Genomic DNA, 72,089 nt, shown 5'->3' on the forward strand with positions numbered 1-72,089 from the left:
TTTTTAATCTTCAATGTTTGATATAAACGTTTATTTTAAAAATTGATAGTTTTTTTCAATTTAACACGTCTTCCTCTTTGGAACATGAAAAAACTGGGACAAATCAAACGTTTTCGTTTAAGGAAAATCGAACATTTTTAGAATGCAAATAAAGGTTTTCTTATCAAATAAAATACATGCTGACGTGGTTTCAGAGTAACCCTTGCCGTATACAAATTTTGAAATAGCCTTAACATACAGGATTGAGCATGAACACTCTAAACATAATTAAAAAATCAGAACGGGGGAAAATCTAAATTGCACCGAGCGGGGCTCGGGTGCATCTAAGTTTGAATGTGTACTGAAGGGTATAGAAAAATATACCTCTCAGCTGATGTCATATGTTTGATTTTCAATTGATATTATATCCAAGAAACGAGCTGAACTGATGCTCCGGCGACACTCAGAGAACATTTCATCATGATTTTATTTTCAAAAATATAATTTGATTTAAAACTTTAATTTCGCTTAATACACGACTGCTGATTGGCATCTGTGGCATGGTATCTTTAAAAGTCATTAAGGTAACTTTTTGGCACACATTTACATTTAAGACATGGTAGGGATCATGTGATGGCAAAATTATGTCTTACTGAAGTCTTTGTAATGCCAATATATTTTACCATATTATCAATGAAATTAAATACACATTATAAAATAATAATAAAATTTGTCAAGAGTGTTAATTTCCAATTTCATTATAAACAAGTTCGGTATACTTTCCCTCAGTATATAATTATTTTTTGACGATGAAATTGCAAAATATATTAATGCTTTCTTTCTGTCATCCCTAACCACACACCTAAAAATCGGTGAAATCGTTAGAGGGGTTACCACGACTTGCACGTATCAGATCATTTAGGGTTAATGAAGGAGGAAAGGGTTCTGGAGCGAGTGAGTGAGTGAAATGGGTTTACGCCGTTTTTCTCTCACTATTCTAACAGTTCCAGTACACAGAATGGACGTCTATTGCATTATAGCAAAACGTAATGGACGTCACTCGTACCCAGGTTGGGAAGCGAACCCGGCCCCTCGAGTTGATTAACGAACGATTTATCCACTAGGCTACCCATCAGCTCGTGAATGTCATGAGACCCGTGAAGATCCTCGTTAGAATTGATCTTCAGCAACCCATGCTTGTCATAAGAGGCGACTAACGGGATCAGGTGGTCAGGCTCGCTGACTTGGTTGACGCATGTCATCGTATCCCAATTGCGTAGATCGATGCTCATGATGTCAATCACTGGATTGTCTGGCCCAGACACGATTATTTACAGACCGCCGACATATAGCTGGAATATTGTTGGGTGCGGCGTAAAACTAAACTCACTCACTCGTCAATGTGAAGACCTGTAATACCCCAACCATAGACCATTTCGAGCAAAAGCCACTATTATATGAAATAGGTTTGGAGTTTCTATATCTAACAGTCGAATTCCGTTATCTCGAACCTAGCGCACCCTATATACTAAACTGCCATCGCAGCTGATTGGCTGTTTTTATCACCATGGCAACACCACACCAGGTCCATTGCGTGCAGCACCCAAAGTTTGCATCACTGGACACTCTCAGCAAAAAATGAAAATGAGTAGCACAAAATAAAGAGAAAATAATCACTAGCAATTGTAGTTCCAAATTCTATAATACTTCCTGTCTTTAATGACAATTTTCTGTTGCTATGGGATACTTCATAAAATCACCTTTAGAAATCTATCCTTTCCGCCTGGGCGACTAGGAACGACCTCAGTGGCAGGATGATGACCCCAGCGAGGTGGTATAACGGCACATTACGTCCACAATGTGTAACTATGTACGGCTTTTTAGGGTCGGCCACTGCAGACTTAGAACGTGTTAGTAGGGAAGTGGGCGGGTTTGAAAAATTTATCACGTCTTTCGAAAAGTCAATTTAAAACTGCAAGAAGTCCTAACCGACAGTTAATTGATAAATAGGCTGAAGACGAAGCGAATCTGGATTGTTTTTATTTTTGATGACATAACATAAAAGTGATAAATTAATTTTAAAAAGAAAACAAACAAACTCTCCTGGGTGTAATTTGTGTTTCTAGTTTTGTGCTCACTTAATGTTTGCATTTCATTACTGGTCACGCGAGAGTCAGTCTATATGTGTCATAACGGATCTGTGATATTCGGGGGAAGGTGTACCATGATGGTTAAAGCGTTGGACGGCCACACCGTGCTCTCTTCCATGAGTGAGTGAGTGAGTGAGCGAATTTAATTTTACACCGCTTTTAGCAATATTCCAGCAATATCACGGCGGGGGACACCAGAAATGGGCTTCACACATTGTACCCATGTGGGGAGTCGAACCCGGGTCTTCGGCAGGACGAGCGAACGCTTTAACCACTAGGCTACCCCACCGCCCCTCTTCCATGATGTCGTCGTATCATTGAAACATTGCGACGTAATTCGTCGTTTAAAGTAATAGCAAATTGGAGTACCGATCAGGGTTTTTGCAGCGTTGTTTTCAGCCGCTGTTGGTTTGTTGGTTAGTTGTTTAATGCCGCGTTCAGCAATATTCTAGCTATATGGCGGCGGTCTGTAAATAATCCAGTGGTCAAGAGCATGAGCATCGATCAACGCAGTTGGGGATACGATGACATGTGCCAACCAAGTCAGCGAGCCTGACAACCCGTTAGTAGCCTCTTACGACAAGCATGGGTTACTGAAGATCAATTCAAACCCGGATCTTGGTTCAGCCTCTGTTAGGAATTATTGAGCAATATCACGACAGGGGACCGCATAACGGGGTTGTCGAACCTGGGAGAACAGGTTTACCATTAAAATGGCGGTCTGTAAATAATCCAGTGGTCAAGAGCATGATCATCGATCTACGCAGTTGGGGATACGATGACATGTGTCAACCAAGTCAGCGAGTCTGACAACCCGTTAGTAGCCTCTTACGACAAGCATGGGTTACTGAAGATCAATTCTAACCCGGATCTTGGTTCAGCCTCTGTCAGGAATTATTGAGCAATATCACGGCAGGGGACAGCATGAACGGGTTGTCGTAACTGGGAGATCCTTTTTACCATAAAACTACTCCACCAACCCCAAGAATGGATGAATGACTGACTGAGTTTGGTTTTACGCCGCTTTTAGCAATATTCCAGCAATATCACGGCGGGGGACACCAGAAATGGGCTTCACACATTGTACCCATGTGGGGATTCGAACCCAGAATGGATGAATGACGTTGGGATAGATGTGTAACTGGGTGAATGTTGTTTAACGCCGCGGTAGTCAAGATTCAAGCTTTAGCTAAGTGCCTCGTTCATGATCGGGGGCGATGGGGTAGCCTAGTGGTTACAGCGTTCGCTCGTCATGCCAAAGACCCGGGTTCGATTCCCCACATGGTTACAATGTGTGAAGCCCATTTCTGGTGTCTGCCGCCGTATTATTGCTGGAATCTTGCTAAAAGCGGCGAAAACCATGATCGGGGCGGTGGGGTAGCCTATTGGTTAAAGCGTTGGCTCGTCACGCCGAAGACCCGGGTTCGAATCCCCATATGGGTACAATGTGTGAAGCCCATTTCTGGTGTCCCCCGCCGTGATGTTGCTGGAATATTGCTAAAAGCGGCGTAAAACCAAACTCAGTCAGTCAGTACATGATCGAGACTGGACTATTGGGTGACAGCATGAGCACAACTTAAGGGTACACGTGATACACCTATTGCATACACAAAGAACTTCGTCAAGCACCCTTTGACATTTCTCACGATTGAATGAGCCGCGATGTTAACCCTTTGTTAACATATCTAGTACATGATTGGTCGTCGTGTGCAACAAAGGGATCCTCCTGTACAGAACCTGGCACAATTGGAAGCTGCTTTACACGAGGAATGGCGTAGACTGCCCCTTCAGAGGGTCAGGAGACTAACAGGGGTATGAGGAGGAAAGTGCTGGCTGTCATATAGTGCCATGGAGGTTACACTTACTTGATATTAAATCGACACGCAAAATGGCACTTTGACTGTTCACATTCACCAATAAATTCAACATTAAACATTCCAAGGCCATACTTATACAGACATGGTTTTGTATGAAAATAAGTGTTTTTATCAAATGAGCAATTATCATCATAAAATCAACATGGATTCCAATCATTTTGTCGTTTTTTTATGAGTCAAAGGATCACACGGGTCAGATAAACGTGGTCACCACGAGAGGTTTTATGCACGTGTTGAAAACCTATCATTGCAAAAATACATGGATTTCTTAATTAAGTTCTTTGTGTATATTTTGAAATCTGAGGTACTCTATCTGTTCTGTTAGTTTGTTGTTTAACTATATTACCAGTGTATGAAAAAAGGCCAGTCCGACAGCCCGAGACGGTCTAGATTTACAGCTAGCCAGCCCGATGGTCTGGTAAAAAATTGAGATGTTTTATACATACCAAGTCTTGGTGTCTGGTCTGGTTCATTTTGGACTGGTAACATTTTGATGTTACAAGCCCTGATGTCTGGCTGGGGTTTTGACTTATTTCATACACTGCTATTACAGGTATTACGTGAGGTCGAAGCGGTAATCCTGTTACATAACAGTAGACTGTAAATGAAAGAGTCTGGGTCGGCAAATTAGTAGGTGATAGCATGACCAGTCAACAGCGGCTGAAAACAACTATCACTCGCTGCAACAACTCCAGATCGGTATGATTGTTTAACGCTCAGCAATATTCCAGCTATATGGCGGCAGTCTGTAAATATTCGAGTCTGGACCAGACAATCCAGTGATCAACAGCACGAGCATCGACTTACGGAACTGGGATACGAAGACATCCAACCAAGCCAGTGAGCCTTACCACCCATCCCGTTAGTCGTATCTTACGACAAGCACAGGTAGCTGAAGACCAATTCTAACCCGGATCTTCACGGGTAACTCTATCTGTAGATTACAGACATATCATTTGGATTTGGACTCGATTGTTTTAGCGTGGAAGGAAATGCCGAACAACGATGAAGACGAGTAGGAACAATCATGACCAGCTTTAGCGTTGTTTGCCTACGCAATCATCAATACGTCAACGCCGGCAGTATTTCTGCACAAACTCCACCGCATTCACTGCGAAGACCATGAAATACATTGACTTCTGAAGTTGTAAGTTACAATCGCATGGATTTCTACACGACGTTTGTCTCCATTTCAGTAGTTTTAACCTAAACATTTCAGAAGCCAGTCTTATATAACCAAAGGCAAACGTTAGTGTGATCAACACATTTGTTGATACAAATGAGAAACGTTTCATAACGCATTTTGATATTCTAAATAATACACTTAATCCGTAACCAAGACAGGGCTGGCTCGTCACGCCGAAGACCCGGGTTCGAATCCCCACATGGGCACAATGTGTGAAGCCCATGTCTGGTGTCCCCCGCCGTGATGTTGTTGGAATATTGCTAAAAGCGGCGTAAAACCAAACTCAATCAGTCAAGACAGGGCACTGTCGGTAGTGTTGGTTTTGCATTCATTTGTCGTGCTTTCAAGAAGTCCGTGAAACAAGGCAATATATGTGCCTTTTAAAAAGTGTGCTCTAAACCTGTAATCATTGTCACAGAAATCATTGTTTAGACATTGACGGGTTCGAAAAACACAAATTTTGAAGAATCTGCCTGCAATCTTTCTATGCCACGGCTAACTGAAAATGAAAGATGGCGAGACACTGGAATGCTTGAAACTCCCCAGCTCAACGCTGCACAGCAGTTTAACGTCCACAGGAACACCATATGCCGCTTGTGGAGACGTTATCAGCAGAACGCCGTCATTGTAGACCGTTCCCGAAGTGGCCGTCCACCTGTAGCCACGCAACGGTTGTTGGATTCGAACCCTCCATCTGCGCCAAAGATTCCAACCAGCCACACTGACAGCCGGAAAAGTTCCTGGTGTCAACATGATATCGCACACGGGATACGTGCTGGACGTCCTGCCAGACGACAAAGTTTGACATTACTCACCAACATCTACGACTGCTGTGGTGCAGACAACATCTGCGGTGGAGAGCACGAGGGTGGGGACATGTTCTCATCACTGATGAGTCCAGATTCTTCTTGCACTGCGCTGATGGAAGAAACCGACAGATCTGTCCCCTATGGAACACGTCTGGGACGAAATGGATAGGAGATTGAGACGTTGGCCAAATCCCCAGGTCATGCTTCAGGAACTCCGCCAGGTGCTTCCACAGATATGGAATGCCATTCCACAAGACTTCTGGCGACGTTTGATTGACTCTATGAGGTGCAGGTGTCAATCATGCATCAATGTTCATGGTGGACATACACGTTATCGACTGTGTGAATTTTATTTTGACCGTTCTCTCACTGTGACCTCATTAGCATGTGTCCGCATGAAAAGTTTTAAATGCGCCATTTGCAATCCTATTGTGAAATGATTTTCTTGCAATATTAAAAAGTCTCATCATAAAATTATCAGTTGTTAATTCACATATCCAACTTCAAGTCATTCACAATAACTTTTGCCTTTGAGTATAATACATGAGGGCGCCGTTGTTCAAAACAACCTTAGCGCTAAGGTGATCATAAGTCCGATACCTTAACATAGACTTACGATAGTCATAGCGCAAAGGTTGTTTTGTACAACGACACCCAGAGATATACGTTTGAGGTTTTATGTTTTCACCTTTTGAATGATTCCGAACGGCCATTACTCTTAAATCCGAGTTGGAACGTAACCAAACACACATATACGTTCTTGGAACCGTTAAGAGTAACGCTCTACATAACAGCTCTTTATAGGACATTACACCTCGTTTGATACATTTTGGCCAACGGCCAGTTCTTCAAAGCTCCATACAGGGTCATTAGGCAGCGGTTACAGCTACATACAACGTCGTTATAAACCGACTCTTGTCACTGGTCATCGGGGTGCTCCGGCACTTGAGACTCTGATTTGAAACGCTGTTACGAGCTCGTTAACACAAGGCGAGAGGCGGGCATCCGTGCATCAACCTTAAAGAGCAGACGACTTCCGGCCGGAGGGTGTTCCAAGTCAAGCTGTTCTCTACGTACGACAATAAGGTTTGTAATGATACCGACAGACGACTGTTCGTCAACAGACGATGAAACTGTCAATTTAATAACAGAACTCGGTCGACTGGACAACCTTCGATTCAAGTGGCGCAATGGCCGCAGGCGGCTTGGTCGAGAATGGCGGGAAATTGAGTATCTGCTCTGTCGGATTGTAATTCATTTCCAGAAGATGAGACTCCGTCGGAATATTCCGCCACTCGAATCCGCACAGGCGGATAGTCGCGCTCACATATTTCGTTTCATCGAGTTTGTTTTTCCGATAACCCGCCCGGAATGCCTAGAGGGGTAGGGTGATTGTGTTTTGTATCCATCGGCCAACGAACATGGGGGATGATCATTATGATTAAGATTGGGAAGGAGCTGTACCCAGAATAGACAAGCTTGAGATCCTCCTTCTCGCGGAAAGCACAAAGGGTCTTCTCGTGATTAGATTAGTGGTACTCTTCAGCACCGCTCCGAGTTCGCGCGAGCCGGGTTTCGTATACACAATGGAAATCGTTGAAGATGGAGAGGGCGAAAATCTTGGGTAAATATAAGGGACCCAACAAACTGGATTTGCCGTGTAATTCAATGCAGAAAAGTGTGAATCTTCTCTAGAGGAGTAAGCACAGACCAAACTAGTTTAAGCTCCGGTGTCGCCCTTTCTGAATCAGGCGTTCAACAACTTTACGAGAGTGATTTGATTTGGTGTATTACGAAAAACACATTTTAGTTTTTCACCGACACGATAAAACAGAGCGTTAGGACAGCGATGAGTTCGGTATCTTTTGCGTCGGTGACAGAATTGGCGGAGCTATGGACTCGGGGCTTCTTTCAGACAAGGAGATTCCGGGGTATTTGTATTCAGACTCGGAGATTCAGGTTTATTTGTACGAGAAGGCTGTTTGACCTTCCAGTGTGAGTCGAGCTATGTCAGGGTGTGCGGTAGCTGCACTCTGAACATTGTTGTTTCACTTACTCGTCTCTTGCTATTGGACTGCGTGAAATAAGGATTCGAAGTACCATTCTCTATGTCACGCGTCTTTTTTCCGATAATGTTTTTAAAAAAATTCAGGGAGATATTTTTTTTTAACTTCTTGATTTTATTTGCTTGTCAATTGCTTTTCGCCTTGTGAAGTTTGGTGTTTTGCGATCGCCCTGAACCATCTCTCTTCTTGAAAACATTATTCCACTTATTAATTTCAGTTGTAACAAATAATTCACTGGCCATTTTGGTAGCTTAGATATCTTTTGTGATTAAAATGTCTGTCATGCTATTCGGTAGATATTGAAAAAAAAAAAAGAATAATAAATTGGATAATATGGACACGTCGTGATAAACAGAAAATGACGTTTAGAGCGACAGTACTCCAGAGACACTCACTAACACAGATGATGATGATGATTTTAAGGGTGGGGGGTCACCCATTTTGTTCTGAGGGGGTCTTCAATATGCATGGGGGTCACTTACTTTGTACATAAAATCTACTCTCTCTCTGAGTGTGTGTGTGTGTGTGCGTGTGTGTGTGTGTGAGAGAGAGATAGAGTGAGTGAGTGAGATTCACATTGTTCATGTTTCTTGCTTCTCCATAAAAATCATCATCAGACCCATTTCTGGTGTACCCCTCCGTGATGTTGCTGGAATATCGCTAAAAGCGACGTAAAACTAAACTCACTCACAGGTTCGGGATACGAACCAAGTTACCGTTACATATGGTAAACCTTTACAGCCACCTCTAACAGCCGGAATCCCATGGGTATAAGGTGAGGTGAGGTGAAATTGGGTTTAACGTCGTGCTTGAGAATATTTCGCTCATATGACGACGTGCATGCGTGTGTATGTGTATGTGCGGCTGCTTGTACTAGCCCAGACTGAAGCTGGTTTTATAGTGCTAGCCCACTGAGATACCATGCCGCAGTGAAGCATGCATACCCCACTCAGACACATTATACTGACTCCGAGCCGACCAGTCCTTGTTGTACCCATTAATGCCGAGCGGCAGACAGGGACTAACAAGTACCATATTTTAACGTCTTTTGGTCGAACTCACGCGTTTTGGTATGACGCGGTCGGGGATCGAACCCGCGACCTTCCGCTCTCCGGGCGGACGCTCTAACCACTGCACCACGGAGGCGGTCGGAACCCCATGGGTATGAGATAGTGGAGTAGCATGGCGGGGATCCGATGGGTATGAGATAGTGGAGTAGCATGGCGGGGATCCGATGGGTATGAGCTAGTGGAGTAGCATGGCGGGGATCCGATGGGTATGAGATAGTGGAGTAGCATGGCGGGGATCCGATGCAGTCTTAGATGATTTCCCATGCAGGTAAAACCGACGCCCATTAATATGGCGCTGATAAAGAATCTGATTCGGATCCTGACACAAAAGAGGGACGTTACTCTGCACACCGAATTGTTGCGCCTGTTGGTTTGATGACAGTGTATAAAATTTCCTGCATTAATAGAAGTTTCATGGCCTTGACTGACCATGGTGCTTAGTATATTTTTGTTTAATGCCCTACTCAGCATTATTCGAGTCATTATAATCAACGCTCTGTGGGAACAATCAACGAACAATCAACGAAGACACCGAGTGTCTGCAGACCACCAGATCCAATGGGATGCCTCTTCCGACCAGCATGGTCAAGGAACAGGAGATCCGGTCGCTGCATGGCTAATGATCTCACAAAACAAACCGCAAAACCAAGGCGAATACCTTGATTTGAGCCTGAGGATCCTGCCTTGTGAAAGAAAAGTAACTCCACAGTTCAACTCGCGTTGCCTCAGACCACGATATCTCAAACACTGAGGGAAGCATTTTTATTAGTTTGTAGTTTAACTCAGTGGTTTGGGTTGATCCGAGAGACAACATCCGTTCCTGTAACCCCTGCCACGAAATGGATTATTGACAAAGATTCAAGCCAATCTCGCTCTGTTCCTGACGTGACGTTTTTCTCGCCTGTAAACCGCGTGCGACGGGTGTTCCGCGTGCTGCACGTGATGTTTGCCGCGCTTGTTACCCAAGCTCAACAGGTGTTCCACGTGCTATGTCGGTTCGATCGATTGATAGTCAGATTTGATCAGAAAGGATAGTTCCTGAATGACACCTTACACCAATCGAACCGTCCGAACGCGATTGGACGGCAGCTGTTTCGAATGTACTCTAAACAACTGTACGTTTTCTCTTGCATCGCTGGCGAATAAAATATGTGCCGAGCTTCCAACCCCAAGCGAGAACAAAGCTTGAGATGCCGGGGTCCAAGGCCACAGCCCCCGGCCGGGTCCTGAAGCCCCTCTGAAGCCAACACATAATTGCAAATTCCCTTTTCAGAAAACTCACTGAAAACGATTAATTCAGACCTATATGTGTGATTTTTAACGGAGTTTTCAATTCTATGAACCCAGTTTGGCGCGAGTGAGTGAGTATGGTTTTACGCCGCTTTTAGCAATATTACAGCGGGGGGACACCAGAAATTGGCCATTTTGGCGTGAGATTTATGTTTTGTCGTGAGAGCGTGACATGAATGATAAATACGTGAGAGGTACATATGTGCAGGTATTTACCAAAGGTTGCAACCTTTCAAATGCCAAAACATGTAATGTAACTAAGGCAAGCTCGGTATTCGTATCCCCTAATATCACGTTTTAAATGCGATTGGGTCGTCCCGTGAGGACAGTCTGCTCCAATGTGCCCGAGAGGATCTTCAGATTACTTCCAAATCTCCAGTTGCCTACAAATCAAGGGAATATTATTCAAAGTTCCATACCGATCTCCTCTTTAATCACTTACCTCTAAACACGTGTATTAAAATCGTATACTATCTTTTACAAAAGTTAATTTCAATATAAATTCCACATCGGAAACAATGAAGTGTGGCTTGACGCCATCTTGTTTTCCACAACCTGTTTCCGAACCTGAGCCACCAGTAGTGACGTTCACAAATCTGATATTAAACGAGGAACAGGAGATGGTAAACGGCTACTCTAAAGTAGGCTTTTTAATTCTAAAATCAACTACATGTTTATCGTGACACAATGACATTTTCTTTTATGCTAGCCCTGCTAACTAAGGACATTTTCAACTCAAATATTGTTTTTGCCCCACACACCAATTCTTGCATCTCTTCCCGTTAAATGTGTCACGCGGTTCATTATAATCACGACATTTCAAGTCAAATATCGTTTTTGTACCACATTCCGACTTTTGCATCTCTTACCGCAAAAATATCACGTGGTACATTATAATCATGACCGTATTAACTTAAATATTCCGCTTCTTATTTATTTATAGATCTGTAAATTTCTATAGGATTTATACAAAACACCACTCTTCCAGCCTAATCAGCTTTGGAAACAGACCCGGGTTCGATTCCCTTCATGGTGTCCCTCCGCCGTGAAATTGCTGGAATATTGCTTAAAGCGGCGTAAAACTAAAATCACTCACTCACTACAGTCTGAATTATTGGTCATGCTATCACCCACTAGTTTGCCGACCCAGACTCTATCATTTAAGAGTCTACCGTTATGTAACAGGATTACCGCCTCGGCCTCACGTAACGTTTTGCTGTTTTTGATCAGGTCATGCTTCGTCAATACAACGGTTCTTTTAAAACACCGTCCTACCCAAACCAATCAAACCATGCAGTCTATCTTCAGCTGTCCTGAATGTCGGATACAGGCATTCCCCTTCATTCGTTGAAGTTTGTTCTATTCCATTTTAAGACATCGCCATCCATATTCAGTATTATATTCATGTTCCCGGCCAAGAATAGATCGCTATTTGCAATATCCACAGAACTGACAGGGAGCAAATATCACTGCCACTTAGCTTTCTAACTTTTTTTTTCATTTTCTTTTTTCCTTTGCCAGGTCGTCGCAAGTGGCTAGCTCTCAGCCCGACTGGGCGATGTGTCACAGCTGCCATGACACCACATCTAAGGGAGGCAACTTATGTTTCACAGAGCACAGAGCACTTCAGTAAGATGAATGAAGCTTTGACAGTCTCCCGGAAGCATTGTTTTTCAACGAAGCCCGTATAGGAGGCAGGTCGAGAACACTTCCAGATTTATTCTATATAAGATGCTTATTAACATCCATTATGTAGTACTTTGGAGTGAGTGAGATGGGTTTGACGCCGACTCCTGCAATATCATACGAACAATGGAAGATACGAACAATGGGCTTCACAGATTGTTTTTGGGGCTGGACCAGAGAAGCAAGTGATTGACATCAAATGCATCCTACTATTGATACTTTCCTGTCAGCGAGCTTGACCATCAGATCTCGGAAGTCGCTTCTTAAAACAAGCATTGGTTGTTGGACACCCTTTCTTACTCGGATCTTCTCGAGGTTATACAGAACACGGATCTTCTCGAGGTTATACAGAACACGGATCTTCACGAGGTTATACAGAACACGGATCTTCACGAGGTTATACAAAACACAAAAACTTCTCCGTTTCCGGGCGAACCCTTTAACAGGGAGGCTTCTCCAATACCAGAGAGTTGGATGTGATGATGGAACTGTCGTGGACGTCATGTGCAGCCTCTCAGATTTGTATTTTCTTCTGATTCCTATTTTTCAAATGGAATCCGTGGTGTTGTTTCACAAGGAAAAGGTCATGATGCCCTCACAACTGTAGCAGACTCCTGACAAGCTAATTTAACACGTCAACATCGCATGGGCGTTCGCTCTGTCACCTCAAAGTTAAAGCGATGAATTCTAGAACCGGCATCAACGCAGGAAGTTGTATTAGCGAGTGAGTGAGTATGGTTTTACGCCGCTTTTATCACTATTCCAGCAATATCACGGCGGGGGACACCAGAAATGGGCTTCACACATTGCACCAATGTGGGGTGTAAGTTGCATTAAACACACCTGATGTTGGGTAATTTGATTCTCAGCCCCAACTGTAGCATCCGCCGTTAGGTTATGGTGAAGAGGCATGACGTTCCACGATGCTTGAAGGCCATCACCGTGGTATTTCTTGGTCTTTGGTGTTTGTATGTTAAAATGTGAAACCTGGACGGTAGACAAACATCATTCTCGATAACCATCACACCTGCATATTTACTCTTGAAAACTTATACACAGAAATGCGTAGTTGCCAATTATATACTCAAAGTAAAAGTTCCTTCCTCAACTCTCTCTCTCTCTCTCTCTCTCTCTCTCTCTCTCTCTCTCTCTCTCTCTCTCTCTCACACACACACACACTGTGTACTTGCTCTGCAACTGTCATTTCTTTTAATTCCATCTATGTATCTATCTCTTTAATCTTCAAAGTAATCCCTCAAATGCCTGACCCCGCTTAACTTAACATACTCGGCGATAAGATGATTACATTTGGAAACGTCTGGTTGTGACTTTATTTACTATTCCCCTCTCAACCCTGGACACTAGCGTTCTTCGCCAGCACCAATCCATACTGGAATCCTATCTAGCTTCCATTTGCAATATCCGTACGCAACATTGCTGAACATTTGAGCGCATTTTATACCGAGGCTGATTTCCTCGCCGACTGTGAAGTGACCAGTCATTTCTGCTCCGCCAACCCAAAACATTTCTTCGCGGCTCGATCGGCGCTTGCTACATATGGGTCGTTAGGTTTTGGCGCCAAAAGGCGCGCGGGGCAAATTGATGCTGCCGGAACGTATTTTCCTGATCTCGACCAAGTCACAGGTACACAAACGCGAAATCGCGCGATTTCAGCCATCTTTGTTATGGCGCCACTAAATCCTTACTGCCGAAAGTAAGAACATGCCATGCGGTGTTTAGACAGCACTGACTAATTTCTCATGTAAGAGGTTGTCGATTTACTTGAGAGTGAGACATCTAGTTCCTGGAAGATAACGAAGCCGATAGACATATGTTCATCCACAGCAGCATTGTGGGTACATCACCTCCTGGAAGACGTTTTTCGTATTGATTCTTTTGTCTGTGTTATAAAGAAAGTGACGCCCACAACATTTACGAGGACGGGATCACTCAGAGAAAATAACGCGGTGTACGAGATGTCAAGTTTGACACGCGTCTGTCACAGACGGCCGGTTTATTTGTCAGGTGAAATAGACGGATTTGGTCCGGCACTGTGATGGATCAGCCATGATATGAGAACTGCAACTGTTTATCATTGGAATGGTGTAAATAATCTGTGAAGATGCGGGCTAGACTTGGCCTTGAGCAACCCATGTTTGTCGTTAGATGCGAATAACGGGATCTGGTCAGCCTCATTTGATTGTTTTCATTGACGTTTGTCATCGTATCCCAATTGCGTAGATTAATGCTCGTGATATCAATCATTGGGTTGTCTGATTCAGACTCTGTTATTGACCCGTGAAGATCCGGGGTAGAATAGGTCTTCAGCAACCCATACCAAATCAGGCGACTATGCTTGTCGTAAGAGGCGACTAACGGGATCGGCTGGTCTGGCTCGCTGACTTGGTTGACACATGTCATTGGTTCCCAATTGCGCAGAACGATGCTCATGCTGTTGATCACTGGATTGTCTGGTCCAGACTCACTCAGACTCAGTTATTGACATCCCGGCCTCATAAAACTGGAGAATTGCTGAGCGGGGCGTTTACAACATATCTGGCGTGAGAGGGGCGAAATATTTTGCAGAAATGCACGACCATTCCTTTGGATTTAAGCATCAACGACTTTAAGATATATATCATTCTTGATTTCTGTCGAAAATGAAATTGAACAGGAAAACTTACGACTTTCCCATGTCAAACGGAAGGTCAATAAACTAAAACGTTTAACAAACAAATATGAATGGTATAATTTCACATCCTCGGTTTTCCTGGTTTTGTTGTTTATCGCCAGACTAGGAATATTCCAACTATATGGCAGTGGTCTGTAAACTAAACTCACTCACTCACTTACTTACTTTGTCTTGCCATCTGCGTGTCATAATACGTACACACATCATGTACAAGTAATTTGGACCTCAACTTTCCAACAGAATGCAAACCCATGTGTGCTCATAAGCTTGATGCTAAAACCCCATTTATCTGCCACTCTTTGCAAGAAGAAATATGACGATTTTTTAAACATTGAAATACACAGACGTAGGAAAGAACATACACACCTGGTATTCTGATAAAAGAAAAAGCAAATATTTGAGATGTGTTATGATTGTCACTTGCAAACCACAAACATTGCATACATGTTGCCAGTTCATATGCATAAGAGTGCCAGATAAGCATTTCCTGGCATTCAGTAGTACTGTTCTACGGTGTCCCGAATACAACATAACATGGCTTGGCATCCACCTTAACAAAATGGGCTTAAATTGGTGTCATCACTTTAGGGATGGAGCAAGTGAGTGAGTGAGTATGGTTTTACGCCGCTTTTAGCAATATTCCAGCAATATTCCAGCAAGATCACGGCAGGGGACACCAGAAATGGTCTTCACACATTGTACCCATTTGGGAAATCGAATCTGGGGATACCAGAAATGGGCTTTACACATTGTACCCATGTGGGGAATCGAACCCGGGTCTTCGGCGTGACGGCGTGACGAGCGAACGCTTTAACCACTAGGCTACCCCACCGCCCCGATGGAGCAAGTGACTTCTAAAACGAAATTATAATGTTGAATGGGTGTAGGGTCTGTTTCAGAATTTTAAACATTCCCAGGAAAACGGAGATCCGGGTTTGAATTTGTCTTCAGTAATCCATGCATGTCGAGGCGTATACGGGATCGGTGGCCAGGGTCGCTGGATAGATGCTCATGATGTTGATCACTGGATTGTCTGGTCTAGACTCTGGTTACAGACCGCCGCCATATAGCTGGTATATTGCTGTATGCGGCGTAAAACTAAACACACTCACTCACAGTCCCTGAACTGTATTATTTTCCCTTCCGTCCAGCCTTTTTCTTCAGTGTCAACGCCCTTTAAAAGCAAAAGCAAGTCTAGATTTTCCCAGGTTCGGAATCTTCCATCGCAATGGGGCGCCTTTTCAATTTAAAATGAGTTATTTGTTTCTATGAAAATTATATACATTCAGAGACAAAGTGTCTGTCTGCTATATACCGAAGGCAAACAGTCATTAATACCGAAGGCGAACAGTCATTAACATACCGGTATAAGCCTTTGAAGCGTTTAATCAGATTTTGATTAGAAACGTCACGTCTCCAGGTTCATATTCCCTGCTAATGGTGGTGGTGGTGGAATTGGGTTTAACGTCGTGCTTGAGAATATTTCGCTCATATGACGACGTGCATGCGTGTGTATGTGTATGTGCGGTTGCTTGTACTAGCCCAGACTGAAGCTGGTTTTATAGTGCTAGCCCACTGAGATACCATGCCGCAGTGAAGCATGAATATCCCACTCAGACACATTATACTGACTCCGAGCCGACCAGTCCTTGTTGTACCCATTAATGCCGAGCGCCAGGCAGGGACCAACAAGTACCATATTTTAACGTCTTTTGGTAGGACTCGGTCTCCCTGCTAATGATGACGGATAAGTAGACTATTAAGTTACCATCACTTATCAGTTTCTACCTTGGCAGCATGCTTCTGGTGCCAGTGTGTTCCACTGATGCCGTCCTATAAGTTCTTAGCTTCACATACTGTACTACGTGCGCTCTTCCTACTCGGAAACACGTGAAATTGAAACTTTGCAACCTCTGGGCAAAAGTAGTAGATTCTTTGAAATTGGATTTGGCCAAAAATGCAAACGCTATCAAAATGTTACTAGGCTGAAAATGGTCAGCGAAACGATCCAAACATAATTCTACCATGACTTCAGTAAATACTGGATTGTGATTGGTTAATCAAAGTCATTCAGAGGTATATAATCGACACTATGTATTTTGTTATAAGTCTTAATAACGCGGCTATGGTCGAAAGGAGATAAACATACTGTGTTGGAAGATCAGAGGTATATAACGAAATTATAATAGCTCAAAATTTGATTTAAAACCGAACGCGTAGCGTTTTGAAATCAAATTTAGAGCTATTATAATTTCGTTACACACCTTTGAGTTTGAGTATGTTTATCTCCTTATTATGTCCGTACACAATACGTCACCGTCGAATAACCGTTTCTGTTGGATTTCTTTTCATTTATAACCACTATCAAATATAGATATAAACTTTTTTGTCCGGCTTTTTATATGTAATAAAAGTGATATATCTTCCTTGTATATAGTGTAAATAATGATTATATTAGAGGTTTTCTTGTTTTCTGCAAGTCCCTTCTAAGAGCTACCCTACGTTCACTAATAAAAGCAATGCATAGTTTGTAATTAATATTTATTTTCTGTTGCATACAAAGTCAGATACCCAGTGTAGTGCTTGGCCCAACTCAGATGAGAAAAGATGTAGACAACTTTTGATAACACAAGCAAGATTATACCTGAGTTCAAAAAGAAATTTTATGCATAACAATTCTGTTAGTCAGGTTCATATTAGAGGAATGATATTGTGGACTTTTATACATTCAACACTGACACAGACACTCATTCACACTCAGATTCACTCACATTCTGCACTCAGCCATAATTTTTTTTAATATAGTGAGTGAGTGAGTGAGTGAGTGAGTTTGGTTTTACGCCCCTTTTAGCAATATTTCAGCAACATCATGGCGGGGGACACCAGAACACATTGTACCCATGTGGTGAATCGAACCCGGGTCTTCGGCGTGACGAGCGAACGCTTTACCCACTAGGCTTACCCACCGGCCCGGTTTAATATAGTCACTGGAAAACAAATTTAAGTAACTCAAGAATTATAAGATTAAGTTAATTTCAATTATTACTTACAAACTCAAGAGGGCGGTGGGGTAGCCTAGTAGTTAAAGCGTCCGCTCGTCACGCTGAATACCCGGGTTCGATTCCCCACATGGGTAAAATGTGTGAAGACCATTTCTGGTGTCACCCGCCGTGATATTGCTGGAATATTGCTAAAAGCGGCATAAAATCATACTCCCTCCCTTCCTCTCTATTAAATCAAGATCCCAGAGCTTTAGATCTACATCCACCTTGCAAATACCTTCTGACAGCTCCCCATCGCTGACTAATATCCATTATGTCAGCAATACTGGATGTCGTCGATCTGCCATAAAACAGGACACCACAAGCAACAAAGTAATATCTTTTTACGAGCCTAATCCCACACAAATATTGATACCCACGCGTTTATGTGTACACTGCTCTCAAAATCGTTCACAACAATAGCCGGACAATTATTTTCACTATAGATAGATACCAATAGCATGTCATCAAATACCTCACGTAACTACTGTGAGTCTATTGTTCAGGGAACACGACTATTGGTCAAGTGCCTCGTGGTAGAGCGTCCCTGGTAGTACCACGACCTTGGGATGTCTGACTGACATCCATATCCATCGATATGGTCTCGATCGATATTTATCAATTGATTTTGATGCATTGTCGTTGTGAAGTGTCTACTTTATGTTTTCGTTCAGTGTTCGATACCTTCCGTATTCATGTTTTACAAATACATTTTGTTGCTTTTTTTACAAAGTAATTATTAAGCGTTGGCGGCCTATTGTTAAACTAATAGCACACAGCAGCTAAAATTGTATATAGTGAACAATAGTAATATTTTTTTAAGTAATCGTCAATAAGTGCCCGTATCCCATACTACTCAAAACAAGATAAAGATCACCTGTAATTTGTGTGAGTGAGTGAGTGAGTATAGTTTTACGCCGCTTTTAGCAATATTTCAGCAACATCACGGCGGGGGACACCAGAAATGGGCTTCACATATTGTACCCATGATTTAACAGACTAACTAAAGTCCTCAGTGTACGAAAAACGAAACCTACCTGGAGGCCCGTGGCAGGTAGATTTCGTGCCGGACCAGTAGTAAATAAGTACTATGAGTCCTCATGGCCTGGGGTACATTTCCTGTCAATATATTTGTCAAAATAAGCTGCAGTCTTTTGATAACTTAGGGCTTGAAGAGTTTAACCAGGGACAGCAGCTGTGGGGTCCTGACTCCAGTCTGGAAATCGTATTTATTTAAAACACTGTTAGTTATGTGACAAAGGTTGTTGTTCTTTACTTGTTTTGAGTGGTATACTGGTATATTCACCAATGCATGCCTGTAACTAGTGTGGTTGTGGAACGTGTCAATATTCCGGCAACTAATGGCATAAGGCCATTTGTAACTCAACAAACGAGCTGTACTCCGTGCACGGACTTTGTGCGAACCATTGCCTGGCACTGACGCGGATACCACTAGGTAGTCAGTGAGTGTGTATGGTTTTACGCCACTTTTCGCAATATTCCAGCAAGATCACGGCGGGGGACACAAGAAATGGTCTTCACACATTGTACCCATTTGGGGAATCGAATCCGGGTCTTCAGCGTGACGAGCGAACGCTTTAACCACTAGGCTACCCCACCGTCCCATACCACAAGGTAGAATACATACAATTTTGATAGAAACCAATAATTCCATATAAATTTAAAAGGAGCAAGAGTGAGATTTAAGATTCCGAACTGGGGCAATTCTAGATTTGTTTCATTTAGGGCTTTTGCATTGCAGAAAGAACTCGTTAAAAGGGAAAATTATGTGGTTCAGGGACTGTGACTATTTAAGCCACCCTGACACTTGCATGAATTTTGCCTCCGCCTTGCTGCGCAATTTAAGTTGTCGTGGCAATACGTGTAATTTAGATGGTTCTCATAAAAGCGTGAAGCCTAGTTTGCGCACTGTTCGCGTCCTGTTTACGAATACGTTTCGCACTTGGCACGCAATGCGTGACCGAAAATGGCGCGCATTGTCACGCAATGGCACGCACGACATATTTACGTCTTGGTCAAGTATTGTTGCGCATTGTTTACGTCTTGTTTACGGCATGGTACGCACGACGCGCATTGTTCCAGTATGGGCATGTATTGCCACAACCACTTCGCGCATGCGTGAAGCAGTCGTGGTATTATTTTTGCTCCCGCTTTGTCCCGCTTGACGCCACGCTATATAAGATAGCAGGCATCACGCCTAGCTTCACGTATTCCTCGACTTGCTGTGGACCTACAAGATGTTGAACACCAGAGAACAAGCTCTTATTGCAGATAAGAAAAGGTGTCTATATCTCGCAGGTGCAGCACTATTACGTCTTGAAGACAAGCAAATGCAGCAAGAGCAGTCCAAAGAAGAAACGTAACCCAACTAGAAACATGAAAACAAGGACAGTGTGGGTGAGGGGATGGTTGACTAGAAGACATCACTTCGGGCATGATGATCAGTTATTAACAAAAGTCCACAAGGAAGACCCAAGAGGCTGCAGAAGTTACCTGAGAATTTTCCCCGACTTCAATCTTGAAAAGAGACGAGAGAACCGCTGGAGGTGGGACTCAAGCTGGCAACCACTCTTCGCTTCCCATTCGTAAATACTGGTTTCATTCCGGCAAGCCGGATGGCGTCTCGTACCTCTCTCGTGGCCATGTTTACGACTAGGCCCTGTCTAAGCGCTAGTACCAAGGAAAGATAACTCTGAATTTCCAAACATGGCTACGCCAAGAATATCCTATAGCTATATCCCGTGGACAAAACAACTATACAGTCATTCCCTTTGTAAGTATGTTTCAGTGTTGAAAGTTGCTGATCCTTTAGCTCAACGTTTATGTTTAAATTGTGCTTTGCATAGTTAACGAAGTTTCAAAGTTCAACAGTGCCGCCATTTTCATGCTTCGAAATGTGTTTTACTATGCGCGATTTGATTGGTTTGCCACGATTGTTGGCAATAATGGCGCACGGTAGGGGTACGAGTCTTTTTGTAGGTCACGGAAAGAGGCGAGTAGTTACGAATGTTCGCTTCCTAGCCACTGGTAATTCCTATGCAAGTCTACAGTACAGCTTCAGAGTTGAAGTTAGTTCAATCTGCCAGTTCTTACCAGAGGTCTGCAAAGCCACCATTGAGGTCTACAAGCACGAAGTATTCAGGTACAGCAAAACTGAAGAGGAGCGGAAGGAGGTTGCTGAAAGTTTTAGTTCCAGATGGAACTACCACAACTGTCTGGGGGCTGTGGACGGCGGTGATCGGAAACAGTGTCATAGGAAAAAAAGTCATGGGAAAAATTAAGATCTCCTGCAAGCTGTGGTGGACAAGTGTGCAGGACTCAGTCTGGCACTGAATATAGAAACTATTGTTACAGTCTTTGAAGACTATTCTCCGCGCCATTGTGGCTCTGTTTGGGCGTGATGTTCAGTCATGTGGTTGTTTCTGTCATTTTACGCAAGCTACTTGGTGTGAAATCCAGAGTCTTGGTCTTACAAGTTTTTGCACGGAGGATGCTGACTTTCGTTTACTCTATGGTATGTTGGACGGGTTAGCTTTCCTAACTACTGACGATCTTAAAGTGTGGAATGTCCACTCTGCCACACTTTCCAACGAAGCAAGGACAAATAATATATGTGAAGGCTGGAACAATAAGTCTTTTAACCACCTGGGACACCAGCATCCTTCCATTTGGCGTACGACATTTTTCTTATTTTTCCTACATTCAAACACAAACACGTTGCTATAGAGAAGCCAGCCAAAGCTGGGTCATGTTACTACAATTATAAGGGCTTCCACGGCATTGTACCCATGGCCCATGTAGATGCTGGTTACAAGTTCGTGTATGTTGATGTTGGGGCAGAGGGTGGTGCTTCAGGTGTAGGAACATGGAAGAACTGTACTTTGCATGAAGCTGTCGATGACAACCAAGCCGGACTGCCTGGACCAACTCCACTCCCTAATGATGATAAGCCTGTACCATATCATTTCGTAGCCGATGAAGCATTTGCACTCAGAACTTGGCTGATCAAACCATTCTCTCATCGCTCCCAGATTCACCGAGAAATTATCTATGGTCCTGCTCTTCCTCTGGTTGTCTTCTTCTTCTTGGCAGGCATCTTGTAGATTGTTTGCTCTCGAGATGAGGAATGTGGGGGACGGGCGATGGGCACGCTTTTATATACGCACTGCAGAGTGCGTATATCGTCGCTGATTCGGGCATCAATAATGCGTGAAGTATGCGTGCCCAATTGCGTATCGATTTCAAAAAGTTTACGTGCCTGTGCAAACTATGCGGGAGGTGAGGTGAGGTGAGGTGAAATTGGGTTTAACGTCGTGCTTGAGAATATTTCGCTCATATGACGACGTGCATGCGTGTATATGTGTATGTGCGGCTGCTGGTTTTATAGTGCTAGCTCACTGAGATACCATGCCGCAGTGAAGCATGAATATCCCACTCAGACACATTATACTGACTCCGAGCCGACCAGTCCTTGTTGTACCCTTTAATGCCGAGCACCAGGCAGGGACCAACAAGTACCATATTTTAACGTCTTTTGGTATGACGTGGTCGGGGATCGAACCCGCGATCTTCCACTCTCCGGGCGGACGCAAACTATGCGGGAACACGTCATGCCCGCCCTCCCGTCCGTTTCACGATAATTAAGAAGGCGGAAACGTTGCGCGGGCTAATGCGCTACACTGCGTGTCAATGCGCAGGGCCGGAAATTGACACGCTTTGATGCGCACCGCCCGCAGTGAGTGAGTGAGTGAGTTGGGTTTTACGCCGCTTTTAGCAATATTCCAGCAATATCACGGCGGGGGACACCAGAAATGGGCTTCACACAATGTGCCCATGTGGGGAATCGAACCCGGGCCTTCGGCGTGACGAGCGAAAGCTTTAACCACTGGGCTACCCCACCGCCCCCCGCCCGCAGTGTTTGCGAATAGCTGGCGCAATGTTCACGGCCAGTTCATGCAAGTGGCAGGAAGAGTATGCGTACCAGAATTTTTGAACATTTCAAATTTTTTCTTTGCGCACTGGCACGCGGCCCCGCACAGTTTATGCACCCTTCACAACAGTTTAGGGCGAATTTACTCATTGTTATGCAAAATTGCGTACCAATATTTGACAGAAACCTAGTTCCACTCAATGACAACAATGCTACAAAAGGACTATCCGTGACCTAAATAATGTTTAAATTGTGTTGTTTACGGAAGGAACGCCAGTACCGCCGAACATTCGAATAAGTCGATCCGGCACCCGTGCGATATGGAAATCAGAGTGCAATACAAAATTGATCTAAGCTCGCTATATTGCACGGCTGTGTTGCTATCGCAAGATCAAACGGGTGTGTAATGGGTATATGTCCAGTAAATGAGTCTGGACCAGGCAATCTAGTGATCAGCAGCATGAGCATCGATCTTCGCAATTGGGATACGACGAATGAATGAGTGAGTGAAATCCCCACGTGATAAAGACCTGAAATGTTTACCACTTTTGTGAAAGCCCATCTGCTCTGGTATGGCGCTGACCAGAACCATAAGATTCGACTGAAACAGGCTCCTTGACTGGATTGATTCTGTTCCCTCGGACTCCGATGGTGTGGGTCACTGCATATTCCACATGCTCTTGGTCAATGGTTTGTCTGGTCCAGATTCGACCAGGCAACATATAGAGCTGATACTAATGCTCATTGATTGATTGTTGTTTAACGCCGCACTCAGCAATATTCCAGCTATATGACGGCGGACTGTAAATAATCGAGTCTGGACCAGACAATCCAGTGATCACCTTCATGAGCATCGACCTTCGCAATTGGGATACAATGACATGTGTCAACCAAGTCAGCGAGCCTGACCACCCGATCCCGTTAGTCGCCTCTTACTAGCATGGGTTATTGAAGACCAATTCTAACCCGGATCTTCACAGGTCGGCACACATTATAGAGCTGGAATACTGATGAAGAAGCGGCATTCACTCACTAGCTCAATATGATCACGGAACATGGAATACGATTTCTCAGGTTGCTACTGAGGATTCAATCGTTTTTTCCTCATGGTAGCGAGTGAGAAAATTTTATTGACAAGATTCATGTGAAACTGTAAATAACTGTATTTCTATATTTCAACTGACATTGATCATCACCCAAACCCGAACAAACGTCACAGAACTATTTTTTCAATCCAAAAAGAAATCGTGACGAGATTTTCGGTGTTTATCTGCCATGCTGCAGGCGCTCAGTACAGCCTCTGACATTTTCAAAACACAGAAAAACTTGAAATTACTTCCACTATTTGCAACACGCATGTCTTGTCAAATACTTGTCGTTTTTAAAATAATCATTCTGCAAAAAGTCGAAATATTCAGAGATTTCCCGTCAAATTTTGTGCGAACATTTTATTTCATAATGTGAGAAAGAAATGAAACAAGAAAAAGAGTTGCAAAGATGTCCTTTCAAGCATACATGATGGTAATTCCTTTCCGACTTCAAGTCTGTGACTCGTCCTATTATACAGTTGATCAATGGTCGATAGGAAGAGGTGCGCTGCCGCTCCAAAACTGGGCCTGCTGTCGCTTTACGTCGCCCGAAGGCCCAATGACTTGTTGGCTGCTCAGAAATCGCTTCTTGAAATGAAACACGGCGTTTTCCGGACCTGGTAGAAATTTTTGTTAATTGCTGCAGTATCTTTGATGTTAACGGTATCTCATGGAACATCGCGCGCCATGCTCTTTTGTGAAAAAAACCCCATTGTTTTAAATCAAAGCCAGAAATATAACGTTTAAGAGGCACCCTCACCATTATTTCCTTCCCGTCATGCATTTCGTTTGATTTTTTCGGTACGAATGGGACTTTGATGCCCTATCACTCACTCGGGGATTAAATTTGTGTGACTGATACGTTATTAATAGCAAAAATAGCGTTTGATATTAGGCCTATATTAATATTTTCTTTCCAATAGGGCTTCCAATAAACTGAAACAAAAGTGACACTGCAGTCAATACGATCTCTGAACCGATATTTCAGGAATAACGCGATGGCGACTGAACATAGTTCCCAGACGGTTGTACGGCTGGAACTAATCAGGGAGGTGTAAAGGGTGTACGTCACAATCTCCACGACAGGCTTTGGTAATTACTTTTCATATTAGTGAGTATGAGTGAGTGTGGTTGTACGCCGTTTTTAGCAACATTACGGCGGGGGACACCAGAGTGAGTAAGTAAGGTTATACGCTGCTTTTAGCAATATTCCAGCAATATCACGGAGGGGGGCATCAGAAATGGGCTTCACACATTGTACCCATGTGGGAAATCGAACCCTGGTCTTCAGCGTGACGAGAGAACGCTTTAACCACTAGGCTACCCCCCCCCCCCCCTCTCAATCCTGACATTAACATACACGCATGCACACACATACACACACACACGCATGCACGCACACACACACACTTCTACTACTACTACCTCGTCGCCATCTCAATCCCGACATTAACACACGCGTGCGCGCACACACACACGCACGCACGCACGCACGCACGCACGCACACCACTCCATCCCATCCACAACAATGATCGAACGTATTGATTCTCACGTACGCCACATGATTAAAACCCCTTTAGAGCACCTAATCCATATATGAAGTGTTTCCATCCAGATCAATTCTCCATTGTTTCTCTTGTGTACTTGTATCGGCATCTTCTCGACACAGTGTCAGTGTGAATATTGAAACTACATATATTCCTGTTCTTAAATTGACTTGCACAATAATCCCAGGAAAATATTTGAATCAGACTATTTGCAGAATATTTTACTTACATCACGAACATTTGTATTGACCTATCAAACTGGGGGATTAAGTGCAGTTCCTTTACCCTACAGATTAAACACAATGATTATACATATATACTCGATCAATGTAACCTTCAATGTACATCCGTGTATCAAGTATTGGTTAACTGCGCATCGTTGTGCGCAGATGCGCGCCATGTTGTTTTTCGATTCCTACAACTGTCATGCATAGGAAGATGGTAAGGTTTCCATGCATCAGAATCCTGTGATCCTCAAAAGACTTGAAATGGCATCTGGGGAAATTTCTTTGATTTTCTATAAAAAATGTTAATCATGTGCCGACTGTAAAGAGTAAGATCTGTTTCAATCACCGAGTCTGCTTTGAGAAGCAAGTTAAGAGTGCATCTGTAATGTTGTACGTCCCAAGAGTTGGGTGGTAATGTGTAAAACTTCCAGCTCAAGCTGATGCCAGTCTCAGAGAAATTACATTGCATTGAATGATGGGTGGTGGTTTTTCCGCACTAAAAACAAAACAACCATTCAACGAATTACATCGTTCAGTGAAACATTGAATAATACATGAAGGACGAAATCTGCGTGCTGCAGAAGATGGTGCGTCCGTAATGACGACGAAACTGTCGCTGTTGCAGGAGTGGAGCCATGTGACCAAACGCTTGCATGTGGTGAACTTAAAAACAACCTCGTCTTATTACAGCTGGTGAAAGTAATAGAAGAGAGCATGACGATCCGGGCTAGAATTGATCTTCAGCAACCCATATTTGTCGTAAGAGGCGACTAACGGGATCGGGTGGTCAGGCTCGCTGACTTGGTTGACACATGTCATCGGTTCCCAATTGTGCAGATCGATGCTCATGCTGTTGATCACTGGATTGTCTGGTTCAGACTCGATTATTTACAGACCGACGCCATATAGCTGGAATATTGCTGAGTGCGGCGTAAAACTAAACTCACTCACTTTCTCTCTCCCCCTCTCTCCAGTCGGAGAGTCCAGACGGTACCCGCGGTGTCCGAGACGCTGGGTCAGATCCCTCCCATGTTATCAGTCATGTCAAGCGTGGGTCCAGTGTGGAGACGATGAGACGCTGCGCTGTATGGAGATCATGCTCGTGGTCGTGTACTCCTGGCCGTCTGCTGCTTCCCTGTCAAAGAGTTTAGGCTCTGAGAGCAGACGACTGAATTAAACATGACCACAGAGCTCAAACAGGTCCAACAGACCCAGCCGTGAATGACAGAGGTTAGCTTGTGGTCAACTTTCGTAAACCTATGATTTGTTTGTGCAGTCTTTGGGTCAAAGTTGAAGTTCCGGACTCGTGTTTGATGACTACTAATTGGTACATATTAGACTGTAGCATCAAGTGTCTAGATTGTCAATCTGAGGCCAAGCAACATCATCCCTGTCATCGCTTGTACCCGATAATCATATTCATTGTCGTTTTTGTCTGAATAATCATATTCATTGTCGTATCGATTATTTTGATAATCCTCATTATCATGGATAATTATATTCTTCATTGATCAGCCAGCATAATCATATTCATCGTATTCAAATGTTCTTCGCCAGTCTAATCTGTTTGTTAAATGCTTGTCCCTCCTCTAGGCAGAAACAGATTCTTCGTCGAATTCATCATCTGTATAAACAGATTCATGGTCGTATTCACTATCTGTATAAACAGATCCATCGTCGTATTCACTATCTGTATAAACAGATTCATTATCGAATTCATCATCTGTATAAACAGATCCATCGTCGTATTCACTATCTGTATAAACAGATTCATTATCGAATTCATCATTTGTATTAACAGATCCATCGTCGTATTCACTATCTGTATAAACAGATTCATTATCGAATTCATCATCTGTATAAACAGATTCATTATCGAATTCATCATCTGTATAAACAGATCCATCGTCGTATTCACTATCTGTATAAACAGATTCATTATCGAATTCATCATCTGTATAAACAGATCCATCGTTGTATTCACTATCTGTATAAACAGATTCATTATCGAATTCATCATCTGTATAAACAGATCCATCGTCGTATTCATCATCTGTATAAACAGATTCATTATCGAATTCATCATCTGTATAAACAGATTCATTGTCGAATTCATCATCTGTATTAAAACAGATTCATTATCGAATTCATCATCTGTATTAACAGATCCATCGTCGTATTCACTATCTGTATAAACAGATTCATTATCGAATTCATCATCTGTATAAACAGATTCATTATCGAATTCATCATCTGTATAAACAGATCCATCGTCGCATTCATCATCTGCATTAACAGATCCATCGTCGTATTCATCATCTGCATTAACAGATCCATCGTCGTATTCATCATCTGCATTAACAGATCCATCGTCGTATTCATCATCTGTATTAACAGATCCATCGTCGTATTCATCATCTGTATTAACAGATCCATCGTCGTATTCATCATCTGTATTAACAGATTCATCGTCACATTCATCATCTGCATTAACAGATCCATCGTCGTATTCATCATCTGCATTAACAGATCCATCGTCGTATTCATCATCTGCATTAACAGATCCATCGTCGTATTCATCATCTGTATTAACAGATCCATCGTCGTATTCATCATCTGTATTAACAGATCCATCGTCACATTCATCATCTGCATTAACAGATCCATCGTCACATTCATCATCTGTATAAACAGATCCATCGTCACATTCATCATCTGCATTAACAGATCGTCATTCGTCACATTCATCATATGTATAAACGGCTGTATAAACAGATTCATTCATCGTATAAACAGCTCATTGTATTCATCATCTGTATAAACAGATTCATTGTCGCATTCATCATCATCTCGTATTCATCATCTGTATAAACAGATTCATTGTCGTATTCATCATCTGTATAAACAGATTCATTGTCGCATTTATCATCTGTATCATCTGTATTCATCATCTGTACAGATTCATTGTCATTCATCATCTGTATTCATCATCTGTATAAACAGATTCATTGTCGATCATTCATCATCTGTATAATAAACAGATTCATTGTCGTATTTATCATCTGAGATTCATCGTCATTCATCATCTGTATAAACAGATTCATTGTCGTATTCATCATCTGTATTCAACAGATCCATTCGTCGACATTCATCATCTGTATAACAGATTTCATCATCGTGTATGTATAAACAGATTCATTCATCATCTGTATATAACAGATTCATTGTCGTATTCATCATCTGTATAAACAGATTCATTGTCGTATTTATCATCTGTATTAAAATAAACAGATTCATTGTCGTATTCATCTGCATTAACAGCTACAAATACATCGTCACATTCATCATCTGTATAAACAGATTCATTGTCGCATTCATCATCTGTATAAACAGATTCATCGTCGTATTCATCATCTGTATAAACAGATTCATCGTCGTATTTATCATCTGTATAAACAGATTCATTGTCGCATTCATCATCTTTACAAACAGATCCATTGTCGCAAACATCATCTGCATTAACAGATCCGTCGTCGTATTCATTATCTGCACAAACAGATCAATGGTCGAATTCATCATCAAACGTAATCGCATGCAACATGCACGGACTATATTGTATTCATCATCTTCAAAATGAGATCCATTGTATTCATCATCGGTGTAGCGCACAACAGCGGGCGAGAGGATTCTCGTGCCGATACCAAATGAGGAAAATACATACCCGCAGACACTGTCCGACCAAATGTGGAAAATACATACACGCAGACACTGTCCGACCAAATGTGGAAAATACATACACGCAGACACTGTCCGACCAAATGTGGAAAATACATACACGCAGACACTGTCCGACCAAATGAACAGCGGCAGGCAGGTTAACAACAAGTAACTTCTTTTAGGTGAGGTGAAATTGGGTTTTACGTCGTGCTTGAGAATATTTCGCTCATATGACGACATGCATGCGTGTGTATGTGTATGTGCGGCTGCTTGTACTAGTCCAGACTGAAGCTGGTTTTATAGTGCTGGCCGACTGAGGAGATACGATGCCGCAGTGAAGCATGAATACCCCACCCAGACACATTATACTGACTCCGAGCCGACCAGTCCTTGTTGTACCCATTAATGCCGAGCGCCAGGCAGGGACCAACAAGTACCATATTTTAACGTCTTTTGGTATGACGCGGTCGGGGATCGAACCCGCGACCTTCCGCTCTCCGGGCGGACGCTCTAACCACAACACCACGGAGGCGGTCAGTAACTTCTTTTAACAACCTTCGGTAAATCGCGGTCAGTGGATCTAACCTCCGACCTTCGGCAGACACTTTATCCACAAGACCATGGAACCAGCCAACTGCTGCGTAAACACACACGCAGAAACACTAACGTACGCACGCACGCACACACACACACACACACACACACACACACGCAAACGCACACAGTAAGACACAGTCACATCCGCATCTTCCAGCACGAGGAAACGACACAGGCAGCGACGTCACCGATACAGCAAATGTTTGTCCATCTTGCCCTGGAGGATCTAAAACAGCTTTTACATTTTGTTTGCAGCTTTATAAGTCTTCGTAACTTTTTATGGCAGGTTTAAATAACATTACCCCATGTGTAGTACGTCATTTTACTCAAAACGGCAAATAAACAAATTGAAGCTTTATCGATACTACAACCATGAAACGACTATTGGCGCAACGTGACGCTGGGTTATTGAGTAGGCTGGATCCTAACTGTCCCCGGCGACTGCTGGCGACTGCTAGCGACGAAAGTTCACTGTTGATGGGCAGTTGATTAATCTAGGTTATCTCCCTTTGCAATATCAATTTCCCGTAAGTCATCAACGCCGAAGCATTTAATTTATAGCCGAAACACGCCGATTCACACAATCGTTTCACACGCAAAATTTTGATAGAGTGCAAAAACCACTCTACATAATTGGAAAGCATTGCATAGAACATGCATAAAACGGCAGTTAATCTCCTTCTGCAAATCCCACAGCGAGAAGGTCGAATGAGAAATCACAGTTGCGTTTTTGCGATCCTTACCATCAGTTTGTTTTAAAGTATTACGATCACAAGTGAAAGTGTTGTTTGGTTCGTTTGTTGTTTGCCGCCGCACTCAACAATTTCCCAGCTACGTCACCGCGATCTGTAAATCATCGAGTCTGGACCAGACAATACAGTGATTGCTATCATGATCATCGATCTATACCAGTGACCACCGGAGCCCGTTAGTTGCCTCTTACGACATTCTTGGGTTGCCGAAGACCAATTCTGTTCCTATTTCCTCACGGGACCAGTGATACAAAATATAATCTTACTGCAGTCTTTTCAGTATTTTTATAGTCCTGTACGTGGTCCATTTTGTGAAAAAATGTAAATTATCTTGCCATGTATTTACTATATTAAACACACCTACTAGGATGTTATGTATAATACATTTTTAATGTATAGTTTCGCAGTTGATATCTCCCCTGAAATGGAATTTTTCGCCTTTATCTTTCTTCTCATCATGACATGATCTTTTTTTCAAATGCGCAGATGTAAATGTGAGTGAGTGAGTTTAGTTTTACGCTATATGACGGCGGTCTGTAAATAATCGAGTCTTGACCAGACAATCCAGTGATCAACAGTATGAACATCAATCTACGCAATTGGGATACGATGACATGTGTCAACCAAGTCAGCGAGCCTGACCACCCGATCCCGTTAGTCGCCTCTTACGACAAGCATGGGTTACTGAAGATCAATTCTAACCCGGATCTTCACTGGTACCTGACCACCCGATCCCGTTAATCGCCTCTTACGGCAAGCATGGGTTACTGAAGATCAATTCTAACCCGGACCTTCACGGGTACCTGACAACCCGATCCCGTTAGTCGCCTCTTACGACAAGCATGGGTTACTGAAGATCAATTCTAACCCGGATCTTCACGGGTACCTGACCACCCGATCCCGTTAGTCGCCTCTTACGACAAGCATGGGTTACTGAAGATCAATTCTAACCCGGATAGTTAGTCTTAGTGAACAAGCCTGACAATCCGATCCCGTTAGTCGTTATTTCACGATAGGTATTGGTTGATGAAGACCAATTCTAAATACAGACCTTCACCGGACTTGACCCTCTGAATGTCGAATTTATACCTAAGATCTGAAAAGTGAACCCTTTAACCCATGGGCTACCCCATCGCCCCAATGTAGATTTAAAAATAGACACTGTTAAGTGTTATCCGAAATTTTGATAAGCATTAAGGAACCGAAAAATAAGTCAATGCGAATCTTTATGGAATCTGTGAGCGAACAAAATATCTGAACGACATAAATATGTATAAATGGATGTGTATGCTTATATATGACGCTATACATTCACTGTGAAAAATTGCTTCCCCATAAATGGCGAAAATTCATTTTCCTCTTTGACGTCACAAGACAACATGGAGGTTACTCACGCGTAAAGAGGGGGGAAATAACTCATCTATGTTTAGCACTCGGTCATTGTAACCCAGGGCACTTGGTGAGAATTTGTTGGGGATATGAACATATCTTTTCATGACGTTGACTTGACGAGGAACCAGCCCATTCCAAACAAAGGTCCTCATTTTAACCGGACACATTTGTAACAAAAACCCAATAAGAATGAAGAAATCGTACTATATGAAAAAGAAAGAATTAGCGAAATGGATGGCCTCAATCTAATATGTAAATTAGTCATTAGATCCACATAGTCTCCTGCTTGCGTAGTTTTACTTTGACTAATGTCGCACTATTATCAACGGAGGACCAGACTTCAAATGTATGAAATTACTAAAGTTTAACATTTGGGGGCGGTGGTGGTGGTGGAATTGGGTTTAACGTCGTGCTTGAGAATATTTCGCTCATATGACGACGAGCATGCGTGTGTGTGTGTATGTGCGGCTGCTTGTACTAGCCCAGACTTCAGCTGGTTTTATAGTGCTGGCCCACTGAGATACCATGCCGCAGTGAAGCATGAATACTCAGACACATTATGTGAGACTGGGTTTAACGTTGTACTTGAGAATTTTCGCTATATGTGCGTGCATGCGTGTACACGTGTATGTGCGGCTGCTGGTTTTATAGTGCTAGCTCACTGAGATACCATGCCGCAGTGAAGCATGAATATCCCACTCAAACACATTATACTGACTCCGAGCCGACCAGTCCTTGTTGTACCCATTAATGCCGAGCGCCAGGCAGGGACCAACAAGTACCATATTTTAACGTCTTTTGGTATGACGCCTGTAAATAATCTGGACCAGACAGACCAGTGATCAACATCACGATCATCGATCAACGCAACAGGGATACGGTGACATGTGCCAATTAAGTCATCGAGCCTGACCATTCGATCCCGTTAGTCGCCTCTTTACGACAAACATGGGTTACTGAAGACCAATTCTAACCCGGATCTTCCAGGGAGCTGGTTAGACACTCAAAAACGTATCAAGTCAGTTGAATTTAAACATGCTATCACAAAAGAAATCCGTTATTATCCGAACATTTCAAAGCGCAGCTGAAGACACAGAATTTTCAAATGGTCAAGGTCATCGCCCAATAGTCCGCGCTGATCATCAATGCTATAAATTACATTTAAAACAATTCAGGAAGCCAGAAAAAGTACAACCTTTCATCTTAAGATATGCCCGCGTTTCGAAATACTCCTTTCAGCCTTTAGCCATTGTTCCTTTAAATCTAACACATCCGCACATGTCACGGACTAAGAAGAGCGTCGTGTGGTCTATTTTAGGATTACATTCCTATTAAATACAGAAAAACCGCATAGTGCTGTGAGCTCTGGTTGCTCTCCCAGTTACCAGAGCCCTGGCAATTCACTCTGATGCCTTCAAATTCAGTCTCTACTTTTTTCCGCTCATCTTTGATTCCTGGTCCGTTTTTGTGTCCTCTCCATTTAGAATCAACCATGTTATTCATAGCGTGGACTCAGGCTCGAGAAAAGCTAAAATTTCTGAACAAAATATTTCACTGAAATGAATATTTTCTTTCAGCAAATAAAAAAATTACCTCTTCATGATTTAGGGAGGTAATAATTAGTTTAAAACACAATATTCCATCGCGACTCGATCGCACTATACTCCTTCGCGAAATTGTGCAAGACTGACATTTTAAAAATCCGCTTTGTTAATGAACATTAAGATTTGGTTTATCGTTGCTATGATGGATTTTGAGTGATTTCAAAGGAATATAACCTCCCATCCTGAGTAAAAGATAGAAATATTTTATTAGCATTTTACAATGCAGTGCCCAGGAAGTGTGTTCCAGCTCATTTTCCGGAAAAAAAGAAATCTTGAATTTGTAATCTCTTATTGATTGTCAGGCCAAGGGTGGTCGCTCCTCGCACATCTTTCACGATCTTAGCGACATGTTAAGTGGTTCGTTCTTTCGGTAGTGCGAGTAACTGTACTGTTTATAAAATACCGGGACATGATGAAGTATCCAACATGTATTAACTGTTCTGTTATCAAATATATTTTGTTTGAACATGTCGGAACACACTAACCGGAAGTAGTCGCCATTGGTCCACGAGCATCCTGGTTCCCGGGCCTCTCATTAGTTAATATAGATATTAGTTTCATTAGTTCGATATTAACTAATGAGAGGCCTGGGAACCAGGATGGTCAACGAGTGCTTACCCAAGTTCCTGCAGGTCGGGGGTTCATTCATCTGCTGTTGAACTTTCCTTCCCAGACTTTTCTAAAGGAATGATTAATATACTAGCTACATAAAGAAACTGTGCACACAGAAAATTCTTTCAGAATTGGAATACAACACATAAAAATGACGACATGATGTATACACTTTATAAGCTGAAGTATCGGGCCTCAACAACATGTCAAAAGAACATGAACAATATCCGTAACGATGACGTCAGAAGTTCAAAATTGAGTCGGGGGTCACACGTCGAAGTCACAAAGTCAATAACGGGTATGACCATCATGCGCGTGAAGCACAGCAGTGCATCGACGACGCATAGAGGCTACCAAAGTTTCCAAATGAAGGCCTGGGGAATGGAATGGTCACTGCCGTCTGGAACCTGTGTCTGATATGAGTCACCCGAATCCATCTGTCCTGTCTCGGCGTCGTTACTCGGGGACGCCCAGAACGTGGGTGGTCGGCAACTCATTACTGTTTCCCTAACGCCTGACCAATGCAGATATCGTGTTACGATGGCATTGGAAATGTGCTGCAACCTGTTGTTGGCTCATGCCTGCTCGAACCATTCCAATGGCATCATGACGTTGAGCACATGTTAATCTTGGCATGATGTGCATGTGACTTTTCATGTGAATTTGTGAACGTTTGAATGACCAAAGATCAAGCTTTTGACAGTGACATCAATTTCTGAGTTTCACATGTTTTGTGCAGCTGCACAGGCTGCACGTACAGTAACACATTGCAAGTCCATAGGCCACCATCAATGACGTCACGTCTCCTGGCACCTGCATGAGCGTTTGATTGTCACCAATACTTGCTATGTTCACACCTTTATTTATGCATAAAGACGCTGTCTGCCTATCTTTATATTTTCTGTGTGCACAGTTTCTTTATGTGGCCAGTATAGTTTGAATGATAATTTCTAAAAAATGTAAATATATCACTGTAACAGACTGGCGCCCTTAAACTTGCCTCTTTAAAGGATAGAATTACTATACATCCATGGGCTTAGCATTACATACAGCTTTGGAGCAAGACTATCATGATATCATAAAATATAAACCACTTGGTACCGGTTAAATTGATGTTGGACAGTGATCGAGTGAGTGAGTTAATGATCGAGCCACTTTGCTTCTGAAACTACTTTTCAGTTAAACCGCCTCCGTGGTGTAGTGGTTAGAGTGTCCGCCCGGAGCGCGGAAGGTCGCGGGTTCGATCCCCGACCGCGTCATACCAAAAGACGTTAAAATATGGTACTTGTTGGTCCCTGCCTGGCGCTCGGCATTAATGGGTACAACAAGGACTGGTCGGCTCGGAGTCAGTATAATGTGTCTAAGTGGGGTATTCATGCTTCACTGCGGCATGGTATCTCAGTGGGCTAGCACTATAAAACCAGCTTAAGTCTGGGCTAGTACAAGCAGCCGCATATACACATACACACGCATGCACGTCGCCATATGAGCGAAATATTCTCAAGTACGACGTTAAACCCAATTTCACCTCACCTCACCTATCTTTTCAGTTAACAGAGCTGGGACTTTTTATGAGAGTCTAACAGTAGTTTAATTTTTCACCATATCAGATAAGTTTCCCCGAAGTAATCTGAAACAAGAAACTTTTTATATCATTTCACTTCGGGATGAAAATTCGCGAGGGCGTAGATTGGAACAAAATACGGTCAACCTCAGAGTAAAATATTAGGAAGTCGAGATTAAGGAGATTTTGATATCTTGACAGTCAATGTAATAATGATGGGTTTCACTTGATGATTCGTCAATATTGTATGACGGTATCACGTTCTCTCGTCGTTACTTTGTTGACAGAACCGTCAGTTTGAACATGCGCCGATTGGTGTGGACTGTATGAGTTTCCGTGGGAGGTTAATCATTCGTCACATTTCGCATATTTCCGTGACCTACGGATTGTCACGGAAGTACACGATCTCTTTGGGCCGTTGTATTCTACCTCCACTAACAAGTGAGTGAGTGAGTGAGTATGGTTGTACGCCTCTTTTAGCAATATCCCAGCAATATCAGGGGTTAAAGCGTTCGTTCGTCACGCCGAAGACCCGGGTTCGATTCCCCCCATGGGTACAATGTGTAAAGCCCATTTCTGGTGTCCCCCCGCCGTGATATTGTTGGAATGTTGCTAAAGGTGGCGTAAAACTAACTCACTCATCCATGTGCGTTTATAACTTTGAGTATTTCAGGGCAACGACGACATCAACAGTACTGGCATTGAACCCTCTCGCTGAACGAGTGAGTGAGTGAGTTTAGTTTTACGCCGCACTCAGCAATATTCCAGCTATATGGCGGCGGTCTGTAAATAATCGAGTCTTGACCAGACAATCCAGTGATCAACAACATGAGCATCGATCTGCGCAACTTTTGAAACGATGACATGTTGTCAACCGAGCCAGCGAGCCTGACCACCTGATCCCGTTAGTCGCCTCTTACGACAAGAAAGGGTTACTGAAGATTCATTCTAACCCGGACCTTCGCGGGTCCTCACTGAACGAAGAGGGATGGAGCGGGTACATCGCATCACGTCCTCGTTTCAGAGCATCGCATCTACATTGTACACGAGACACAAATGTTAAAAAATAAAAAATGGCAATCGGCAACCATACCTAGTCGTGTAGGATGCTATTATTTCCACCACAATCAAACGAAAGAAACCGCCCAAGACCTCGTTATATATCACAAACATCGTAATCTTCGAGCTAAAATGTTTTCTTTCAGAACATGTTCGTCAATTTAGCTATTTATGTATATTTGCATACATATTTATATATTTTCTTTCAAATTCACGCATAGATAAATGTGTCAGAAATCGCCAAATTAGTTGAAAAATACATTTATTTTCAACATTTCATTGCTACATAAAATAGCTATTGCTTTATTTGTGGTGACAAACCGCATAATGCCTGCTACTGACGGAGACACCCGCCACCCAGACGTCAGCTCCCCAGGGAGTGCCATGTTTTCGCCTGTATCCCGGAGTGTCAAATATTTATGCTGAATGTATCAAAACCACGCAGGTCTTATACCGCCATTGTATCGTTTGACAGTTTAACCTTCCACGGATATAATTAAATGACTGAAAAAGCGAAATCTCAACTTCGCGTTCGTATTCCTGGGTTATAGTTTTGTTTCGAAAGAAGGAAATCTAAGAATAGTTCTCGCACATATTTTCAAACTGAGATTTTTTATAAACCATAATGTACAGTTGTCAGTTTAGGTCACAAGTTTGAAATTCAGAACTGCAGGAGAACTTTTTAAAATCACTCTATTAAAGTCAGTTATTTCAGCTTTCCTTATATTGTCATTATGTCAATGTCTATTCGTGTACAGATGGCAACAGGGCGGTGGGGTAGCCTAGTGGTTAAAGCGTTCGCTCGTCATGTCCGAAGACACTGGTTCGATTCCCCACATGAGTACAATGTGTGAAGCCCATTTCTGGTGTCCCCCGCCATGATATTGCTGGAATATTGCTAAAAGCGGCGCAAAACCCAACTCACTCACTAAGGTTTGTTAGAGGATACGGGTCCAAAAGTAGTGAAGGACGCCATTGTGTATAGCATGTGATTTTGGCTCTTGTTGCCAGCATACGGTGAGACGGATTAGATAAAAGATCCCAACATAGTCCAATCTGTCATCAACGAACGTAGACATAGGTTCTGTCTGGTGTCCCCGCTGCGATATTGCTAAAATAAAGGCGGCGTAAAACTACACTCACTCACTCATTTAACTACTGTCTTTTTCTGTGAAACATTTTGAGTCAGAGACAACGGGCTAGTGATGTAGGAGACTCCAATAATGGGCTTCAAATATTTGGGAATCGAACATAGTCTATAGCCTCACACTTTAGTAGAAGTGACAAACAAGTTCACCTTTAGGCTACTCAACCGCCTTGTCTACGTCTATGAGCAAGCTGTATCTGTCCATGGCTTAGCTCAGGAGCACAAACCACCGTACACCATGTCGTTAGCAACGCGGGCGAGATTTACAGGTTTAACCATGCACTGAAATTGACATTTAAACATACCATAACTCTAGTTTCCAGATTCCAGATTTAAGCGAATGTGTTGTTTAATTAATTTTATAAATGGTCCTTTTTTAAAAAAGCAGCTTTAATCATGTCAAACGTATGGCCAGGTTGACATAAATAATTGAAAACACATAACATCTCAAGGGAATTGCAGATTTTGTGAGTATCAAACACTGGAAGATGTAACAATTTATGTGCCCCCGCGACAACGACGCGTACATGCTTCCATAAGTCACGCCAACAATAGCGGCAACAACATCGCCGACGGAAGATCGATGGCAGAATCGCCTGCATTTTCCGACCCCCACGTTGCCCTGATCCCTGGAAACTTCTCCCATATATCATGAAAAGCCGGATCACAAGTGGAAAAACTGCAGATGTAACCGATTACATGTCAGGCTGGTTATTCGAAAAGACAGCTGGTTTGAGCTACAAAACATTATAATGAATAAATGCCGATTTTTTGAACGAAATTAACACTGCTAAACTGGAGACATCTTTGCCGTGAACGTGGTGTGTGTGGTGGGTTGGAGTCGCATTGTTAAGACAGAGATGTCGGGGTTCAGCAGTTACGGAGTTGTTTGGAGATGATCAGTCAAACTGCATGTGCACTTCTAGTATTACAGACTGTAGACTGACTGACTGACTGAGTTTGGTTTACGCCGCTTTTAGCAATATTCCAGCAACATCACGGCGGGGGACACCAGAAATGGGCTTCACACATTGTACCCATGTGGGGATTCGAACCCGGGTCTTCGGCGTGACGAACCAACGTCTAGCATTAGTGGTTAATATAAAGCGTTCACTCGTCACCCGTTGGCCCGGTTTGATTCCCCACATGGTACAATGTGAAGCCCATTTCTGGTGTTCCCCGCTGTGATATTGCTGGAATATTGCTAAAGGCGGCGTAAAACTAAACTCACTCACTGACATCGAGTTTGTGTTGTGGAATTTCTTGGCAGCCCGGCAGAAAAAGACAAAATGTCGCAAACACCAGGTATTGGTTAGCGGGTGTTCTGAGGAAACTAGGTATTCTTTGCTTCAGTGGAGAGTCGTGGTAACTGTACAAGAGGTTTCGATTCGCTGAAAGAGGCGTAAAACTAAACTCACTCACTCACTCACTCTAGCATTGGCCTGTGTCTTTGTATCTAATTGCATGCCTTTCCCCTTTGTCGGTCAGTCTCGCCAGATGTTGGTGTCCACATTTCACAACGTTTGAGAACAATCGAACATACTGTTTCTACGAAGATTTTAAGAGCGTCCTGCGATTCTTGCCCAAGAGATGTTTGATCAGGACCACTGAGGCCATACGGAACAATCGAGGTCAAAATAAACATTCAAAACGTTATATTGTAGACATGTGTTGGACATTACAATATTTGACGCATCAGTGACCCAAATGATGGTTGATGCAATTCCCTATTCTGAACTGTAACACACTTTTCGTGTTGGCAAGCAATTGACTTGACTTTGCATGTGTTTGGGACGGGTGTCGTCGGTGAGGAGGAATACCCAAACCTTTTAGCGTACACCACGAAATAATATAATCCTGAAAACCACTGGACGTGCATCCGTTTTCTTCAAGTTTCAAGTTTCAAAGTTTATTCTCATGAGTCATATACATGACATAGAGTAAAACAAATATATGTGCAAAACAATGAAACACATACATGTTACATTAACGGAGCGTACGCAAGCCCCATTTTACAAAAAGAGCAAGTTTAACAAGCATTGGTTTGTATGTGATAGACATAAGTGAAATATATTTATCCACAGTGGAATGTTTACAATAATATGGGGGGAGATATCTTGCAGTTCCGATATGTAATCAACAATGACACTGTGTCAGACCAAGCTGAAGACGCCGCACGTACGTATCTGTGTCTCATAGTTGTATGTGTCTGAAGTGGGTCCCCTCCCATTCTGTGTGTTGGCATAGCAACACTATACACCACCATACGTATGGTGGTCGGTTTCTCCAGAGTTGCCATCACATTTGCGACCTGGACAATTCTGCAAGGTGCGATTGAGGGAGGTATGTGTTGTGTGCAGTAACCAGTTCCACTTTTTATTTGCGCTGAATGCTATGCGCATTAGCAGACAATTGTAGACAGGAGTCGAGTTTGAGAAATTCGTACCTCCACCGTTGAAGAGTTCGATCTTAAATCCATACGGTCTTACAATCGCGCTAAGATCGGTTTTGTGCAAGTGGATTAGGGCCATTGTATGGTGATTGTAAAGTTGATTGTAAGGCCCTTAGAATGATCGTAGCTAAGATTCCTCTGTGCAAGTGCGACCTGGAAAAATGTTCACAGCGGTGTTATACTCAATTCATTCCGTCGGCTTTTAATCGAAGCGGTCTTCGTTGTTTTGTAAGTAAGCAAATTTGCCATTTTTGCATCCATCATAGTTGGAAAATCAGAGTCATGTTGTAGAGGGCAGTCATTAGGATTGCGTCTAGATCCCGATTTAACCGGAAGCTAACGATTCCTGAATTCAGGTTTACCAGGTTTAACACAGTTCACAACTATGAACCCTCTCCGGTTGTGTTTTGGGCTAATGATTCACATGTTGTGTGTTTGGTATATCATACTGACCACAGATTTCAAGAATACTTTATGGGTTTTCAAAATATTTTCGAAATGACGGGTGTAAAGTTTGTTTTGTACGTCAGTTTATATCAGTAATGAAAGGTGATTTTAGTCTCTGTATCACATGGCGTCTTGCTTAAACTAATTGAAGATGTAGGTGTATATTCTGTCACCGCAATAACCACAGGAGCCGCTTCTGAATACTATTCTGGAATGATATGAACTCGTTAATAGTACTTCCTGCAAGTGACATTCAATTGTACATGTATCGGATTGTGGTACCAAGAGTATCGGGTCGTTTCTTTGCATTATATTTCAATTATATTAATAAAAATATCAATTCTTGACAAATTATATGTGGAATGTGGAAAATGAATCCGACAACAATATATCAATACTCATTATAAAAGAATACTGCCACTTGGATAAGTTTCGTCAAATTTCCCCGACGGCGTGGGCGGTGGTGTAGCCTAGTGGGTAAAGCGTTCGCTCGTCACGCCGAAGACCTGGGTTCGATTCCCCACATGGGTACAATGTTTGAAGCCCACTTCTTGTGTCCCCCTGTGTGATATTGCTGGAATATTGCTAAAAGCGGCGTGAAACTAAACTCACTCCCCGACGTCGTTGATCGTTGATCTTGCTTTCAGCAGCCGCTGCCATGCTTTACTTTACTGTTCTCTCTTGTTTTTAGATCGATATGACATACCTTGAATATTTCCATCTCTATCTTTATACGAAATTGCCTTGACTTTCAAATTGAGACTTCAGTGTATTTGTCATCCAACATTGAAGCCAGTATGTTTGGCAATCAACGTTGAAGACAGTATGTTTGGCAATCAACGTTTAAGGCATATGTTTGGCAAATAACGTTGAAATATTATGTTTGACAATCAACGTTGAAATATTATGTTTGTCATTCAACGTTGAAGGATGCATGTTTGGCAATCAACTTTAAAGGCAGTATGTTTGGCAATCAACTTTAAAGGCAGTATTTGGCAAACAACGTTGAAAATGTTGTTTGGCAATCAAGGTTGAAAACATTACTTTGGCAAACAACGTTGAAAATGTTATGTTTGACAATCAAGGTTGAAAACATCATGTTTGGCAAACAACGTTGAAGGCAGTATGTTTGTTCGTCAACGTTGAAGGCTGTATGTTTGTCAGTCAACGTTGAAGGCAGTTTATTTGACAATCAACGTTGAAGGGGCATTGCAACCCTCCAGCAGCAGGCGAGTGGTCAGCGACTACCCTTTAACTTTTAGTCTCCACACTAGTGGTGTTGGCCGAAGACGTTTGCTCATTACAACGATATAGTTCACCATACTGTCAAGACAACTGGAGCTGACACTAACAACGCGGCCTTATTAAACTAATGACGACCGTCACTGACTGTCAATGTTTGTCTTTGTCGAGCTGTTTACGACTGAAGGATGCCACTATAATGGATCAGGAAAAACCGTTTGGACAAATTTACTAGTTTGGTTACTCAACGACCGGAAATGACGTAAGGGCTGGATAAAGCTGTGTCCTCAGATCACTTCTTTCACTGCGTCTATCACGAACCCTTAGCATGCCGTGACGTCAGAAAACCTTGCGTGAACTTCGGTATGCAATATTCCAGCTATTTGACGGCATTTTTCATCCTTAAGTGGCATTTAGAAGCTGGTATGATGAAGAGGAACACTTTATATGGATAGACAACTTCTTGTCTATCCATATAAAGTGTGAGTTCCTCTTTATTTGACGGCAGTCTGTTAATATTCGATTCCAGACCTTACAATCCAGTGATTTATATCATGAGCGTCGATCTACGCAACTGGGGTACGATGACATTTATCAAGTATGCAAGTCAGCGATCTTGACCATGCTTTCCCGTTAGTCGCCGAATACGAGAAATACCCTTTGCTAAAATATTTACTGGTCAAGTTTGGAGTGAGTGAGATAACATTTCACATAGCAAGAGCAATAGCTCGTCCCTTAAACGAATATACACATGGACAAAAGTATCGCAACACCCCATATTTTTCATAGCATCAAGATATTACCATTAACCACATCAAAGGAACCTATCCAAATCTCAATTTAACTTACTATCTGGATAAATGGACCCTCAAAGAATAATTAAACGGCAAATTTAAACGCAAAAGAAAAACTGTCGTTTATTCATGGAAGCAAACAAAAAATTGACTCATTTTGTAGTGCTTAAAACTATGGTCGTGTTTTGCAGTGGAATTCCGACAAATATTAAATTTGTAACTCACCTTTTAATAACCCTTAACTGTCATTCCATATACACACACAAACTGAAGGCAAGACACTACATGAAAGTAATAGTATCTGTCAAACGATATCAGTCCGAATACGACTTAATTGCAAATTCCTTAATAACTTACAACGATGTGATCGCGACTATAATAAACATCGTCTGTGCTATTTTACAGCTAACATGTGCATTCAACACGAGGACTTCATCGACTGCTTATATTCTACAAACATGCAGGCAAATCACGTGCACATGTTCTTTCCGCGAAGAGAAATGCGTTCGTGTGCTGGAGTATTGCTATGTGTGTCAAAAACAGCAACCAAACCAACCAACATGCCCACGACAGCGAGGTAAAGCTTGTAGGCTGGAAGGTAATGTTTCCTGCAATTTTATCTCACCTGAAGGAAGGGAATGTCAGTTTGTTATATGTCTGAATTAAACATGACGGGGTAATGAATTGTGCCTCGGCATAAAATACTGATACAAGATGGATGGTTATGGGGAACAGAACATGCTCTGGTGTCTGTGATTGTAACTCTCCGGAAATAATCTCAGCTAATTAAAGCTTGTTTTGTCAAGTGAAGCCTTTATTATCATAACTGTAAAGGTAAGTGACGCGTTCTCGGAATAATAATTGATTTTTTGGTTCGAGTAGACATCTTTCAGTAGGGAAATTGTTGTAGTGTCAACTACCGGGTGCAATTGCAGACGTAGGGTGATTTATCGTTATTCATATTCATGCGAACACGGTGCGCAAAGGAATTTGCACGTATTGATACCGCGCTGAAATTCAGGATCATCTGGAACAGACACCCATGGTTTATTTCACGGTGCAGATCAGTTCGAATAGACGTAATCAGGAACGCTTCAGCTGATTCAATAATCTATCTATAGGAGATGGAACATGTGAAATAGGAAATTACGGTGTCAGGTCAGGTTCGTGCATACGTAGGTGCGTGGTGGTGAGTGATGAATGAGCATGGTTTATGCCGCTTTTAGCAATATTCCAGTAACATCACGTCGGGAATCGAACTGGGTCTTAAGCGTGACGAGCGGACGCTTTAACCATTAGGCTACCCCAGCGCCCCAGTGAGTGAGTGAGTATGGTTTACGCCGCTTTTAGCAATATTCCAGTAACATCACGTCGGGCACACAGGAAATACGTTTCCCACATTGTACCCACGTCGGGAATCGAACTGGGTCTTAAGCGTGACGAGCGGACGCTTTAACCATTAGGCTACCCCAGCGCCCCAGTGAGTGAATGAGTATGCTTTACGCCGCTTTTTAGCAATATTCCAGTAACATCACGTCGGGCACACAGGAAATACGTTTCCCACATTGTACCCACGTCGGGAATCGAACTGGGTCTTAAGCGTGACGAGCGGACGCTTTAACCATTAGGCTACCCCAGCGCCCCAGTGAGTGAGTGAGTATGGTTTACGCCGCTTTTAGCAATATTCCAGTAACATCACGTCGGGCACACAGGAAATACGTTTCCCACATTGTACCCACGTCGGGAATCGAACTGGGTCTTAAGCGTGACGAGCGGACGCTTTAACCATTAGGCTACCCCAGCGCCCCAGTGAGTGAGTGAGTATGGTTTACGCCGCTTTTAGCAATATTCCAGTAACATCACGTCGGGCACACAGGAAATACGTTTCCCACATTGTACCCACGTCGGGAATCGAACTGGGTCTTAAGCGTGACGAGCGGACGCTTTAACCATTAGGCTACCCCAGCGCCCCAGTGAGTGAGTGAGTATGGTTTACGCCGCTTTTAGCAATATTCCAGTAACATCACGTCGGGCACACAGGAAATACGTTTCCCACATTGTACCCACGTCGGGAATCGAACTGGGTCTTAAGCGTGACGAGCGGACGCTTTAACCATTAGGCTACCCCAGCGCCCCAGTGAGTGAGTGAGTATGGTTTACGCCGCTTTTAGCAATATTCCAGTAACATCACGTCGGGCACACAGGAAATACGTTTCCCACATTGTACCCACGTCGGGAATCGAACTGGGTCTTAAGCGTGACGAGCGGACGCTTTAACCATTAGGCTACCCCAGCGCCCCAGTGAGTGAGTGAGTATGTTTTACGTCGCTTTTAGCAATATTCTAGGAATACCAGTAATGGGCTTCAGACATTGTACCCATGTGGGGATCGAACCCGGGCCTTCGGCGTGACGAGCAAACGCTTAACCACTAGGCTACCCCACCGCCCCCACCAGCGCCCCAGCTCCGTGGTGAAGAGGCGGTAACAGATGCGTGAATAATACTGACAAAATATGCATGATGTATAGGTCAGTCCAGAGTTATTCTTATTTTGTTGTTTTTAAAATTTAAAAATTCGAAACTTTAGTTTTTATATCTTTTAGCAGAAATGGTGAGCAAGGTAGACGATGGAAGGAATCAAGTTTAGAGTTACCTCCCTTTTGTTATAGCCATTGCTCGATTCGTCAGTTTTCGTCAAGCTTTGAAGTTTATTTTTCAACAGGTCTTAATCAGATCATTCGAATTCATTCATTAATTTGATCGCAAAATTAAATGAGTTTTTTTTAGCATTCTTCTTATTCCCTGTCGGTGGTCTGCTCTGAACTTTTTCAACATTTATATTTTTGATTCGCCGGATTCGTAAGCCAAGTTTTAAAAAAAGTGTGGCTTCAGTTGATTAATTACATTTGTGGGGATCCCGGACGGAAGAAGTGGAACTAGTATAGCCCTACTTGGGTAATACTGAGTGAGTGAGGTTAGTTTTACGCTGGTTTTAGCAATATACCCGGGAAGGATGGGTAATGCGTTGGACCCGGGTACCCGTGACTAATAGATTAAACAATGCAATATGTTATTCTTTCATGATTAAAAGGTTGTATTGTGTTTGAAGATTTAGACATAATAACAGTCACCTGTTTTGAATATAATACATGGTTAAGATATTGAAAAAAAACCTCGACGTTTCAGCCTCCGGGATGAAGATAATAATTGCTATTTCTTACAAATTTGATGTCGGGAATTAACATAACGGGTATCAGGGTAGGGTAGAGTAATAGGGGGTGGGGTACTCGTGTTGAAACTTTGAACCCGTCCCAGCCCTACTATACACCACTGATAAGCGAACCCAAGACTAACGTATAAACAGGTGTTTTACAAGATACATCAATTATATAAAATAGCCCAGATATTATATATTTACACCACTTTTATTATTCCAAATATCCTTCGCCTTCGACGATAACCCCACCCCACCGTCCCCATCCCATAATAGAGATAGTACGGTACAGATGAGCGACAATACTGAATATATGGTCATTCGCCTTTATATTACTAAATCATATGTGTATTCGACTAACGACAGTTTTGTCACCATGAATACAATATACTCACATCAAATAAATATGCATATGTACAAAATATTTAATAATTTAATAATACTCCCGTCCTAATCGACCGTAATGACACATTAATACGTTACCACGGGTAATCATTACGTCGTTAAGTACGTATCCTGTATACGATACGGTTGCATTCAGGATTTAGTCCCTTCGGACGCGTTAAATCCACTTGTGGCAGTGTTCCTTGACAATCCTCCGCGACAAGTAAGAAGCCATTTCGCCCATCCTGTGTATAATTAATGCCGCCACGCTGGCCTGTATCTGTGCCATTGACGACCACTATCAGCTGGCGAGAGGAAGTACGTGTTCACCTTTTCTCAACCTTTCCGTGACTAACAATTGTTAATCGGCCATCTTAGGCAATTTGACTGTCGTTACCTCAAGTGCTGATTGTCTGACAACTTATCTTGTCTACCCTGTTGAGAGTAAACCCCATTGCAAGCTCTGATCAACACGGTAGACGAAGGCCATATAGTATTTTCTGGAAAACTGTTCCAATTAGCAGTATTTGTGTTTGGCATGAACGTGATACAAGTGCCATTTGTATGCAATCCTGCAAAGACGATACATCTTTTATCCAGATACATCTTCTCAGTAATCTCAGATACTTATTCCATGAAAACAACGGATAGATATCGCCGGCTTAGATTAGATTAAGTACATAGATATCCTCAACTGCGGTCTAAACGTGCCTATGATAATAAGTGGCTGATGAAAAATGGGGAAAAGAACAAAAAGCGGTCTGCAGGAGTCGCCTGCTGTTGCCACTGGACAGAACCAAGCTGGCTGCTGTTGTCGTCTTTCGTTTCAATAGTACAGAATCCAAGCTGTCTTCTGCAATCGTCTTCTGTTAATACACAACAGAACCAAGCTGGCTGCTGTTGTCGCTTTCTCTTGCCACTTGACAGAACCATGCTGGCTGCTGTTGTCGCTTTCTCTTGCCACTTGACAGAACCAAGCTGTCTGCTGTTGTCGCCTTCTTTTGTCATAGTACAGAACCAAGCTGGCTGCTGTTGTCGCGTTTTCTTGTCACAAGACAGAACCAACGCGTCTGCTGTAGTCGTCTTCTATTGCCACAGAACGGAATCAAGTTGTCTGCTGTTGTCGCCTTCTGTTGAGTATGGTTCCTATCCATGTTTTGCCGCCGTGTACAACATTTTTACAACTTCACTGTCTAAGCGTGACTCTGTTAACGCACGTATTTCTCAGTCCTTTGAAACAAATGGTTTACGACGTCATGTTTGACCCTAGATACATTTTGTACGAATTTTAAAGAATGTTAATTTTAATTAAGGTACAGAAATGACAGAGTATATCAACTAGAAATACGTAAACGGATACAGTAGAGTAGTCTGTCATACAGACCCTGAAACGAATACACTCTTCAAAAAAAGAAACGCAAAAGCTATTTTAGAAGAATGTATTGCGTTAGTTAAAGAGCAATTATTTCATGTAATTTCAATGGTAAACGGGTGAAAATTCACACGTCTATAGAGTTCGCCAACACAACAGCAGCCTTTATTGTTGTGTGTCTGTTTACTTGAGTCCGCAAGATGGCGTCAAAATCTGTACTTTGCATGGCCACCATTGGCAGCAATTACTGCTCGGCACCGTCTCGGCACAGACTGGATAAGTCGACGAGGTCACACTTGAGGAATTCTTCCCCACTCTTCCTGCAATGCGATGGTCAGTTGAGGAAATGTCTGCGGCGTGTTTTGACGTTGACGTACACGGCGATCCCATAGGTGTTCTATCGGGTTTGGATCTAGTGATCAGAAAGGCCATGGCAAGACATTGACGTTAGAATTGGCAAGGTAGCGGACCGTCACGCGTTTTCTGTATGTGAAGTAGCGTCTCTGTCGGTCCATAATCGGGGGCATGTGACGTGCAAGGACTTCGTTGATGTACCGATTTGCTGTCAAATTCCCCTGAACCAACACTAAATGATATCTTCGTGTGCTGAATATCTCTTCCCAACACCATGACACTTCCTCTACCGAATCTCTCGACCTGTCGAATGCAATCACGGGCACAACGTTCATTTCTCCGACGGTAAACACGCTGTCTTCCATCTCGCAGGTGAAGAAGAAATCGTGATTTATCACCGAACCAGACTCGCCTCCAGTTTCTGAGGTTCCAGCCCCGGACTCTACCACACCACCGCAAGCGATTGTGCCCATGGAAGTCTCCCAAAACAGGATCGACAACTGGCCTTCTTGGTCGAATCCCCACTTCGATTCCTGACAGTTTGGTAGGAAATTATTCTCAAACCAGGGATGTGTTGTGCAGTCTCCACGGCTGTGACAAGACTATGACATGAGTGAGCAACCCGGATGTAGCTTAGACGGCCGCTTCTCGGGTGATCTTGGACGGAATTGGTCTGCAGGAAACGATCCCAAAGGCGCGATATGGTGCTATGGTGAACGTTGAAATGTCGGGCAACTGCAGATTGTGACTCCCGAGCTTCAAGGCGGCCTATGGCGATGTTTCGATCGGCGGAACTCAACCGAGGCATGATGATTACCTCTTTTCTAGGCAAAAACGAATGACAAAATTAAACACAACGTTTACCTTTTCGGTTACTTGCACGTGCATTTTGCTTTGCATGTGGACATGGTGACGTTTCGGCGAATGTTTCTTCAAAAGCTTCTGAAACAAGGGGGAAAAGTTGCCGCGTTTTGGCGCTGAAGCTGTTTACAATCACACACAGATGACGTTTTGGATAGAAATAGTATATTTGGATTGTTTTACCGCAGCTACATGAGTCCAATAGTCTCTAAATCACATATGCGTTTCTCTTTTTATTTGAAGAGTATAAATCCAAGAAAGCCCATGCAAGTCTTGAATATGAGGCAATGTCTAGATGTCCACAGTTTCTGAAAAAGAAGAAAGTCTCTTCCATTACATATATGATTGTCATTAATGAACCATTTTTCGGTAATATATGTTCCTCGCAGAGACTAGGTGTTAGTCTAACAGTAGTGGAGTATCACACCCCCACATTCCACCATCTATCTATCTATCTATCTATCTGGACAGCACTATCTATCTATCTATCTATCTATCTGGACAGCACTATCTATCTATCTATCTATCTATCTGGACAGCACTATCTATCTATCTATCTGGACAGCACTATCTATCTATCTATCTGGACAGCACTATCTATCTATCTATCTATCTATCTATCTATCTGGACAGCACTATCTATCTATCTATCTATCTGGACAGCATCTATCTATCTATCTGGACAGCACTATCTATCTATCTATCTATCTGGACAGCACTATCTATCTATCTATCTATCTATCTGGACAGCACTCTATCTATCTATCTATCTGGACAGCACTATCTATCTATCTATCTGACAGCACTATCTATCTATCTGGACAGCACTATCTATCTATCTATCTGGACAGCACTATCTATCTATCTATCTGGACAGCACTATCTATCTATCTATCTGGACAGCACTATCTATCTATCTATCTATCTGGACAGCATTCTATCTATCTATCTGGACAGCACTATCTATCTATCTATCTATCTATCTATCTATCATCTGGCACTATCTATCTATCTATCTATCTGGACAGACACTATCTATCTATCTATCTGGACAGCACTATCTATCTATCTGGACAGCACTATCTATCTATCTATCTATCATCTGGACTATCTATCTGGACTATCTATCTATCTATCTATCTATCTGGACAGCACTATCTATCTATCTATCTGGACAGCACTATCTATCTATCTATCTGGACAGCACTATCTATCTATCTGTCTATCTATCTATCTATCTGGACAGCACTATCTATCTATCTATCTGGACAGCACTATCCGGCGGCAGATGGCTCTGCCATGGCCATAGTCGCCGCTGCGAACCGACCGTGCGATGGAGCAGAACCCTCCCCTGTCGCTGCCGTACCTCTCAATGAACACGGTAGGCATGGAGTGTCATCTTGATAATGGCCACTTCGCATGCGCTTCATCGAATTCAACCGCTGCATTACAACAGAAGAAGGATTTTCAAACTCATGTTTGCACTTTATTTAATACCGTATTTGAGAAAAAGACAATACTCACTCAAAGCATTAAGCCTTTTCAAACAGAATCTCGTGTGGTGGTATAATCTTCGCTGCTATAAATTGACGATTCATGCTGGGAGGCTCCCTACGATGCCATACACATTTATCGCAGAAACGTATACAGCGAGCCTCGCATAACGTATAATAAAACCATTAATCAGTGGGGGACCCTCTCAAAACCACACTTTATCATTATGTAATCGAGATAATGCGCTTGCGTACAGGCACTTTCACTGACGTCACCGTGTTCTAATACACTTAGCACTATATTCACTCCGCGTAATGCCACGGGCGCGCCCTATGTTTTGGCGGATGAGTACCTGCTGTGAAATGGCTCCATCTCACGACAGGTTCGTGCGGCAAAGTTTGCGGCGTGATCTGCCCTGGGGGACCCCGTCCTTGATGGAATATTGAAACTTCAACCCAAATTAACGTGCAGGAATGTTGTAAGAATGATGTCAATTTCTTGATAACAGCTAAAACTGCAATCTCAAAAATTGTGCGCATTTTAAAGATATTTTCCTAAAATCTAATGTTTGTTTTAGATCTAAAGGTCACTTATCACCTTCAGTCGTTTTAAAAAATACACGAAAGGATTTTCAACCTTAAAAAGTCACAACAAATACAGAGATAGCCGGTGGAAGCAAATTAACAGGATGAATATTTTATCGGTCTAATTGTTGTATTCCTCCGAGTAATCAGCGTTCAAAGGTTTCCAAGTGAGTAAACACGAAGCTACAACACGTGCATATATGTCTTACGCACTGTTATAAGTTCTAAGTTGTGTTAATTATTCTTAAATGTTGATGTTTCTTATTAAAACACGCGAACTGGGGGCCATGACCTTCAAAGGGTCAGTAGAAGTCTGGCAGTCGCTGTGTGAGTTCAGAGGTCACCTGTTCGAATGACGAAGAAAAACAAAGATTTCTATAAAACACGAAGTTCCACCAAACCGGCATGCCACGGGTAGTAGGCGTTCGTCTTGTTTGTATGACCCCTTGGGCACCGTTCCACAAAAGCGCTGGGAAATGGTTATGCCTAATAGCTAAACCGTTCGCTAGTCATGCCGAAGACCCGAGTTCGATTCCACGCATGTGTCAAGCCCATTTCTGGTGTCCCCGCCGTGATATTGCTGGAATATTGGAATAAGAGGCGTAAAACTAAACTCACTCACTCACTTGTAGCGCTGGATTATTGTGGGCCGCTATTGTTGGACTACAGGAGTAGGTATCGTCTGAGGGATAGAATCGCTTTGTGGGTCGTGCCCTAGTCGAGAGTCCCCAAGTGATCACATAGACAAGCCGAGCACCTGCCACCCGTGGCATGCCTGTTTGGTGGAACTGTCCTATTCTTGCGGTGAATGTTAACCACTGAGTGGATTTACGCCGTTTCGGCAATACTTAAGCAATCTCACTTCGGCCGACACCAGAAATAGGTTTCGCACGTGGCGTATGTGGAATCGAACCCAGGTCTTCATATGTGGCGAGCGAACGCGTAAACCACTAGACCACCCAACCACCGTCAAATGAAGATCGTGTCGACACAATGTCTGACCCGATTGTGTGCCTTCATATCCTTGCGTGGGGCAATAATCACCCAATCAGCCATGAGATTATTATTTACAATTATTTACAATCAGCAAAAGCTATGTTCATGTAAGTATTTGTTCACGTTGTCAAATTCCAGTGACGTCGAGATGGCTCCAAGTTAGTCGTTCTGCTTTGTGCACTGGGGATAACAACGGACGTCTGAGAGGTCGTCTGGCTCTACGTGCCGATTTTAAGCGATTTCTGACTGTTCTGTTTAAGGATCTAACTCGAGTTTTCGGCGTGACGAGCGATCGGTTTAACCACTAAGCTACCCCACCGCCCTGTCCCACATGAACAATGGGAACTAATTCCTTAATCTAGGAAAAAACAGTTCACATAATTATCACAAATTTGGTACCATAAATACATGACTGAAACTACCCGTGAAGATCCGGGTTAGAATTGGTCTTCAGCAACCCATGCTTGTCGTAAGAAGCGACTAATGGGATGGGGGGTTCTGGTTCGCTGACTTGGTTGACACATGTCATCGTATCCCAACTGGGTAGATCGACTCCCATGTTGTCAGGCACTAGGTTGTGTGGTCCCAGAATAATGGATAGCTGCAATAGTGTTGTTATAGAGTAGTCAACAAAGCTAACAACTAACCAACCAACCAATCAACAAACAGATTGGTTCAGAGTCCTGTAATATACACAAAGAACTTAGTTAAAGGTCACATGCAACCAAAAAATCAAACATAATTAAAACACAATTATCACTTATTCATGACATATAATATACATTGATGATTATGAAAAACATATAAACAAAATTATAAGCGTACAATCGCAAATCAAAAGTGCAATATTTTGTACTTGGGTTTACTTCCCAAGAAACGAAGCAGCCGGGATACCGAACACAGTCAGAGCGGGTGGGTGTGCACTCAAGTGTAACGGCTGGTTCATTTGCAGATGCCCTCGCGGCTCATTGTGTGTGTATATATATAGAGATGTTGGGTTTTGTAAATACATGCTCATTTTTTTGTGTATAACATTTTGCAATCAACAGACATCATGACATGCCATGTGTACAAGTATCACACCTTCCTGTCTGTGTAATTACATAATGTGAGAGAGACCAAACTCGGGCCATAAATCAATGCGTTTTGTTTATGGTGTATAGCCTGATAGGTGTTAAGTTCAAATTGCATGTGGTCAGTGATCGAAGTTGTGTATTGAATATTGTCATTAGCAACAGGCAGGCAGACACATAGGTGTCAATAAAACAGACATTGAGTTTTGTCCGTGACAACGACATATCTATATCACAGTTAGAAATTCTGTCAACGCTAAATAATGACATTGCTTTTAAGTATCGAACTGAGAAAGTGACTCGGTAAGAAGAACGTGTGGTGAAATAGACAAATGAAATTATATAAACAGTTAAATCGGTAATCTACTGTCATAACATATCAAAAGCTCGCGCCTGTGAAATATCAACAAAACATTAGAAAAATAGCTCACACCAAAGCCTTCACCGAGTATTCACCGGACAACCCGCTTCCAAGCTGCGCGAACCTATTTCACTGCGCATGTGCTATGAGCGCAGCCCAGCTGTTGAAACCACTTTTCCCCCAAGCGCTGGGGGAATATTAGTGAATCGTTTGAACTCCAATTTCGCGCGATTTTTTTCATCGTGTTATTTTTCAACTTTATAAGCTGAATTAGCATTTTTGATGATTTGTTTCGGTAAGTCCATACCGAAAGGTATCCGAATCTGCAAAGTTGTGTTTTACGCTGCATGTGACCTTTAAGCACACCTTGACATATCTCACGATTGAATGAGCCCCTCCCTTAACCCTTTGGAGCATATCTAGGCCATGATTGGTCGTCGTGTGCAACAAAGGGATCCTCTTGTACAGAACCTGACCCAAATGGAAGCTGCTTTACACGAGGAATTGCGTAGACTGCCCCTTCAGAGGATCAAGCGGCTGACAGGGGGTATGAGGAGGAGAGTGCTGGCTGTCATAGAGTCACATGGTGGTTACACTCGGTATAGATCGTGTAAATTTTGAATGTTCACATAAATAAATTCAATAATTTCAACATTAAACATTCCAGGGCCATACTTGTACAGATATGGGTTTGTATGAAAATAATTTTTTTAAATGAGCAATAATTATCATCATAAAATCAACATGGATTCCAATCATTTTGTCGTTTTTTATGAGTCAAATGATCATACGTGTCAGAAAACTTGCAATGTGTTGAAAACCTATCATTGCAAAAATACAGCGGTGCTTAATTAAGGTCTTTGTGTATATTTTGTCAGATCATTTAATTGTCCATCGAATATTTTAAAACCCAATCGATCTCCAGAACACTTGTTGGATCATATTAATATAAGGTACAGTTATAGAAGAGCATTTACCTTTTATAACTATAAAGCTACGACCCTCCTGTTTCCATTAATGCAATGTATCATTTTCCGTCTCCCATAATGCCATGGATCACCCTTAAGTTTCCCATAATGCAATTTCTTACTCTTCCGTTTCCCACAATGCAATGTATCACTTCCTTTTTCCTTTATGTAGTATTGCACGCTCTGCGAATGAAACCGTTAGTTAAACCAGAGCCTGCCTTATCTACAGAAAAGAACTCGTCACATCTCGTGCATGTTTTTCATTGACTCTTTAACCCATACTTAGAGCAGTGTTGCAAATGTTTTTGTCTTGGCCCCGGAAAACGTGAGAGCCTTTTAAATCACTAGAAGGGATCATTTACCATGAAACAGGGTTATGATTCCACCGTAGGATTTTACGTTTTCTTTGCTGCAACGGAGTGGTTGTAACACGACGATGCTGCGACGATGTTAGTGCTTCCGGCGATAGGGTCATTCATCATCGAAATGCAATGTGTAATTTTATGGCAAATTATTCCCTTCCTGTCGAGTTATTCCCTTAATATACTCACGAACCACAGGTCAATAAACCAATAAATATATTTTATGTAATACAACCAATCTCGTAAATCGACTTCATTTCTTCGACCAGATGTCGAGAACGATTTGTAGTTGCAGTCTCTGTCTGATTTATCGGTGACTCGCATGCATTCGATTTCTTCAACGGAAGTCCGCAACAGTTTAGAAGAAATAAAACCTTCCAAAACCTTCGTTCCTATCGACGGCCAGCGACACTCCTCATTCACCGAGATTTCGAAAGGTGAATATCAATTTCGAGCAGTTTCCGCTAAGAAAAAGAACCAGTAGCTCCATACCCTGCGGCTGTGTAGATCGACCCAGGGTTGGACATTGTGCGTGCTTGCATAAAAATGGCATCACTTGCCATGTCACAAATAGATAGCAAGCTATTACTTCAGGGTTCTGCGTGGGGCATGATGACATATCGGATAACGAAATCCATTACAATTGATTTTTTAAATAAGAAACTGAAAAACGCCACAGCGTCAAACTAAAAGAAAGCCTAGAAATAATTGTGTATGATCTCACGCTTGTAAAAAACGTCATGGAATACGAATCATGGAATTGGTCCGAAATGTAGGATAAGAAAAACACCTCCTGTATTATACCTATTCTGTTTTGTGTTGCAATCGATCTCAAGCCCCGAATGAGATTTTATAAGAACGACTAAAGGAGGGTTATATAATTACTCTACGTATTCTTACACAGGTGGAAGTTAGCACAGCAGATTATTTCATTTATTTCAAAGACGCTGATAACAGTAAAATCATTTTTTATCGACGATATCGATTTTTTAAATCGATTTTTATCATTAGAGTTTGTTTCATCATGGTTAGTGAGGATATATGCTGCACTCAACCACAGCTTTAAAGCATTGGCAGTTTCGTTGTGTTAGCGTTGCTATTACAACTCTCAATATAGTTATTCTTGCATTTATAAACTAGTGAGGGAGGGAGTCTAGTTTTACGCCGCACTCAACAATATTCCAGCTATATGGCGGCGGTCTGTAAATAATCGAGTCTGGACCAGACAATCCAGTGATCAACATCATGAGCATCGATCTACGCAATTGGGATACGATGACACATGTCAGCCAAGTCAGCGAGCCTGACCTCCCGATCCCGTTAGTTGCCTCTTACGATAAGCATGGGTTGCTGAATTCTAACCCGGGTCTTCACGGGTCCTTTTACTATGAACGAATGTTTTGTGAAGCATACATTTTCTGTATCGTTAGTTATACAGGTAGAAATATAACACCGGTTAACAGCTTTCACTTAATTGTTGACAGATGACGGAGATTTCAGGGTGGTACAGGTTTCTTCCATCGTCGTTTTGTGTTATTATGTGAACCTCACATAAACATGTATAAACCAATATGTATTTTATACTTACAGACTATTCTAAAGGTACTTTGTAACTGTTCGACTTGGAGAAAAACAACCTTTAGCATATGACTTGCTGCAACATTAAAGATCGTAAAGACCTTAGTTATTTAGTAGTCGCATTTTAATCGCATACAACTCGCAAGAATCTCACGCCTGACTCGTCAACGTGGATTTGGTCTGAATACATCGTTTTCAGAGACTTTTCTCAGGAGGGAATTTGCAATTATGCGTTGGTTTCAAGGGGGTGCTTAGTCCCTCGGAACCCCTACCACGTTCCACCTCGGACCCGGCAGGGGCCTGCGGCCCTTGCATCCCGGCATCTTCTGCTTTTTTACTCTGTTGGGGCTGGAAGCTGTAGGAGGGTGTGAACACAACATGTAATCACTTGAACAGGAAATAAATATCCCATCACTTTGCAGTTCAAAATTGCCATATCTTACTTCATCTAAAACTAGTATATGGTGGTCGAAAAAATGTGATATTTTCAGCACATCAATTTTATGCTCTGTCTGCGATAATCACAGGACATTCTTTGGCTATTATAAGAAAGACGATGATCGTTTTTATTCGCTTCAGGACATAAATACACGAGTCGGCGTTTAAATAGCATTACGAGAGTATAACGAGACATTGCGAAGGCGGTTGCGAGTTCCTTACTGAATGAGTAACTCCCCTCCATTACATTGAGTATATGCGAGAAATTACATTTAACAATGAACACGTAGCAGGGACCTGTCAATCAAATTTTAGTTCAGTCAACTCATGGCTGGACATCTCGTTTTAACGTTTTGCACGTGCGGCATGGACAACGTGAGAACCGCACGTGGCAGTCTCTAGGGCCTGTATGTCTCTCGAGGCGCTACTTCCGGTACTTAGCTGGTTCCCGGCTCCCTTTGCGCTCGCCAACTTGCGATGTGCGAGACGGGGCCCAGCTGACTTCCGGTACCAGATTTCCGGTGACAAGCGTATATTCAAAACCAGTTCTGGTTCCAATTTGCGAAACGGCCAAGTGCACAACCATACTTGGCTGTCACAGCTGTTGACAGTCGTAGAAGCTAGTTGGCTAATTTGGGGATGGTGAGATCGGAAATTTGTTAATCCTGCAAGGATTATCGGTTCCTTACTGTCTACTGACAACCACGAGACCATTCGAAAAGGTACGAAACGCTGTTTGTCACCGGAAGTACTATGGTCTCGCCCTATTTGAGCTCAAACAGTCGGAAGATAACAAGATGGCTTAGTGATATAGACTAACGTTTGTTTGTTGTTTAAAGCCGTACTCAGCAATATTCCAGTTATATGACACCGTCAGTAAATAATCGAGTCAATCCAGTGATCAACAGCATGAGCATCGATCTACGCACCTGGTATACGATGACATGTGTGAACGAAGTCAGCTAGCCTGACCACCCGATCTGACAAATATGGGTTGCTGGAGATCAGGTCTAACCCGGACCTTCATGGGTTTAATAATTTCAGAAACACATATTTTTTTAACAGCTGTCCAACTTATTTTCGTGTTCATTTAGATTCCTGCAACATTTGATCTGAAGGCAAGCTAAAGTAGCTCGAGCAAAGGGTTTCTGTTTTAATTTCAACCTACAGCCTCGATGTTTTCATCGCAGATATAGTGTTATTGCGCACTATTACGTAAAGTTAAAATAAGAACGGTCACGTGAAAGAGCGAAACCTGATCTTCGGACACTTGAGACAGATGTTTTTGTCCATTGACCATTATGTCCAGTAATACACTGTCATGTACTGTTTGAACTGTACTGTATTTTATTTGTCTCTCTGTTAACTCCACAACGGCTCGTTCAAATTAAAAATAAATTTATGTTTCAGTACCCTACTATGCAGCCCGGAACTTACCTTCTGTTGACGGGAGAGTATGTAGCAGGGTGTGGAGTCATCCCACAGATGACATCCTTGCCTTGTCAGCTTGCTGACGGGTTAAGCTTTTTGGTCATCTGGACGAGGAGTCGACATTGGATCAGAAGGTCCGTGGTTCGAATTCAATCACAGCACCAGACCATTCTACGATCACCAAACATGCAGAATATGCCTCAGATAGGCCTGCTTTGTATACATCAGTTTGTCTAAGACAACCGCTCTGGGTTTAGCTAAACCACGTCCAGTGATAGCTGGGTAGCCCAGTGGTAAAAGTGTTCGCTCGTCACGGGGGCATTGGCACAATGTGTGAAGCCCATTTCTGGTATCCCGTGTTATTGCTGGAATATTGCTAGAAACTGCGTAAAACCCAACTCACGCACTCACTAAGACTTTGGATACGGGTCCAATAGTTGCCATGAACGCCATTGTGTGTAGCACGTGATTTTCGCTCTTCTTGCCAGCATACGGTGAGACGGGTTAGATAGTATATAAATTGATATATGCCGATGAATGAACGAAACTGTTCGCACGAGAACATTGATATGATATAAGGATATCTTACTGTAACCAACCAACCTTAAGAAAAACAGAAAACGACATTGTCCTTACCTTATAAAGGGAACAGTTCATTCACAACTAGGGATAGAAAGGGGTAAAGTCGTCCACGACTAAGGACAGGAGAAAAGTTCATTCAAGACTAAGGACGGAAGGTAAAAAGTTCATTCACACCTAAAGACGGAGGAAAAGTTCAATCACATCTAAGGACAGAATGGGAAGAGCTCATTAACAACTAAGGTGAGTGAGTTAGTTTAGTGTTACGTCGCACTCAGCAATATTCCAGCTATATGGCGGCGGTCTGTAAATAATCGAGTCTGGACCAGACAATCCAGTGATCAACAACATGAACATCGATCTGCGCAATTGGGAACCGATGACATGTGTCAACCAAGCCAGCGAGCCTGACCAAGCGATCTTACGACAAGCATGGGTTACAGAAGGCACATTCTAACCCGGACCTTTACGGGTGGGAGAGAGAGAGGGAGGGACATACAGAGGTACACAGAGCGATTCAGAGAGACACACACAGAGAAATAGAGAGAGACATAGAGAGGGAAGAGTTTATTCACAACTAAGGCTAGGAAAAGAATTTATTCACGACAAGGGGCGAACTGCTGATCACCGAATATTTTCATCGTGAACGTAGTAGAGTTAACCCTTCTCCTGACGGGGAGCTCTTATTGTTCTTACATGTGTATTGCAGTTAACCCTATGTGTACAATTCTATAACAGCACAATACACCTGGTCAGTATATATACAAATTACGTCACCAAGCAGGAACGACCGGCCGTTATGACCATTATAACGACGACTGCGTGATAACGTATACAAAACCATAGTTGCAACCATTTGGCGCTATATGATAAATGGGACGGTTCACTCAAACATTGTATTCTTTCGCATGTTTATATTTCCGTCTAAACATCGATCACTTAAGAATGACAGCATGTTATAAAACTATATACCCAGTGTGATTCCGTATCTCAAGTGTTATTGCTGTACGAATTCGGCTAATATTCTCTTGATAATAATGATGATCATAATAATTTTCTGTCCCTCTTGACAGCAACATGATTGGCAAGATTCAGGAAAAGCTTGCTAAATATGCGGACCTCGCCTTTGAAATATCTCGCTGGCATCCCAAATACACTGTCGTCAGGCTCACCATTGTTCTCGGTGTCATTGGTTTTGTACTTCCTGATCTCTTGGCGCAGATCAAGAGAGTGCCCGGGTTCTCCACCGGAAGTACAGCCCTTCTGACACTCTGGGTAATGCAGAAGGCTGCAGTGTTGGTGAGTCTACATATGCTCCGGAAAGTTCTTGGTGGGTTCTACTAGGCAGCGTTTCCTGGGAGAAGTCCCATCCGCTGTCTGGGCTGCGTGTAGTGGGGGTAAGGACCCTCAGCTGATGATGAGCCTTACCAGCCTGATTGTGCCAGGATCACCCGAACCCTCTCTGCTGCATAATATATTTAATCTGTAAAACATAATAAATTGTTGTGAGAAACACAAATGCATAAAACCTAATCTTGCAATGTGCATATGACTGTCACGGAACATGGATTGTCGATTGTTGTTTTGACAGGCTGTCAGGAGTTACCGCCCTTTTGTAAGCTTTGGGTGAGTTTTAATTTATGGATTTTATATTCGAGAATCCATACACGGGTGTTGTGTGTCTTTTCCAAGGTCACGAACCGGGCAGCAGTGGACATTGTTCAGCCGGTCGGTAGCTCAAGAACATTCTGAACAGCGGATGGACATTCACATTCACGAGTTCAAGTCTCAGGTCTCAGAAACCTGCAGCCATATTGTATGTTTGTTTGGGGTTTGTTAACGTCGCACTCTGCAATATTCTACCTAACATGAGTGAGTGAATTAGTGAGTGAATTGGGTTTTACGCCGCTTGTTGCAATATTCCAGCAATATCACGGGGACACCAGAAATGGCATCACATATTGAACCCATTAAGTTATCTTTGTTAACATTTTTGCTTGCAAAGTAACATTTAGCCATTTTCTGTTTTTTCATAGCAATATCAATTGCCAAAACGTAGCAATATTCAAGCAGTATTTGCATCCATTTCACGTGTAGAATGATTCTATAGGGTATAAAGAGAGCCTAGAAGACATGATCTGATACACAAGTACGAGAAATATGCCACGATTAACAGCTGAAGAGAGAGAAAGAGCCATTGGGATGGTGCAGATTGGGTCGACATACAATGCTGACGCCAACGCCCTCGGATGCCACCGTATCACTGTTATAAGACTTATTCAGCGCTACAGACAGACTGGGGTCAGCGTAGACAGACCTACAATTGGACGTCCACGCATCACAACGCCAGCTGAAGATAAGTACCTCTGTCATTAAGGACGGAGGGTAACGTTTCTTTTGGCGTTTAGTGTATAGGAGTGAGTGAGTGAGTGAGTAAGTATGGATTTACGCAATTTTCCAGCAATATCACGTATACCGAACTGACGGTTATAACGAACTGGCATTGGGTCCTAGACACTGGCTGTATATCTTTGCAGAATTGCGTATACCGAACTGACGGTTATAACGAAGTGGTATTGGGTGCTAGACACTGGCTGTATATCTTTGCAGAATTGCGTATACCGAACTGACGGTTATAACGAACTGGCATTGGGTCCTAGACACTGGCTGTATATCTTTGCAGAATTGCGTATACCGAACTGACGGTTATAACGAAGTGGCATTGGGTGCTAGACACTGACTGTATATATTTGCAGAATTGCGTATACCGAACTGACGGTTATAACGAAGTGGTATTGGGTCCTAGACACTGACTGTATATCTTTGCAGAATTGCGTATACCGAACTGACGGTTATAACGAAGTGGCATTGGGTGCTAGATACCTGTATATCTTTGCAGAATTGGTGTATACCGAACTGACAGTTATAACGAAGTGGTATTGGGTGCTAGACACTGACTGTATATCTTTGCAGAATTTCGTATACCGAACTGACGGTTATAACGAAGTGGCATTGGGTCCTATAGACAGTGGCTGTATATCTTTGCAGAATTGCGTATACCGAACTGACGGTTATAACGAAGTGGCATTGGGTCCTAGACACTGGCTGTATATCTTTGCAGAATTGCGTATACCGAACTGACGGTTATAACGAAGTGGTATTGGGTGCTAGACACAGGCTGTATATCTTTGCAGAATTTCGTATACCGAACTGACGGTTATAACGAAGTGGTATTGGGTCCTAGACACTGGCTGTATATCTTTGCAGAATTGCGTATACCGAACTGACGGTTATAACGAAGTGGTATTGGGTCCTAGACACTGACTGTATATCTTTGCAGAATTGCGTATACCGAACTGACGGTTATAACGAAGTGGTATTGGGTCCTAGACACTGGCTGTATATCTTTGCAGAATTGTGTATACCGAACTGACGGTTATATGGAACTAAAATTATTGGTTCCTTTGAGGTCGTTTTAACAGTAGTTCTGTTTATTAATCTCAGACTCTTCACTGTGATTCAAAGGGCGGAGGGGTAGCCTTGTGGTTAAAGCGTTCGCCCGTCATGCCGAAGTCCCGGGTTCGATTCCATACATAGGTACAATGTGTGAAGCCAATTTCTGGTGATCCCCACCGTGACATTACTGGAATATTGCTAAAAGCGGTGTAAAACTAAAACTCACTCATTCAACGGGAGGAGCGTTAGCTTTGTGGTTAGGAAAGTAGCTTACCGTATCAACACGGACTCTAATGGGTGTACAATTGTTACAAGATAAGTAGACTAACAACTTGTCTCTGAAATGAACATATTTAACTGAAAAAAGTTCATAGTAAAAAAATATATATATATAATGAAAAGGAGCCCTGACAAGATTAGTAACGATGTAGGTATCGGTGTATTATATCTCCATCGGATAATGATAAACTCCTTGGACCCATAGCAATAATGAATCGTCATATGTATTCATGCAGGGAGCTTCCGAATAAATCCCTTTCGTGTCCTCCTCCACTGAGATGACATGCCGTAGTTAAACACGACCCGCAAATCCTTGGAGGGATGAAGGGCATAATTCTGAAATGAAGAAATCACAAATACATAAAGCTCTAGATTACATATTTTTGGAAGATAGAATGGAGACAAAGGCAGTTGAAGGATATTTTAACTGATAATTATTTGGGATATATTGTTTTCTTAAATCAGCATAATGTGGGCATACAAAAGCGAAATGAATTTCATCTTCTACAACCGAGTTACATAATGGACATATCCTTAAACTTCTCTCTAATCCTTTATCTATCTATGTACCGGGGGCGGTGGGGTAGCCTAGTGGTTAAAGCGTTCGTTCGTCACGCCGAAGACCCGGGTTCGATTCCCCACTAAATGTGTGAAGCCCATTTCTGGTGTCCCCCGTCGTGATCTTGCTGGAATATTGTTAAAAGCGGCGTTAAACCAAACTCACTCACTCATTCTACACTGGGTCTCCGTTACATGACGAGTATGGAAATTTGTACAAAAACAGGCGCCGCGGTAGTTCGGCGAGTAATCATTCTTTGTAGACCCTGCACGTGCGACACGTCGAGGTTACCTTGGTTCACGGTTTCGCAACGTCGCGCAGACGTCCCCAGAGGTGACAGTCCATTTCGCCCTTGATGGGGGAACTCAACTGTACTTGTTTGATTCTCCGGAGATGGTGAATGTGCTGATTGAACTTTACTCACGTCAGGTTATAAATTGAGGTTTCCTGGTCTGTTTGGGGCGAAACGCCAGTTTGCCGATAATTCGTTACTTGCTTCAGAGACCATCCTCTGCTTGCTTGCATGTATAAGATAATGTATAGTAAGACTGTCACCCGTGAAGATCCGGGTTAGAATTGGTCTTCAGCAACCCATGCTTGTCGTAAGAGGCGACTAACGGGATCGGGTGACTTGGTTGACACATCAAAGTCCGATGTCCATGTTGTTGATCACTGGATTGTCTGGTCCAGACTCGTGTATTTACAGATCGCCGCCATATGACTGGAATACTGTTGAGTGCGGCGCGATTTAAAAAAATCTACAAGGGAAAAGATTAAATATTCAATTACAAAATGTGTGCAACGTTAAATAGAACCATATTACTGCATAAATTGGTTCGCTTTATGGGTTAGAATAGGACCTCACTACTCAATTACTTGTCATACTAAATGGGTGACTTACGTGTCTTCTGTCGTCAAAATATGTCAGAAATATGGCCGTTGTGACGTAAACTTTTAACTCACTCACTACTTACGTGTCAATACCCATGAAGATCCGGGTTAGAATTGATCTTCAGTAACCCATGCTTGAAAGAGCGACTAACGGGATCGGATGGTTAGGCTCCCAATTGCGCAGATCGATGCTCATGCTGTTGATCACTGGATTGTCTGGTCCAGACTCGATTACTTACAGACCGCTGCCATGTAGCTGGAATATGGCTGAGTGTGTCGTAAAACTAAACTCACTCACTCATGCACTTACGTGTCACCATACCCGAATATATACGCTCATAATATCAATCACTGGTTTGTCAGGTCGAGACAATATTTAAAAGACCACATTGAAAGGTGGAGTATACGTGGATGTGATGTTAGACAGCAAACAGACAAACTGGAGTAGGACATACAGACATGTCTTGACACAACACCAAAGACAAATTGCTTTGTAGCACCACGCGTCAAAACAATTCATATTCGATCAGAATACTCCAACCTCTGACCAATGGAATTTGCACCAATCAAGTTGACATTCCCCGCCGGTACACAGTCTGCCCCTTTAATTCGCCTAAGTCTATTTCAAGGCTAGGTCAATCCGGTTAAATCCAGATGTCAGCGAACACCATCTTTATCACCATCTCCCTTCCTTTGGGAGATCAGCTCGCGCTTGACACGTGCAGACAGACCATGATCTTTGTCTGGTTCAACTGTCAATCCCGGTGACCTAATCTATGATATCTGTCACTTTGTCCATTACGGACGGGTTCCCGCGTTTTCTCTGTTGACATGCTGTCGGAGCAGACGACAGTCCGCCATTTTGGTGAGGAGCTCAGAAAGTTGATACCAAAATCGGAGAGGGAAAAAAATTGGTAGATCATTTATCTATCTGAATGTCTACAGCTGAAACCCGTATCGTTATTTTCTGGAGACTAGTTCTTCTGAATTGGATATCAAGTATGAAATATATATGGAAGCCCGACATCTCAGGGGTGTGTCTGTATGTATGTCTGATAATGGATGACTGAAACATGTTCTTTGAAAATGTCGGTAAACGATATGGCCTCGTGAACATTATTTTACTGAAAGTAAAATTGTGTCTGGTTCCAAACATCTGCTGCTTCACTCGGAACCGTTTTGATAAAACAAAGTTGTGTTTGTTTCGTGTTTAACGCCGTGGGGGATAACCGGCAACATTCCAGCAATAAAACGGCGGTCTTTAAATATCGAGTCTGGACCAGACAATCCAGTGATTGGCATAATGAGCATAGGTCTGGGATACGATGACTTGCGTCAACCAAGTCAGCGAGCCTGACCACCCGAACCTGTTGGTCGCTTGTCACGACAAGCGTGGGTTGATGAAGACCAACTGGACCAAAAACAGCTTTACAGAATCTTCACTTTGAGAAATATAAGGAATGCGCCATTGATAATTTACGGAGGGACATCGATTTAGTACTCTCTCCTCTATTCATTGACGCTCACTAAAAAAAGTACATATCTTTCACATCCATATTCATCCATAGGCCTATGATTATGATACTATATGTGTGCGCTACAGTGGACATATGTCCGCTGGACTTACTGTGACAGCCCTTATGTCACGGGTATGGCCTTCTCAAACATTAAGGGTAGAGTCTCGCGTTTTGGATAATAAAATTAAATGAGCCAATATTTTCAATGCTGGTGAAGGATTAATCCAATAAAACTTTAAAAGCATCCCATACAATTAAGTTTTCTCGCGATTTTTGGTAACCAATGAAGGTTCAGCGATCTTTGACGTCATTGTGACGTCTTCCATGCCTATCTGCTCATCTTGACGTATGGCTGAGAGCAAGACGGATGGTATAAGCCTGGATATTATCGACGGAACATAGTTATCGTCATCTGACGGGAAAACTGCCCACTCAAGGTGATCCATAATTCTAGGGGTCCCTCTACGGGCAATGTTCTGTATTCTCTTCATCTAATCGTAATGCCTCTGATCGGTTTAATCATTTCGTCCCACAAAAACGTAGCAGCAATATTCTCCGTATATAGAAATCAAGTCTATGGAACAGTACGACCGATAATCTGTAATCCGTCCATACTCACCTCGCTTGGGGGAATTTCCCTTTCACAACGTAATTTCAAATATGCTCAGAGAAAAAAAGCGGAAGGTTTGAGATCAACTTTGATCGCGGTTGATATAGATTTTTGCTTCAATTTTCATTCCTTGGCAATAAAGTTTATGTGCAGGAGGGTGGGATCGAAGAGGGTACCCCGAGGCGTGAGGGAGGGGACATTAAGGGGAGTGGGGGGTGGTAGAATATTCCCCCCTTTGAGTGTTATTGATTAGGATGTTTGTGCATTGGGCGACCAAATCAAAGTTTGGGGCAGAACTGAGAGCAAGCGAGTCGACGGTAGATCCATCGCTGCAGACGGGGACAGGGGCACTTCACCTCACTGGAGGCTCCCCGGGGTAGTCAATTTTCTATCTCCAAAGCACAAGAGTGCATCTTATTTAGGCAGTACGTAATCAATAACGAGCCATGATATCTCGATTGAAGCGGTGGCATATCGGGATTGTGCAAGATCTGTTTCCTGATAAATATAGTCTGGGATCCTTAATAGACGTGGAATATGCCCGATTAATTAATTCTTTTAAAACATTCCGAAACAGCTTTCATCCACCTTCAAACCTAACCTAGGCCAGCCCACCCCTAAGTCCACGCCCTTTCAGCACCAACACACCTGCCCTCCAGTTAAAAATGAACTCGCGAAGATATTACCAATACCTCTTCATCTACGTAACATCGCTAAGGATGCATCCGGAAAATTGATTCTTGTCCAACATGAGCAAGAACTTGATGGGTCCGTTTTTCGTGGATGAAAATACTTCAGGGGTGATTGGCCTTCCTCGAGAGGAGGAGAGGTGCTATACGACGGAGCAATGGTGAATATACTGGACCCCCTTCCCTGGTAGACCATTGATCATCTGGGGACACGCTTTCAGTTGTTGTCTCTCCCCTTATACCTAGTTCTATAGAGAGGTACAGAGGTGGGGAGAGAGAGAGGGGGCAGATGTACACAGAGGTACAGAGGTAACATAGAGGTCCAGAGAGAGAGAGAGGAGAGAGAGAGGAGAGAGAGAGAGAGAGAGAGAGAGAGAGAGGGGGCACCACAAATGGTGTCACATATCATATAACCACTATACGCACCCGAGAGAGATAGAGAAACACCATCGAACGCTTTGAAAATTCCACATCGTACCTTAAACCCCTGAAATGTCCAACATATGTGTATTTTTTGGCTCCAAACCATTTCTAAGTACCTTGAATTATATTCAGTTCGTTGTTAAAATACCAAGGAATATATGTCTTTGTGGCTTTTCTTCATACTTCTAATGCCATGGTGTCGTGCACTTTGACATTCCATTCAAGTCTGAGTAAAGGTTTGGAATTTTGAAGTTGCATTAAAATTATGATAACAAACGGATCGACACAGGACATTTGATGTGAACTGATAGTAAAGATGCGTGTAAATTACAGAAGTGAGCAGTAGGTTATATATTTTTAAACTTTCCAGCTTCCGATAAAGTGCCGGACATTGAGAAATGGTCATTGTTCCTCTGTTCATTGGAGTGAGTGAGTGAGTTTAGTTTTACGCCGCACTCATCAATATCCCATCTATATGGCGGCGGTCTGTAAATAATCGAGTCTTGACCAGACAATCCAGTGATCAACAGCATGAACATCGATCTGCGCAATTGGGAACCGATGACATGTGTCAACCAAGCCAGCGAGCCTGACCAAGCGATCCCGTTAGTCGCCTCTTACGACAAACATGGGTTACTGAAGGTTCATTCTAGCCCGGACCTTCACGGGTGATCAGTTTATAAATGTCCCGTTCTATCTCTTCCGGCACTCTCACATTAACCTAAATTTGTATCAAAAACATAAAGTTATTTGGTATATCAATTTATTGGACACTAACGATTAAGTATCGGGTCTCAAGTCAAAGTCAAAGATGTTTATTGTACTTAAGGCCTTTTTTTTATTGGAAATGGCTGAGCCGAGCCGTACTGACGACCTGCGGATACCACCACTTCCCTTTCTCACAGACAAGACGTAAAGACTGGGTCCAAGGTTGAAAAGCGCAATCGGCAGTATCGGCAGACGGATTCCAAGTCAAAACCAAGGATTCTCATTTAGACATTACACAATTACTTAACCTCATTTCATGCACCACTAATATCAACTTGCTCCGATTCTCCATGGTATTATACCGATCTTCTATTTTTAGAAATACCATGGACCCATTCGTATCAGAATCTCTAACGTAGCTCAGAATTTCTCTCGCTCTTGATAGTAATTTGATTGGACAATATTTTAGCGCACAGTCATTCGAACCGGACTCAAGACGAAGCAGAGGTAGTTGATGGGTCAAGGTTATTGATCTTGACATAACGTAGAATAAATTCACTTGATAACCGAGGATGGCCTATATTAAGATGGTGTTCTCTGTCTTTCCGCGAATTGTTCACTTGTCTATGGTTGCCATAACTCGATCTCTTTATTGAATTGTCTTTAGTGCCTATTTGCCCGGGTCCGCTGGTTTGGGGGTTCGAATTTCAATTTCTCCAAGATTATTTCATCATAGGCTCCAAGCAGCCTAAGTAGGGACTGTTCCGCCAAATTAATCAGACACGCCGTATAACGTGATTGAAATACTGTTACTATTAGACGATAAACACAGTATGTTTATCTCCATTCTTCTGTGACAAAATTAACAGGAACTTGATGTTTCCGAAGACAGTGGGTGACGCTGAATTGATTGTGTTCAGCGTTGTGGATGAGTTCTGGATCTGATCCAGACTAAGGAATCCCAAATACTAGCTTACTGAAACGTTTATGCAATGCATGTGCTCAAAATTGGTTTTTCTTATGCAGTATTTTGTATTGGCAGTGATGACTGTATGTAAGAGACATTTAATTGGTGAGTTCGTATAACGTTGAGTAGTAGTTGTGACCTAGATTTAGATTGACCACCCTTCTCAGCGCTTCACATAACACTTACCATCCTGGTCCTACCATCTCAGCGCTTCACATAACACTTACCATCCTGGTCCTACCATCTCAGCGCTTCACGTAACACTACCAACCTTGTCTTGCCATCTCAGCGCTTTTACATAACAGTCTGGCCATATTCCATACATTAACATGGTCAACTTTCACGACTATCTTAGCGCTTCGCGCTTCAATTACCATCCTGGCTTCCATCCATGGCCATATCATCTCAGCGCTTCACATAACACTTACCATCCTGGCCTTACCATCTCAGCGCTTCACATAACACTTACCATCCTGGCCATATCATCTCAGCGCTTCACATAACACTTACCATCCTTCACATAACCTACCATCCTGGTCCTACCATCAGCGCTTCACATAACACTTACCATCCTGGTCCTACCATCTCAGCGCTTCACATAACACTTACCATCCTGGTCCTACCATCTCAGCGCTTCACGTAACACTTACCATCCTGGTCTTACCATCTCAGCGCTTCACATAACACTTACCATCCTGGTCCTTACCATCTCAGCGCTTCACATAACACCTACCATCCTGGTCTTACCATCTCATCTCAGCAAGCTTCTTCACATAACACTTACCATCCTGGTCTTACCATCTCAGCGCTTCACACACTAACCATCCTGGTCCTACCACTCAGCGCTTCTTCACATAACACTTACCATCCTGGTCTGGCATCTCAGCGCTTCACATACACTTACCATCTGGTCCATTAACCATCTCAGCGCTTCACATAACACTTACCATCCTGGTCCTACCATCTCAGCGCTTCACACACCTAACCATCCTTACCATCCTGGTAACACTATCCATCTCAGCGCTTCACGCTACATAACACTTACCATCCTGGTCCTACCATCTCAGCGCTTCACATAACACTTACCATCCTGGTCTTACCATCTCAGCACTTCACCTGGTCTTACCAACACTACCACCTACCATCCTGGTCCTACCATCTCAGCGCTTCACATAACACTTACCATCCTGGTCCTACCATCTCAGCGCTTCACGTAACACTTACCATCCTCCTGGTCTTCACCATCACCTCCATCCTGCTTCACATAACACCACCATCCTGGTCCTACCATCTCAGCGCTTCACATAACACTTACCATCCTGGTCTTACCATCTCAGCGCTTCACATAACACTTACCATCCTGGTCCTACCATCTCAGCGCTTCACATAACACTTACCATCCTGGTCCTACCATCTCAGCGCTTCACATAACACTTACCATCCTGGTCCTACCATCTCAGCGCTTCACATAACACTTACCATCCTGGTCTACCATCTCAGCGCTTCACATAACACTTACCATCCTGGTCCTACCATCTCAGCGCTTCACATAACACTTACCATCCTGGTCCTACCATCTCAGCGCTTCACATAACACTTACCATCCTGGTCCTACCATCTCAGCGCTTCACATAACACTTACCATCCTGGTCCTACCATCTCAGCGCTTCACATAACACTTACCATCCTGGTCCTATCTCCGCTCTCAGCGCTTCACATAACACTTACCATCCTGGTCCTACCATCTCAGCGCTTCACATAACACTAATCATCCTGGTCCTACCATCTCAGCGCTTCACATAACACTCACCATCCTGGTCCTACCATCTCAGCGCTTCACATAACACTTACCATCCTGGTCCCTACCATCTCAGCGCTTCACACAACACTTACCATCCTGGTCCTACCATCTCAGCGCTTCACATAACACTTACCATCCTGGTTCACATAACACATACTCCTGGCGCTCAGCGCTTCACATAACACTTACCATCCTGGTCCTGCTTCATCTCAGGCTTTCACATAACACTTACCATCCTGGTCCTACCATCTCAGCGCTTCACATAACACTTACCATCCTGGTCCTAGCGCTTCACATAACACTTACCATCCTGGTTCTACCATCTCAGCGCTTCACATAACACTTACCATCCTGGTCCTACCATCTCAGCGCTTCACATAACACTTACCATCCTGGTCTTACCATCTCAGCGCTTCACATAACACTTACCATCCTGGTCTTACCATCTCAGCTCTTCACTCGTTACATAACACTTACCATCCTGGTCTAAATAACGCCGATGCTGGTCTTGCCATCTGGGGAGCAGTGAGCTGGGTCTCAGCGCTTGCAGTTATGAACTTCATGATCCTGCCTAAAATCTTATCAAGGAATACCTATCAAATAACACCGACTTCTCTGCCTGTTTTCCACAATGATGACCCGTGATGACCCGAGCAGGAATTGGTCTCCAGCAACCCATGCTTGTCGTGAACCTCATCTTAGGCAATCGGGTGGCTAGGCTCGCTGAACTGGTTGACACAGGTCATCGTACTCCAATTGGTTTGATTGATGATCACGATGTCCATCACTGTCCTGCCCAGACTCCATTATTTACAGACCGCCGCAATGTAGCTGGAATACCGCTGAGTATTGCATTAAAAAATAACAAATAGCAAACAAAACAAAAATCCAACTCTGATCCCCAGATTCAAGAGAGGAGCACGTCCCTGATATCCGGGTGTGACAATGGCTGAATGTTAATGAATGTACTCTTTTTCGAGAAAGGAAAGATATTTATATTGCTGTTGTCACGTACATGCCATGACCTGTCGTATTTCCTTGTAGATGGGGAACTTAATCCGCTGTTTATCGATAAGATTTGTTCATTGATTTCTTTGGTTGT

At 42.8% G+C, this 72,089-nt stretch overlaps 2 protein-coding genes across 2 annotated transcripts; one reads left to right on the top strand and one right to left on the bottom strand.

Annotated features, from left to right (window-relative positions):
- The first annotated feature begins 20,812 nt into the window (after window positions 1-20,812).
- Window positions 20,813-21,970, top strand: LOC124291192. Its single transcript, XM_046728126.1, has 2 exons — window positions 20,813-21,101; window positions 21,594-21,970. Exons 1-2 carry the CDS (start codon window positions 20,813-20,815, stop codon window positions 21,968-21,970), a joined length of 666 nt encoding a protein of 221 aa, XP_046584082.1.
- Window positions 21,971-26,704: 4,734 nt separating this feature from the next.
- Window positions 26,705-58,555, bottom strand: LOC124291193 (acidic repeat-containing protein-like). Its single transcript, XM_046728127.1, has 5 exons — window positions 58,515-58,555; window positions 56,912-56,994; window positions 29,000-29,206; window positions 27,845-28,375; window positions 26,705-26,814 (listed from the first exon to the last, which is right to left on the bottom strand). The coding sequence occupies exons 1-5, from the start codon at window positions 58,553-58,555 to the stop codon at window positions 26,705-26,707; spliced, it is 972 nt and encodes a 323-aa protein (XP_046584083.1).
- Window positions 58,556-72,089: the final 13,534 nt, after the last annotated feature.

This window comes from Haliotis rubra, unplaced genomic scaffold (assembly GCF_003918875.1).
Source record: "Haliotis rubra isolate DU_JTF1 unplaced genomic scaffold, ASM391887v1 Scf485, whole genome shotgun sequence".
In the NCBI taxonomy this organism is placed as follows: Eukaryota; Metazoa; Mollusca; class Gastropoda; order Lepetellida; family Haliotidae; genus Haliotis; species Haliotis rubra.

What these genes read in the sequence shown, in the direction of transcription:
- LOC124291192 (XM_046728126.1), top strand. Translation starts at nt 20,813, where the DNA reads ATGGCGCACGGTAGGGGTACGAGTCTTTTTGTAGGTCACGGAAAGAGG. An exon ending in TCTGGGGGCTGTGGACGGCG is followed by an intron (nt 21,102 to 21,593) that starts GTGATCGGAAAC and finishes ACGTTGCTATAG; the next exon opens with AGAAGCCAGCCAAAGCTGGG.
- LOC124291193 (XM_046728127.1), bottom strand. Translation starts at nt 58,555, where the DNA reads ATGACTCCACACCCTGCTACATACTCTCCCGTCAACAGAAG. An exon ending in TACTCTCCCGTCAACAGAAG is followed by an intron (nt 56,995 to 58,514) that starts GTAAGTTCCGGG and finishes ACCCTCCTACAG; the next exon opens with CTTCCAGCCCCAACAGAGTA. An exon ending in TGAATCTGTTTATACAGATA is followed by an intron (nt 26,815 to 27,844) that starts GTGAATACGACG and finishes GTCTGCTCTCAG; the next exon opens with AGCCTAAACTCTTTGACAGG.